Here is a 71,012-nt window from a genome sequence, read left to right on the forward strand (position 1 = left end):
GTATATATATATATATATATATATATATATATATATATATATATATATATATATATATATAATATACACATTTAAAGTTCTTTTTCTTTATTTTAGATATTTTCAATACATTTTCTGATTCAATATTTCTTTCTATTATATATGCATTTAAAACAGATAATAGAGAAAAGGAGACGTGACCGGATCAATAACAGCCTGTCAGAGCTGAGAAGACTGGTGCCAAGTGCCTTTGAGAAGCAGGTGAATTACTCATTCATTACGGCCTTCATTACAGCCTCTCGTCCTGAAGTCAAACTGATTTTTATGCAGATCATGGCCATGTTCACCTGGAATTTGTGTAAAATAACAATATCCATCTTCTTGCTTCTCAGGGATCCGCCAAACTGGAAAAAGCTGAAATTTTGCAAATGACAGTGGACCACCTGAAGATGCTTCATGCGTCTGGGGGGAAAGGTGAATAATCCCGTGACATTAAAATGCAAACCACAAAGTCTCTGCTTTAAGCCGCCTGCTTCTTTAAACGTCCCGTTGTCTCGTCCCATAGGTTTCTTTGAGGCTCACGCTCTTGCTAAGGACTACCACAGCCTGGGCTTCAGGGAGTGCCTGGCAGAGACGGCCCGCTACCTTAGCATCGTCGAGGGCCGGGACGGCACGGACTCCCTGCGGTTGCGCTTGGTGTCCCACCTCAGCAACTGCGCCTCTCAGAGGGAGGCGCACGCCGGACTGGAGCACTTGGCCTGGGGCTCAGCCTATGGGACGGCCCCTTCCTCGCTCCCCCACCACCTTCTTCTGCAGCACCCTCAGGGCAGGACACCTGCGCCCAGAACAAACAGCAGCCCCCCCTCTTCTTGCTCATCGTCCTCTTCTTCTTCGTCCTCCTCGTCCAGCGAGGTTTCCGGGACATCCAGGCTTGGCATGATGTCCCCTACAGAATCCCTCAGGGTCCCTCCCAACGGCTCCCTACCCCTCAGTCTACCCGTGCCGACGACTAAGCTGTCCCCACCTCTCGTCTCATCTCTCTCCTCGCTGTCGACCTTCCCCCTCTCCTTCGGGGCCTTTCCTCTCATCTCCCCCCCAACCCATCAGTACGCGGAGTCCCTCCTCCGCCGTGTCGAAGCCTTACAGGCCTTGGGGCATGGAGATCGGGGCGTTCTGACGCTGACCACCGGACTGAACAGGCGACAGCTGAGCTGTTCCCACCATCACCGACAGATTTCCTGCTTCAACTGTTCTTATAGCGATAAACAACAGGGGATACGAATAAAACCAATTTATTTGATTTTACTTAGACACAAGTTTGAGACGTCGCAGGTGGATGTAATGCCCGCTAAGAATTAATTTACTTGAAATTTGTTTATTATTCACTGATTAAAGTTTAAATTAAACGAGGAAGCCTGTACTGCCTCCAGGTTGAGGACTGATATAAGCATACGAATGAGCCATGAATAGGGGGACTGTAGAGGAAATTTAGAGATACGAAACAAAAATTGTGTAAACTGGTGACCACCAGGGCTGGACTTAGGAGGACGTGGGCTCCGGGGCTAGAGTTAGATCAAGTTTTGGTGCCACAGGTGAAATTTCTTTCACCTGTGGAAGTTATGAATACATATCACCACAATTGGTTGTCCAAACCACGGAGTAAAAAAACAAGAACAACAATTAAAGTTTGTTTTAAATACAGACTAATCCATTCTTAACAGTGAGACATAAATGTGAGCACTACGCCAGGCCTCTATGCGCCATTGTAACCCAGTCACAGGAATATACCAAAAAATAAAAAAAACAACAAAGGAGGCCTGGAGCATCTGCTTACAACTCCAGCAGGTACATCTGGAACAAGGGAAGGCGTATCCGAAGTAAAGGAAGAAAGGTTACGTCTGATGTGCTTGGAGCTGGCTAGATTAAAGATGGGAAAATGACATCATCATTTTCAGTTACATATTAATTTTCAACATGGAAATCTGTACTTATAAGTTTCCATTCATAAAACTTCCATTGATTAAAAAAAAGGAACATTTTGGGTGACCAAATCCTTGGAGGCCCAAACTACTGTCTCAGTCAGCCCTTGTTAGAGTCTGGGCCAGTTCACTACAGTTATCTACATTTAAAAGGTAGTGTTGTTTATTTTGTCTGGTTTTTGTTAGCAAAATTGCAACAATGTACAAAAAAAAGAAGAAGTGTTTTATGACTTACAGTTGGAAAACAAATGTCTTGAAATTGAAACATTGTTTTTATGTAAGCTGTTATAATTTTTTACCAATAAAGTTTGGTCTTAAACACATTGTTTTGAGACTGTTTTTATGTTTAATTTTATGACCAAAATGTTACTGGTCTCAAATTCATTCTGTTGACATTTGCGGTAAAAGTTCCTATTTTTCCGCCTCACCACTGGATTGTAGGCTTCTTCCAAAATCAGTGTTTGTGCTGCAGCTGCAGCACCATGATAGTTCATTATAAGCTAATAAGGTCCCGGTTATTGACTGGAAAGCAGGTCCCTCGCCATGTGCCAAGCTCGAGTAACAGAATCCAAAAGCATTGTTGCCCTTATGAATACCCAGGAAATCATTAAAAGCCAGAGGAAATCCTTTACAATGTTGCCCTGACCTCACCAGCCTGGGTTGGCCTGAAACGGAGACAATAGTGTGAACAGGATGAAGACATTGGTGGAGAGGGAGATTTATTAAGTATCACCAACGCCGCAGCAGATGGTCTCATAAATCACGAGCTGGAGTCAAATGGGTTGTTTCTGAGTTTGTTTCTATAAATTAAGGTGTTAAAACAGTTCATTGTTTTAGCGGAGAAGATTTAAACTTCTATAGATCACATCAAGGCTCCCAGGCGGGGAGTATGTTTTCATATTTTTTTGACTGTGGGCTGAAGCCACGCATTAATAATGCACCAACATTATGTAGGCTAGTTTGCCATCATCAGACAAGCAAATTTGTAAGTTGAAAATAAAGTCACAAACAAAGTTTCCGTGTTTAATACAATGTGTGTACTTTGAAATATTGACCTGCTTTGGAAGATGAGATTAGCTTCGTTTACAATTTAAAATAACTCGACACTGCCACCTGCTGGTAGAACATCACACTTACAAAGTGCAAACGATGCCAGGTTTAGGGTTACATGTGTAACCTTTAATAATTTAATAATAATAATAATAATAATAATAATAATAATAATAATAATAATAATAATAATAATAATAATAATAATTATTATTATTATTATTATTATTATTATTATTATTATTATTATTATTATAGAGTTTCTGGGGTATTCCTAACACTAGAATTGTATGCTAAACTAAACAAAGATAGATAAAATACATAACAGACACAGTTATTGTAAATTTTAAAAGATTATATATTAAAATATATAAAAATGTAGTGGTTTTATATGTGATAAATTTAGCTTCATATTGAGATAAATTAGATAAATGTAGGTGCATTCACAGCACACTTTCATTTATTTTGTCATGTCTCAAGAGTCAATATTTTCTGTACCAAAATGAATATAGACTGTAGTGTGTATTAACACAAAGTTTTGACTTTTCATATAAAAGAATGCTTTTCTACAGTTTACTTCAATATATCCTTCCAGACCTTAGACACAACAACTTCGTCTTCACCAACATAGATTGTGACCTATTTTTTTAAGTGCTACACTCAAAAGTTGTCAGGATGTCATTAACTTTAAAGTTTTTGTGTTTAAACTCTGATGTGAATCTCTCTTTTTATTCTAAACAAGGACACGTTTATAGTATTGAATGTTCAGTCAGGTGACACAAAAAGAACCAGAATAAGGTTTTGTTTCTATTGTAAGCTTTGCTATGTTCATCTTATTTGGTGTAACATTTCTTCAAGAATTCCCTATGTGATTTTCTATAATGTCAACTTGTCCTAAATCCAAAGTGCAAGTCACCAAAACCCCCAGCAGACAGAGCCAGTCTCCGAGTGGCCATAATCACAGCTGATCATGCTGAGCTAAAGGTATGGTTCGCTCTTATGTGAGCCAAAAGTGGGGTTTCTGAAACAGAACCTTGTTTTCTGTTCTCTCATGGTGGTTCTGGTTTAGTTTCTGAAAGAATCATGGTGGTTGTAGAGCTTAAAAGTCCTGCTTCTTTGTTCCATATCTAAATTATACAATCAAATTATTACTTTAGCTCAAAACTAGGCCACAGGCACCCCTTGTTAAACTTCTAAATGACTGACAGGCTTTTGATAACATACTTTAAGCTTAGATTCTCATTCATAAAACTTCCTCTCATAGTAGTAGTTAAAGATTACAAGTTAGGTGGTGTTATCATGTTGTGTTTTTATCTTTGATTGTTTATTTTCTTTTTCTAAATAGACATTATTAGGTCTTTTTTGTGTTTTTAATAATCCTTGATTGAAGTGTGATTGATTGGTTAATTTATCCATCCATCCATCCATCCATTCATCCATCCCTCATCTATGCACGCTTATCCCTCATGGGGTCACGAGGGGTGCTGGTGCCTATTTCCAGCATTCAACCGGCGTGAATTGGGGTACACCCTGGACAGGTTGCCAGTCTATCGCAGGGCACGGTTAATTAAAAACAAATTAATCTTAAACTGAGAAATATCCAGATTTCTCCTTTCTTCTTTAAGTTTGTGATCAGATGTATTCAATGAGAAGGTGAGGAACTCCTTGAGACCAAGTTTTAATTGTTTTTGACCGGTTAAGACTGGTTGAGACCAAGCAGATTAATATAGTTTAACATAGTTTATCAGTGCTACAGTTATATGGAAAACCCAATTTCCAAGCATGACGTAAAGCTGTATTGGCCAGCAATGCAATGTCTTTGTTTGCATTAGTCTTACCCTCTGAAGAAAGCCGCATGGCCTGTTTGAAATGTATCAGTTAGCCTATATGAAATGAATTAAGAAATGTGATGGTCGCAGACTGCAATTGTCAAGATGTGTAGATAACTGGTTCTTTTATTTGGCAGTTTACAATACCCTTTGTGTTTAGTTACAGAAACGTAATAGATGGTGCATGCCATGTTCACTGGACTCCCAAACCTTTATTCAGCAAAGCTTTCACAGAGAAAAATATGAAGAGGAAAAAACACAAGCAGCAGACTACGCAGGCAAATATCAGTGGTATACTGAAGGTTAAAAAGAGACTACTTCAGTGTGCTGTATGTAAAGCTTCTTGTATCCGTTATCTACCTAAACCTCTAAAGAGAGAAGATGCTAATGATGCCTAGTATTCGTCCACACAGACATACTTTAGGTTCACACTATCAAATATCAAGATGGGAGCAACAGCACATTCCACTGTCCAAGACACTGTGCATGATACCAGTTTGGTCTCATAACATTCATTCATTTCGTGAGACTCATCTCCAGAGACTCTGATCCTAGGAGAGCTATTTATTTGGCAAACGACTGGTCGGGAAAAAAAAGTGGGAATATGCAGATGTACCAATAGTTACTCTCCCTTTAGGCAAATACATTCCTAACAACAATACAGGTCATCTTAGAGAAGTGGTCTGACTCAATGGGTGGCATGGGGGAGGTATGCGACGTGTCCAAGCCAGTTTCGCAGCGTACACACATCAACCGTCACTCTTCACGAAACACACAGATATCATTATCCGATCAAGAGCATCATCATCATCATTGTTGTCGTCGTCATCATCGTTGTCGTCATGACATCACCAGAAAACACTGAAAATCATCCATCTACTGCCAGCTCACAACACTGAGGCCTTTCACATGAAAAGAGAAAAAACCTGAAGAACAAAAATCATCAATGACAAACACATAGAGAGCTACATAGCTAGCTAGCTAGCTAGCTAGATAGCTAGCATACTGGCTATCAAGCAAGACAGTGATCTTGCTTTCCGTCCATTTAGCTAGCTAGCTAGTGAGAGATAAATAGAAAGCTATCTAGCCAACTAGCTAGCTAGCTAGCCAGCTAGCTCCCTAGCAAGCTCACTAACTAGTCAGCTAGATGAACAGGATAAATATTTACAAAATAAAAGTCATATGGTTGCACTCTAAATGAAATTAACAAATCTATTCTGTTGTGGGAGTGTCATGGATGCCTGTTTCACTGATAATACTGAGGTTTGTGGATAGTTGTGGCAAGGTGTGCAGTGTTGTGATGGTGAGTTTCTTGAGCCTCTCAGCCTTCAGGGCAGAGTGTCTGTTTTGGAGAGGTTGAGGGCAGGACAGGGGATGGATGGAGGGTTCGACAAGACGGACCACAGGAGTTGTGTGAAGCTCATGCTAGCTGCTCTTCCCTCAGCAGCTCTTTGTTCCTGCGCACTGCGGCAGCATGCTTCTCCTGCGCACAGCAACACACAGAGTGACGATGATTAGTTTGGACAATTGTAACACTCATTCTGCAACACTGGTTCTCCCTGATAAATGCCCGAGCCTCCGCGGCGCTGACCTTCTCCAGTAGGCGCTCCAACATGGCTGCCAGGTGGGCCTCGCGGTTCTCCTTAATCTGCTCCATCTTCATCTGGAGCTTCTCCTCGGCCATCTTGCTGAAGTTGCTGTTCTCCTCCATGGCCTTTAGCAACACGTCCCTCTCGTGCTCCCGCTTTTCCGCCAAGGCCTTCAGCACCTGAGACTCTTGGTACTAAATAAACACATTGTGTTATTCTTTTTTTAAAGCCTCGGTTATTTAAAACCCAAAGCTGCTGGTGAGAAGCAAAATACCTTCCTTCGCTCTTCAGCTGCCTCCAGTTTCTTCTCGATGTCCTCCAGGGAGAGATCCCTCTTTGGGGGAGAGGGGAGGTTGTGGGCTAGGTCTGACACCGGGGACTGAGGCTTGAGAATGACCTCAAAGGCTTGCCCCGAGGCCCGCTTGTCTATAGGTTTAACCTCCATGTCTGCAAATCAGACAAATACAATGGCAAAAGAAATCCATTAACATACCAGTTCATTAATTACTAATGGCTTTTCTTCCAGGGCAGAGAAAACATCCATTAGGGACCATTTGTTTGGTTGCAAAGAAAATCGATGTTTCAGGCTCACCCATACCTTCGAACTCGCAAACAAGCTTGTTGCGAGTCTCTGGGTAGAAGCAGGAACAGATGAGGGAGAGGACAGACAACTCCTTCATCTTCTCTTTGTACGCTGTTGGGATATAAAGAACAAAAATTGCATCCAGGTAAGAAAGATTCTGGAAACAGAAAAACACGTCAAACAATACATAACTAAGGCGCTTGCTCAAACAAAAAAGTCCTAAAGTCCTAAAATTGACAGTTGGCCAATGGAGGTGGCTTAAACCGCATATAGAGTTTGCCAAACCACTCATAGTCCTTGAATCCGGATTTTGTCACAGTAGAGGAAGGAGAGGAAGAATGTATTTCGCTCCATCCATCTGCACATCAACTCTGACTAGCTTCGCTGTCCTTTCTAAAGAAAAACATCCTCGCAGCATGATGTTACTGCCACCATGTTTCGCCATAGGGGTGATGTGTTCAGGGTCATGTGCAGCGTTAATTTTTTTGTCACATAGTCTTTCTCATGTTGGTTAGCAAGTAATTGTGCATTTTCTTGGTATTTTATGTGATAGACGCACACAAAGTGGATAATCATGAAGTGAATGAAAAATGTCACGTGATTTCAGCATTTTAACAGCACGTTCTTCTAGATATTTACCGTTCCCAGTCTGGTTTGTGGAAACCAGATAATTTGTGCCAGATTTGTGTAGCTCAGTGCAAAAGTTGTTCAGTCAATGAATTTTCCCACCTGTGTTGAGGATCTCGGGAGCCCGTCCCTAACTTTCTGATTAATCTTTAACTGGACCGTCAGATTTAGGGAGACAGCCACATCTTGACAGATTTCTAACATGGTTTTGCTATTTTTCAGGTAACACATGTTTACAACGCTCTTGCATGTATTCAAGCTTTGGGTTATTGTTTTTATTATCTAAACCTCCTTTAAACTTCTCCACAATTTATCCCTGACCTGTCTGCTGTGTTCCTCAGTCTTCAAGATGTACAAAAACAAAACCTTACAGAACAGTTGGAGCTATACTGAGAATAAATAGCACAAAGGTGGACACTATTACTAAGTTGGTAGTTTTCTGGTTTTTTTTATTTATTTATTTTATTTTAGGGTATCAGATTAAAGAACATTAAACACAAATGCAGACCACACTTCTGAAAATTATACTTGTAAAAAAAAATTCAAATCCTTTTCCCTTCTACTTCACTATGTATGTCCTGCTTTGTGTTGCTCTATCACATAAAATCTCAATAACCAAACTGTGGTGGTAATGTGACAAAGCATGTAAAATGTCCAGGGGTATGAACAGTTTTGCAAGCTATTCTAACATTTCATTATTACAGAATCAATAATGTATTTCAAATCTTAAATGTATAGAAGTATTGTGTTTCTCCATTAATAATTGATGAACAATTGATTTATTCATTTAGATGGGGGCATTCTTTAAGGATCATTATAGACTTTTTTTTTTTTAAAGGAACAGAAATATAATTGTCATGCGTAGGAAACAAAAGAAACCAAACAGGCCTCTGCATCAGTTCATTCAGTTCTCTTGTCAACTCTTTGTACCGGAGCCCCTCGCATATGAGGTATGCCAAGCTTATTGCACTGTCCAGACAGCCAGAACCAGCTGATTAATGATCTGCTCTTCATTTTTCCTCCCTCTTCTTAATGTTTTATTTTTTACATTTATAAAAGTCGTCGCCTGGCTCCTCCACAGAAGACCACAGAGTCGTTAAGCCTTTGGTTCAGAAGGCCAGAGTGTGAAGCAGCTCTTTTGCTGCAGGGTTGGCCTGCCTCCCACCTTACAATACACTTATCTGCTTCAGGATGCTCTCCAAAATAAGGCACGCAAACACACACACACACACGCACACAAATGTCAAAATGGAATAATTACATCAGGGTACTGCTTTAACAAAGGTAAAAACATCAATAAAAAACAAAATTATTAAATGGCAGTGCCTCCACAATGGCAAACTAGTGAAGTGGAATATGTATAAACATTAATAAATATTAGTGTTTTAATAAAAAAATCCAACCACTACAATCGTGGATGCAGAAAAAAATTGTTCATTTCTTGCTAGATGAATTGCAATACATGGCACAGCAGGATAAATAAGAGGCTAATTTAGACGAGGCAGCATCCTGATCGCGTTTTACAAAAAAAAAAAAAAAATTAAAAAAATTAAAATAAGAAAAATAACAATAAACATAAATCCAGCATTTAAAAATGAAACAGCCCTTTTTGAGCAAGCTCGGTCACAATAAGAGGCCAAAGGATGAGGATGTCTGTTTTGCTGTGGGCTCAGTCATCGGGCCGCTTAGCATCTTGGGTGGGGTCCGTCTGCATTATGCTGCATGTTGGGGGCCGCGGCGGCGGCAGCGAGCGGCGCAGATGCCGCGCAGCAAATAAAAGCTTTGTATGAACACCTCAGATCGCATCGTTTCGGATATTGGTTACAGCATATGAAATAAAACAGCAATGCTTACAAAAATCAAACACACGTTTTGGAAAGACAGTGACGAAGGATTCTGGCCTTGTAAAGCTATTCTTGCCTTTTGCAGATTTCAGCTGAGACAATAGACTCCCATTAGATTAGGAGACAGAGGATCAGTGCGTGAAAGGTTTTAGTTTTTAGCGATAAAAATACAACGCCAGCCGACATAAAATCCCACTCTGGTATGGAAAGGATGCGCCTGTCATGAGTCTATCCAATCAGCTATCCATCCATCCTCTCATCCAACCATCCATCCTCCCGTTTTTTTATTTATTATTACTATTATTTAGAAAGGAAGAGTCCCATCACACTTACCGGTTACAGTTTTGGCCATGGCTGATCTATTTCTCCGCAGAGGATGCTGAAGCTCTGTTCCGATGGACCGTGATGCTGCTTAAGGCACTGAGTCAGCGAATAGACAGGGCTTGGACCGGGCAGCAGACAGCAGGAGAACCGCGCACGGAAACGCGCATGCAGACCCTCCTCTTGCCTATGACGCGCACGCACGACGGCTACCAGCCAGCCACCAATCCAAGCTGCAGCCTGCAGCCTGAGCAGGACTCAGTGCACAACTGAGTCTAAGGCAAATCAAAACTACATCCAGAGCTGAACTGCTCACAAGAAAAAGGGATTGATGGTCTTGATAAATGTCACATTTTCTGTGACGTTACAGCCGAGAACTTCAATGGATCATATTGGGATTCATGAAGGGAAGGGAAAGGAAAGTGAACCGTATTTAGGGGTTAAAGTTTTTTTAATCTATATAAAATAAAATTTGCCTTTGATTTATGCCAAGAAAGCATCCCCGCAGCATGCTGCTGCCACCACCATACTAATGTGTCTAAAAATAATAATAATATTGTGTAAACGTGGAATATTTTTTGCCATCTCAGAAAGGGAAACACACATTATATAGAACCATTACATGTGGAGTGATAAATATATATATAAGCCTTTGTTTCTTGTAATTTTGGGTTTTTGTCATTTGTGAGCCATAATCAAAATTACGTGTCTCGGAAAATTAGAACACTTTGAAAAAGTTAATTACTTGAAACTCATGGTGTCACATTCTAGTCAATCAACTCAAAACACCTGAAAAGGTTTCTTGAGCCTATAAACGGTCTCTCACGCGGTGGGTCAGTAGGCGACACAACCACAGGGAAGACTGCTGACTGGACAGATGTCCTGAAGACAATCATCAGCGCCCTTCATAAGGAGGGTAAGACACACAAGGGCATTGCTGAAGAAGCTGGCTGTTAACAAAGTTCCATATCCAACCATGTTAAGAGAAAATTGACTGGAAGGAAGACGTGTAGTAGGAAAAGGTGCACCAGGAATAACCAACTCAGAAGGAGGACAGAGGCTGGAGTTGGTGCCTCAAGAGCTACAAATGTTGCATTCTTCATGTCAAGCCACTCCTAATCCAGAGACAATGTCAGAACCGTCTTAGCTGGGCAAGGAAGAAAAGCAATTGGACCGTTGCTCAATGGTCCAAAGTCCTGTTTTCAGATGAAACTCAATTCTGCATTTCATTTGAAAATCAAGGTCCCAAAGTCTGGAGCAAGAGGAGAGAGGACCAGAATCCACATTGTTTGCAGCCCAGTGTGAAGTTTTCACAGTCAGTGATGGTTTGGGGGGCCGTGTCAGCTGGTGTTGGTCCACTTGGTTTTCTGAAGTCTACAGTAAATGCAGCCATCTACCAGGAAATTCTATAGAGCACTTCATGCTTCCCTCTGCGGACCAGCTGAATGGAGATGCTGATTTCATTTTCCAGCAGAATTTGGTACCTGCCCACTCTGTCCAAGGTACCAAAAGCTGGTTCCATAACTATGGTGTTCCTGTTCTTGGATGGCCAGCAAACTCCGCTGACCTGAACACCGTGGGAAATCTACGGAACCAGACCCAACAAGGCAGATGACCTGAAGGCAGCTATGAAAGCAATCTGGGCTTCCAACACATCTATGCAGCGCCACGGGTTGATGGCCTCTCTGCCACGGCGCATTGATGCAGTAATTCATGCGAGATGCGGCCCAACCGAGTATTGGGTGCATAGAAATGGACATACTTTTTAGACGCCTGACATTTGTGCTTAAGACATCTTGTTTTTGATCGCTCTGATGTGATATTCTAATTTTCTGAGACACTGAACTTTGGGTTTTCTTTACCTGTAAGCCATAGTCATCAAAAGTAGGTACAGCAAATAAAAACTTGAACTATTTTACTCTAGGTGTAATGAATCTCTATAAAATGAAAATATTGCACTTTTTTGAGCAATATTCTAATTTTCTGAGACGTACCAGTAGTTATCGTTGGGGTTGTCGTGTTGAGGGTGATGTGTAATGTCTGATGTTTTGCATGCGGGGCAAAAGGTTATAGTGCGGCTTCATCTGACAAGAGCACCTTCTTCCTCGTCTTTGCGGGGTCCCCTACATGAACCGCGGCAAAGCGCAAGCTTCTTATGACTTTGTCAACAACAGCTCTTTTGTTGCCACTTCCAGGGCCAGATTTATGCCTGGCCTCTCCAGTCTCCCTCAGCTGAGGTGCGACTATCTGGACATCTTCTAAAGTCACGATGGTTGCAATGGGTTACCTTAGCTGCTACGTTGATCAAAGCTGTCCTTGCGCTCTTGGTAACTTTGCAGATGTGCCAAACTCTTGATTTTCAGATGATGGATTGAACAACTCTTGGGGAGATGTTCAAAATGTGGGATTTTGTTTTTCACAGCAACTCTTCTTTGCTCTTGTCCACAACTTCTTGTCCCTGATGCGTTCCGGCTTGTTCCTTGGTCTTTGTGATGTAGTTTGCTCATTAATGTTTTTTAACCCTTTTCAGATTGGCTGTATTTATGAGAAAAGTGAATTACAAGTCACTGTATTTAATTTAGGGCTATTACAATAAAGCAGGCAAAGTACACAGGCACGCAGAACTTTTCAGATGTTTTATTTTTAAAAGTTCTTTAATGAACATAAAATGCAAGAAAAGATTTTTGAAGCAGCACAGCATTACACATAATCGCTTGGTTTCTCACATACATTGAAGTTTGAATATTACAAAATGAAAACTGTGAAAAGGTTCGAGGGGTTTGAAGATTGTTCCAAGGCACTTTTAACAGGAGTAAATTATTAAGAACGTAATAGACTTTGTAATTGTTGGTCATTTTCACACTATTTCTGCTGTTTGACATTACATTTCATGTGTATCAGAATATATCAAATTAATCCTAAATGGAAAAATCCACCAACACCCTTCAAAAAGCCTTGAACCTTTAGCTTCATGATAATTGATGTGAGAATATTTTGGATAACATGGCGGAACTTCAAACATAAGACAAACATATTGAGTGATTTAAAGGAAAAACACTGATGATCTGATCAAATCATGTTCTGGAGCTGAGCTCTTTTTAGTCCTGCAAATACCTTCAATTGATCTAGAAACAAATATCCTCAATGATTTTTTTCTCACGGCACTTATTGTTTCTGCAGATGTGCAATCGTAAGTAACAAACAACACTGTGAGGACAATTGTTTTAATTCATAAAAAGATATATATTTTTAATCTCTGTATCACATAGAGGTTTTTAGCACCAGTATTTGTTATTATACATAGGTTGATGAAAAGTTACCTCTGTGCAAGTGTTTTTTTTTTTGTTGTTGTTGAGATAACATACCAAGTAATTATGAACAATAAAGAGTCTCAATGAGATGAATACTATTGGGTCCAGATCTTTTTTTTTAAACAACAACATAGAAAAAAAATACCTGATATTTGTATCATTTCTTTGGCACTTAAGTAAAAAGAATTTTGGAAGAACTGGTTAAGAATATTCTGTTATAGCATGTGTGAAGTTCAAGTTTTAAGGAATAGAAATTTAAAGGATCTATTTCATGCTTTTTTTTAAGGCTCCCAGTCATCTATAGGCATATATATGATGAAATATTGGCTTTGGCACTGCGGCGTATTCATTTCTTATGAAAAAAAGACACTTGCCTTCACTGACACGCTGCTTTTTCACTCTAGAGCCGCTGCAGCATAGTATCAAAAAAAGAGTATTTGGTGTCGCTCCTCAGATTGGGTGCTAAAAACTTTAAGCAGAAATTATTGCGTTCTGCCTTACATCCCCGCTCATTAGCCATGTTTTTTTTTAGGTACTTCCTAGAGGGGGGGCGTAATGACAGCTCTACGTAGACCTGATCATGACCACTCGTTATCCAAGACAGGAAGGGGATGCTGCTCAGAGAGCAAAATTCACAAGAATTAGTCATACATGCGTGGATCAAGCAAAAAAAAAAATACCTTTGGCATGATTTTGATGAAGGAATAGCGTCATAACATAGCTTAAAGCTCAAAGACGTTGGTTTTGCATGATATAAGCCCTTTAAATATATAAAAGTGCCTTAAAGCAAATCAATAAAAAAATTACAACATCTAAATGCATTCAACGCTCAGGTAAATTAAAAGCTAAACTAAGGCAAAGAGTAAACAATTAAGGTGCAAGCTTAAGGTGCAAAAGCGTATGAATATAAGTCATAATTAAAAATATGATTTATGTGGCCACATTAAAACATATTAATTCATAACTTGCCACTAACCGCTGTGCCAAATAGTGCCACATGATGCTCTCCAGTCATCCCAGAGTAAAATAACGCGTTTTTTCATGGACAGAAAGGGCAGCATTTATAACGCGTTTGGTTTTACCAATGATCATCATTCCTAATAAATAACCTGACTAACAAGAATGACAGGTTAAAAGTAGCAGTCTGTGTTTTTTCAGCACCACAGATGTGTGAACAGCGGCGATGGGAGAGCGACAGAAGCTATTTATTTAGCAAATAACACTGCCTTGGCTGAGTCTCTGTTGAATGTAAATTATTGTGACTCAAACAAAAAGGTTCACAATAATTTTACTTGTTCGAGCAGAGGGATCACTTTTTGATAACATAAAGGATGTCATTAAATTTTAAACTTGCATCAAAGTCTTCCACTCCTGGGGCTCTACGATTTTAATTTCTGTTCAAAACAGTGCATTCATATAAGTTGATTTTCTTAAATCTTAGTCAAATTGTAGGCATACAGTATATATATGACGAAATATTATTCTGTCTTCTTCAGAATAAACTACTTTCATTTGCCCTGTCAAACATAATAAATCTAATATTTTATAACACTGTCTTTTGTTCTTCTGTGAGCATTTGAGTCTTTAATACAAGCTTTACTTTTAAAATCTTTCTGTAGAGAAAAAGGTTTTAATTTGATGTGTTTACAGTATAACATAGAGCCTCTTCCTGGACCTCTCTTGGATTTTAACAGGACAAAAGATGACAGATAATAATTGAATACATAAACGATGCATGTTTTAACTTGAGTTAAACCTAATACTTGCTTAATGAGTTTAGTTTATATAATATTGCATGTTAGATGTATTAGTCAGAAAAAATAAAACGATTAACTAGTTAATGATACACTTGTGATTAATTGCTATGATTTTTTTTTTATTATTATTTCTTCTGCAACCTTTAAACAGCCCAGATGTTTAGGACTATCACAAATAAAAGAGAAGAGGGAAGCTTTTTTTTGCAATTTTATGCATGTTTTCCCGGTTTATTGAGCAACACTTTTTTTCCGTCTACAGGTAGAACTGGACTGTAGGACCGGCTGTAGCAGCGGGACACAATGTGACGATCTGCAGGACCTTTTAATGTGTTTAACTGCTTTAGGATTAAGTGCTTTGTTTTTACTGAAGTAAAGGACCAGATATTTTCACATAATGAGGCTAATCCAACTAGAAGCTCACAGAGAGGGATCTATATATACTTTCTACTGCCAGGCCCTTTAACTTTAACTAATTCAGATAAAAGTGCTTCCGCTCTCTGTGCCTCATCATGATCCTGAAGATGCTTATTAGAGTAAACCTCCACTTCACGTTTTGCAGGTTGAATATAAGGGATTAGCTGTATTACAATTAGGTCTTACTGAGTCAGCATCCAGTTTTACCGCTTACTCCAGCCTGTGTTGTGCCGCTCGGCTTCAGCCCCTCACTCTCCCGTTGACTCATTATTATCAGATGATTAAAAAACGCTATTATTTAGATGGAAAGTGAAAATAAAGAAAGTTATTCATGAAAATATTTTTTTCTAAATTGCAATGGTGTGATTTGGGGGTGGGGGAGTTACATTGCTTGGATCAGATTTTTCTGTTGGGTTTTTTTTTTTTCTCTGTTACCAGACCGCAAACGACGCTCTTGCTCTCACATCAGTGTACCAACTGCATTCAGTTGTGTTTTGCTTTGGTCAGCTGCTTCTTAATGTAGGAGGCGACCAGCAGCTGAGGACGATGCTGGTAATCATCCAGAACTTCATGAGGGCTGTCTATCTGATCGCCATTCAATCGATTCAACAGGGCGACGCAGACAACAGCCCCTGTAAGAAAAAAACAAAAAAAAAAAAACAATGTTTGACTCTCGTTTTGAGCCAATCAAACTTTTGTCAGGTATTATGACGCTATCGTGTGTTTTCTCACCTCGCAGACCGCTCAGTTCGCACATAGAAGCAAAAACGGTCGATTCCATCTCCATGTTGCAGACCCCCGCTTCTTTGACTTTTTTGAGGTAATCCATTTTATCTTTCTCGGTGTAGTAGCAGAAGGCACCATCCAGGCGAGCTTGACCTTTGGATTGCATGTGAAAGAGATAAGGGAAGGAAAACGTACACTGTGAGGGTCCTGCAGGGAAAAGAGTGTAAACCATCAGTACAGTAAGAGTGCATACCTTCATAAAAGTCCAGTGTGCAGACGGTGTTACCGATGACCGTCTTAAACTGGCTAAACTCTTTGCTGCACTCCAACAGCTCCTGGGCCAGACCTGAGTCCAGTTTAGTATTGCGCACCACCATCTTTCCCAGGATCACCTGCTCAAACGTAGGCTTGAAGGTGACGGGATCCACCGCTTCTTTGGTAACAACAACTGTGCCAGGCTCAACTCCTGAAAAACAGCAACAAAACTACTGATAAGTGAGACAATTAAACTGGTGCTGAAAATTATTCTGCAAATAAATATTCATCTGAAAGACACACTTGTACGTCGAAATGGTTCAAAGTAAGAACATTTTTTACATGCATAATTAACAATGGAAAAAAAAAACAACAGAATAACAAGTAATATCTTATTTTGTTTTAATATTTGAATACAGCTGTGCTTAAAAATCCATACTCCTCTAGATTCAAAATGACAAAAAGTGAACCATTAAGCAGAAGAAAAAAAAAGCTGACACTGTAGGGACGCTGAACTCCTGCTGACAAGACAGAGATCTCCTTTTACCCACGTCTTAAACCCACAAAGCAATCTGTCAGCAAAGGTACTGATGTCAAATCAAGTCATTTTCACTGGTATTTTCGATGTTTATTATTATAAAACTTTTATATCATCGCTAGCTCTGAATACAATCAGATCATGTAAAAGGTTTAAGAGGCAAGACTAAAGTTTAAAAATGTAAATGGTTGTCCTCCTTTTTCTATTTCATTTTCCATTTCCCTGCTTTTCTTATAACTATCAGACATGTTAATAAAAAAAAACACCTCTCCCTCCTGCTGCTCTTCCTAACCCAGTTCCATCTCTTATCAAAAGAAAAAAAAACATAATTTTCACAGATTTTCCTACAAGCCAAAGCTGATTAAAATGAAGACATAACTTTGTTTAACATAGCTCCTACGCCCACTACCACTATGCGTAACAACTTTCATGAAGGATTTGTGCCAACATGCTGTTTTAGTTGTCAAAATGTCAAAAACAACAACTGAATGTACCTATTCCTCCTGACGTCCCGATGCGTATGACTGTGACATCCTTGCAGCGTGCGTGATGGAGGAGCTTTATGATCTCGTGCAACACTATTGCCATGGATGGAATGCCCATCCCATGCTGTGAAAACCATGCGCAAACGCATCACGCAAAAGTTCAACATTATAACAAATCAAACAGACAAGCGACTGAAAGTTTACAGGACGCAAGCTAAGCGGAGCCGTGTTCTCACGTACGCTGACGCTGAGTACGGGTCCGACTTTGTACATCACGTAACGATCTGTTCCCTCGCAGATGTTGGGATACTCCGATTTGGGGTCTTCCATCCCGAGCTTTTTAGCAATCAGCTCAATGAATGCCTTCATCCTATTGGAACTGCCCCCAAGGCACACAAACTAGGGGGAACATTTACACACGGAGTGTTAGTGTCAAATAAAGAACAAATATGCAGTCGTAATGGTTTAGTCATCATGGAATAATGTTACATCATAAATCATGTTCTAGGCTGCATCAAAAAGAAGCGAACGTAACGAAAACAAAACGTTGGTTTATACGTCAAGGATCAGCGAAACTCATCATTGCAACATTGGTCGCTGAAAACAACAATTAGTCTATAATGTCACGTCAGTAACATGTTTTCCCAATAAAACAGTGAGAAAAATTCCTTACCTTGACGTCGCCAAACATTTCTGGTAGGTTATTAGTTTTAGTTCCTAGGTTGATGTGATAAAGGAAGTCCTCCTTCATACCCTCCAGATGTGGGTTTTTCACATAATCAGCACTAAAAGAGGGAAAGAGGGCAGACATTAAAGACTCGGGTTCAGTTTTAGTGAAACACTCAGGCTAAACCAATATAACTGTTTATATCTGTGCATCACATAAATGCATTTAGAAGCTCAAGGGGTTTAACTCCAAATTAAAGACATATAAAGCCTTAACTGTCATTTGAAGCACAACTCATCCTGAAGTGAAAGCATAACCCTGCCCCGAGACAAATTTTTAAAAATGCCACCAAAATGGCACCAAAATGGGTGGTGCCAAGAGACCCCGAGGGACAGGGGGCTTAGGCAAGTGACACGTTGAAACGTGAAGCGTGACCAAGGCGACACTGGTGGTTTCGCCACGGATTGGATTTTTTTGAGGTGGAAGATTTTTCACCCCCTCATTTCTTAAGGTTGAGGGAGGCTGAGCCTTCTTAGTACGAGACGCTAGGGACTGACTCAGTGATGCCTGAAGCCGGTGCTGCCGAGGCAGCGGAGGACGGAATGGGTGAAGTCCTCAAGGTAAAGTCACGTCAGCAGCATCTTTGCTAACATGGCCTAACGTTCAAAGCAGTAACGAACACTAAACACTATCGGGCGATGCTCCCGATTCCATGTCACTGTGGCATGTGTCTGACTGAGATGCTATTATTACGGGGCCATGATGACCAAAGCATGTACCGTTGGAACCAGTAAGAAGATTCAACTGCACCAGCACCCGTGCAACCGTACGAGGGCAGCTCTAAAATGGTTTAAAGACAAATATTGCAGAACAAACAAAATGTAAAAAAAAAAACAAAATTGCACAGCAACATTAAAGTAGCACCCTTAGGCCCCGTTTTTACAGTTTACCTGCAAAACTTTATTTTTTTTTTAAAGTTGATTTTGGAGTGAGTTACACTTTAAGGGTTTGAAATAAAAATGATGGAATATAACCAATTTGAAAATAAGATGTGTACCTTTGTATAAATACTAAGTTGTCGAAGTACCGCGGTACTGTCAAGGCATTTTAAAAGGGCACTAACAGTATTTGGACTTTTGCCACTTAAGGTGTTTTAACCCAAAAAGGAAAAAAAACATTAAATCCAATTTGCTCCTTGCAAGATGTGAGTTTTGCAAGGAGCATATTGTGATGGCTAGACAGCTGGGCCCGATATCTTATCAAATATGCAGCTCTTATGGCGTGTTGCTAGTTTGCTGTGATCGGAGCCAGTAAAAGGAGCAGCAGCGAACCAGCAACAGAGTCATGCATGCGGGAAGGGAAGGGTGAGCCATGGGCCAATCCATCAGATTATCTGCAGCTCAAATTACTAAAAAGTGATACAGTTGAATCCAATAAAAGGTGTCAGGATACACCGAGCATTGCAGTTTACTGCATATGGGGCTGAATGAATGTAGAGCTGTCAGGGTGCCGGTGTTGCCTGCTCCCTTACACGCACAGCCTACAGAATAAAATGAGTAAATGAGCAACGGAGCAGGACCGCAGAGCAAGGGAAGACAGTCCAGCTTTCATACTAAAAGTTGGCGAAGGAGAGAAATTTAGAAACTTGCGGCGGCGCACAAAAACTTTCAGCTGTATAAATCCGTGCGCAGATGTGTCACCTCATACATGATAAATCCAGATGTGTGATAGATAATACTTACGTTCAAGTGTATTGGGTCAGCATGTCTACACCCCTACTTATGCAAATCAGTTCAAATATCTGAAGGCACGCTACCACGTGTCCAAATAACCATGGCAACACCGGTGTCACTTACTCTGATACACCTATTTGTAAGGCAAGGCAAGGCAAGGCAAGGCAAATTTATTTATATAGCACAATTCAGTACAGAGACAATGCAAAGTGCTTTACATGATTAAAATATAGGAAAATAAAACAGAATAAAAGCAAGTAGGGATAGTGTATAAACAAAAAAGAACATTTGAAAACAGTAAAACATTTTAACTTGAACATTCAAAGGCAATTCTAAACAAATGTGTTTTTAATCTCGATTTAAAGGAATGTAGTGAATGACAGCAAATCTATACAGCAAACCTTATTGAGTAATATCCGCAAATTTAAACAAACTGGCTATTTAAGATTAGGAAGTACTTTAATATTAATTTAAAGTACTTCACACCTTGTGAATTACTTTTAAAAAAGCATCCTGAATCGTTTTAATGATTTAATTACCCAGAAGCCCGGTTGCAGAGACTGCAGCGGATTGAGCTTCAAACGGCGGTGACGCACGGTGCCTCCGAGTTTTCCCCTAAAGCTGCGGCCAGTTCTGAAATCATCGTCCTGGCCAAGTTAAACCGGCCAATAATAAGCCATTCATACTATGCCAGCAGATCAGCAGGATTTCTGAACACACGCTCCCTCCACATTCTTCCACCAGCAGAGCAGTGCCATCCTTCCACTACTATACGCGCAACTTTACGCAGCTATTTGTGGACATGTGCGATTGTTTCCACCTTAGGAATCATCACACATTACTTTTTTAGGAATTAATCTGCTGAAAATGAAAGAGCCCCATAGATCATTTACACGCATTCAATGCTACTCAGCGCACAGACGGATGCGCACTTACATCTACCAAAAACTGAGCGATTTTTACAGTTTCCATAATTTTTTGAGGTGTCTAAATAACGTTGCTGTTTAATCTGCTGAAAAAGATTAGCTATTATAATAATTTAGGGATTAATACTGAAAATGAAAGGACGGATTTTTTCCATAAAAAGTTCCAGTTCATGAAAAAAAAAATCATTGAGATAAATAAAGCTAAACCTAGTTACACTGCAGTGTTTTGGGGTGAGTTTTAGAACGTTGTAGTTTGCTGACGCACGTGGCAAGTCAAACGTTTGCGTAAATCTGCCTACCGCATACTTTCACGCAACATTCATTTTTATACGCTGTTAAACATTGCGCCGCAAGTATTATTTTTAGACACGCTTCCTACATGAGGTCCCAAGTTGTTTGGTCTGATCGATCACGTTTTTTCTTTTACATGCTTATGCGCGCGTCGTTTACATGTGGCGCATGGATATTAGTTTGAAACATAACTGGAACTGGAAAAAATATGCTCCTGAGACATGTTCCTCATTTCCGCAAGATCATTTATCCATTCCTCAAAACGCCCCAGAAATGGTTTTAGGAGCACATCTTAGTCTTCAGAGTTCACATATCTCACTGTCATGACTCATGGAGCGTAGATGTAACAAACCCCTCATTATAGGACTGCAGCGAACATCTTGGTGGCTCACGCTCGGGTCTTGTGCGAAATTCTGTTCCCTTGCATTTGGAGAGAATTTGCTCTTTATTTCACAATAAAAGAGCAAATGTCTCCAAATTCAGGAGTTATCGTCCACTGGTAGATTCACTTGCTCCAATGATTTGATGGGGATCGGGGTGTTACACGCAGCAAAAAAAAAACAACAAAAAAAAAAAAAACGATGTTTTTGGCGGCTGATTGATGGTCAGGAAAAAGTAAGCCAAGTTGTTAAAAACGTTGATTACCGGCGATTAAAAAAAAACCCAAGTTTATTCTTATTTCCCCCCCAAAAGGAACAGAGTAATTCAAAACCAGTCTATGAGAAATGCTGCGAAGACTCTCGGACCCGCCTCTCTGGCTGCAGTGCGCGCTCCCGACACATGAGGAAGAGGTCACTTGAGGAGAACCGCTGAGATGCAGCCAAGGCGACTACGCAGTTTCGTTGCCTAATATTATGGTATGGCTGATCGAAGTTAGTCTCTAAGTAGTGCTTGTTCTCGGTTCACCGCCGATCTGCCTTAGAATGAGCGGGAGGGCGATCTTGAAACTTTCCTTCTTTTTGAATAGTATCTGGAGGAAAGATCATCGTGCTCCAACGGCTCATCCTGTTGACAATTTCGCGTTCTCAATACATTACAGCTGATATACTTTCTATTTATAGTTGATAGCAAAGTCACTTTGAGGACGACAGAGGGATCCCAGTGTATCACCACAGTTTGAGAACAATGGTATTATAGGCGATAATCGCTTTTAATTAAAAAAGGAAAATGAGATGAGAAGGTGAATATGTCAACTTTATTGTAAGAAGTGAAACAGCATTAGAATCAAAATAGAATAGAATAACATTTGGGGGGTAATCTGTGTGAATCTACATTTACCCCTGATTCTGTCAGTAGCTTTCATTAAAAAAAAGGGAGAGGGGGAGGGGGGAGGCCGTCTTTTGGTGGACAAAAAAAAAGGTCATAGACGGTCCTGTCACACTCATCAGTTTCCCGACTTACACAAATTACAGTGAGCTTCTGCCCAAACAGCCACCAAAAATGATATTGCCATGTTATCTTAGGGGAAACTGCTCACCTGCCGCGCTGCTGGTTTTGCTTGCCTTCCTTCTGGGCCATGTTCCTGAAAAGTCCGCACAGTAAATGGTTTGTTAGTGGACCACAAAGAAAAAATAACACCTTTAACAACACCTGTCCTCCCCGCTGACTCTAACATGTCAAAGGTTCGAACCAGGGGCTGATTTGTCGTTTTCTTTTCTTCTTCTTTTTTTTTTTTTTAATCGCCTATAAAGTTTTGTCACTCTTCGTTAACCCTCCAGGGGTTTAGACATTCCTCTAATAAAAAAAATGGCATCGCAGAGGACGAGAATAATCAACAAACTCCATATTTACCTTGAAAATGAAACAACCGAACGGCTGGATAGTGAAAAGCCACAAATTATGAAGTTTCCCTTCTAACGGTTTGTCTTCACAGCCGCGTCCTCCGACGTAGAGAAATTAAGTTTCGTTTTGAATATCTGACGCCGCCAGTAATATGAAACGCTAGCGCCCACCTCCGGTGACGTGACAGGTACGGGCTCTGCAGAGCTGCTCTCTCATTGGCTGGCAGGCGGGTGGCTCTGTATCACGTACAGCGGTGACCAACTGCAGATGTGGCAATAACTTTTTATTCCGGGAAATCGACTGGTTAAGAGGACAAACGCCTGTATCAGACTAAGACTTCAAGTGAAAAAAAAAAAATTGCTTGCAATCACTAAACATTAATCCTAGTGGACGATAATTCTGCTCTTGAGAAATATGCACAACGTACTTAATTGGCCCGAGGATTACAATAAGTAAACTTGTATTAAAGCCAGAGAAAATGGTAAATGGCTTGTACTTGTGCAGCACTTTAACTAGTCCCACAACCCCAAGGCTCTTTACACTTTCACCCATTCACACACATCCTGATGGGTGTGAATAATTTAACAGCATGTAACAAATGTGTTGCAAAGCTCATTGCTTCATGCGTTTGCAACGTAAAGGAAATTTACAGCGCACACAGCCAGCATGTGGGAATAAGGTGAACATCACACTGCACATTTTCCCCAAGACACCAGCCTCACAATGAAACAGGGTGGAAGTAGCATTATACTGTGGGGAGGGCCAGGGAAGCTGTTCCGACTTGATGAAAAGATGGAGCTGGATAAAGGTTACGCCTGGAAGAACAACAAATACGGACCATGTGGGACATGAAACTGGCGTAGAGATTCACTTCCAGCACGGTAACAGGCCTAAACATGCAACTAGGGCTACAATGCGACACTCGATCAGAGCATATTGGTGCGTTAGAAAGGCCCAGCAAAAAAAAAAGCCCAAAAAGCAAAACGAATAAGAACCTATGGCAAACCTATGACAAAAAAATGGGCTTATTTACAGATGATAGAATAATCCAATATGGCAGCTAGTAAACCATCTTGCAAAGACAAAGTTGCAAAGTTGCAGTTTCTGATTGTGCAAAAGTGAAAGAGGCAAACAGACATTTGAAGCAAAAGGTCAAGATAAAGTCTTGACTCATGGATACTTACTTAAACCATTTTTTCCCCCACCCACTTAAGAATTTTGCTGCCGTGTGCTGGTATATCACATAAATGCTAACAAAACAAGCCGAAGTTTGTGGTTGTAGCAATGACAGAATGTGAAGAAATAAAACAAAAAAACTTGCAGAAACTGCTACTTGCAAAACAGTTTTTTTATTTTTATAAAAAGGTGCTGACCAAACTAAAACACAACTACAATAATTATTTGTCAAACCAGTGGGTTCCTCCCAACATGAGTCATAAAGGTCTTTTTTTTTAAGGCAGCAGCCTAAGCTTCTGCTTTCTCGGGATTAAGATCACGGTTGTCCAAACTAGTTTAAAAAGGCTGATAGTTTACTTTGAGTTTTTACGACAACAGAACACACCAGAAGAAAACTTAAGTCTAGGAGGACTTTCACGGTATTGAGTGAGGTATAGCTCAAAACCGATAGTGGAGCAGTCATCTTGCTGCCATTCCAGATGAAAGCATTTTCCGGAGTTGATAAGAGCCACACCTCAACTGTAATGCAAATAAATAACCAATATTCATCTGACCGAAGGACTTTGAACTTTTGAGAACATAACTCAAATCTGAACAGTGTTTTAGCTTTACAGTAGTATTCTGAAATAGATGAAGTCATAAGCAGACACCCAGCATGTTGACAATTATTCAGACTGTACCCAGAACATTGCACTGAACTCACTAAATATGCATGACAGCAATTGTAATAAACCCAATCAGTACAGCCAATAAATAACACTCCAATGCCGCACTAATATTACACTCGCTGTTTTGTGTGGACAAAATATTTTCAATATATACACCAAAGTATCAAAGGGACGCCGGTTCAACATGTATAGCAGCTTGCAGACATATTCCTGCAACTGATCTGTTTTCACAATAGTGAACTTTTCAAGCAACAAATTTCAATGTGTTTTATGGGGATGTTTTGTGACAAAGCTAGACAAAGCAATGCATGATTGTGTAACTGTAAAAAATATCAGATTGGATGGAGATTTTATTTGATTTTGTTTTACAAATTTGGACTCAATTTACAAGAAAAAAAAAAAAAAAGCTCACGGATTTAAAATCTTTTCAAGGTTGCCCTGGAAAAGGTTTCCACTGAACCCGAAGAAGCAATCTTAAAGGTAGATCCATTAATGGACCCCCCCTCACCATCCAATGGCTCTTCTTGGATCTTCATCTGAAGCGAAGATACCGAAAGCTTCATCTACCTCCACACAAATCATATGGAGAACTTCTTCTGGAATTTGGAGGCCCGTGAAGAACCTGTAAATATCCCCAGAACCTGCCGTGACACTCGGCCCCTGTAAACGGACGACAACTGCCATGATGAAGCCCAAACAACGGCACCTGTAGACAAAAAGGTACAAAACAGCATTACTGCCTCCAGAGCCTCACTAGTTCTGTATTAATATCCAAAAAAGGTGAAACATCTTTTAAGAACAAAATTGAAAGTCCAGTTTCCTTCCATTTTTAGAACAGTTTGTAAAGTGGATGACCAATAAATAAGTTTTCCTGTCAATAAATTCTTCCAGATGAGCTGTGGATCTCTGCAGCTCCTCCAGAGTTACCATGTACACCTTGCTTATTTCTCTAACTTAACTGCTTAAAGGAGATTACTGATCATTTTAAACCCTCAGGTTCTCCCAAGGATGCATTCCCTCTCAGGTTTTTCAAAGAAGTAATTGCTACTCTAGGGCCTGTTCTTGCTGTTATTGGCTGTAATCTGTCCTCGGGTGTTTTTCCAAATGACTGAAAACATGCTTTGTGCAGCCTTGATTAAAAAGCTGAGCTGTGATCCAACTGTATTTTCTGTATTTGGTTAAAACTGTATTTCCAAAGTCCAACTGTATTTTCCAAAATTTAGGCCAAACTCCAAGCTGTCTTCCCTAAAAAAAAAAAGTTGTAAAAATAGTCTAGATACAGATGATGGACCTTTTTAAGGGGCAATATTTAAGGTTTTTCAGTCAGGTTTTAAGTCATGTCAAAGCACAGAATCTGCACTGCTTAGGGTTAACATTAACTTAGCTCCAGACTCCAGAAATATTAGATTTAACAGCTTTATTTTACACTGTGGATCACAAAACTTTTAATTTCTCGCTTAGGGCACTTCATTGGCATTCGAGGGACTGCCGTTGACTAGTTCAGGTCGTGCCTGACAGAACATTCAGTGTCATCCTGACCAATTTTAAGTCTTCTCGTTTCCCTTTCCTGTGGGGTGCCATTTTAGACTGTTCTAACACCCGGGCCGGACCGTACGTGTACATGCGGGCGTGTGCATGTACGTGCAAGTGAACAGCTGCCACTCAGAGCAGCGCAGCATCAGAGCAACATGGCGGAGAGCACCGCCAGCAGATCAAAACGTTTTCTTACCAAACAGCATTATAAGGTATTAAGTCTCTTCTGCACTAGAAATGTTCCTCTGAGAGGTCAAGCTGTTTTGCTGTGTTTCTATCCTCTACAAATATGCACATATGAGGCGACGGATGAGAAGGGAAAAGAGGGGCCGGACGCGTGGCTCATCACAGATGTTGTCATGCATTCTCTACCACAAAACTTCACACACAGGGAATAAATGAGTGACAACTTCTCTTATAAATATCAGAATTTATTAACAGAAATAAATGTCCGTCCAGTGAACACCATTAATACTGCTGTTTACCTGAATTAACAATCCATCTCAACCAACAACTCTTCTTTACTAGGCTAGTAAAACTTTTGTAAAACTGTTAAGCAAAATTAAGACCAAAAAAGGACAGATGATAAAGAGTCAAACCATCACCATAAAAATGATCTGATGATTTTAGAGTTTTGTGAGAATCTTTAATGTAGAGAACCCAAGTTCACCTTAAAGAATATGAAATGAGGTCAAAGTAGCTTAACTAATTTAGAACAATTCAATCCATTCACAATAAAATTTAGAGATAAGGCTGGTTCACACAGCAGGATCATTTACAGTATTTTTTCCCCCGAGCTTCCCCTTCCGGCATGCTCCAACTACTGAGGTGACTTAAGATAATATTAAGAGATATTTCTAACGTGTGTGACGTGTTAAGAGTGATCTGGTCTGCTCAGGAGGACGTCGGGACCGCTCCAACTTCAAACCAGGGATACTCAACATGTTGGATTGTCTTGGCCCGATGTCCTTTCATGTGGGGTGATTCCCCAAGGACAAACAAGCACGCAGCCTGTTGAATGTAACCTGTAGCTAATCAGAAAGGTAGGTGAGGGAAACCGCGAGAAAAGAAACATAACTCACCTCTATATCATAGTGTAGCAAACGTAGCGCTCTTGTTCATGCCGTCTCCACTCATTTAACCAACACCTTTTTAATGCATTTACTCTGTTAAAATCAGTCCAAAAACTATTGCGATTATTCTTCCTCGTTGTCCATGTTTCTTTACTCTAAACCCACAATTAATCTTAAGAGGTTTAGCGAGATTTCCTGTCTGACACCCGAATGGTCCTGAGGGAAATCTGTTCGTGTGTGGTGCGTTGTGCTTGTCGTTTGACCAGACACCACACGAGGTATGAGCAAACCTATTATATCTATGACTTTTTTTTTATTGTTATGCATGGTGTCTCTCAGACTTTAAAAATCGGCTGAAATTTTTTAAATCTTGCATTGTGAACAAGCCTTTATCTAAAACATAATTTCAGAAAATAACATTTTAAAGGATGATTTGCAAACTAAACAAGTCCGCTTGCCTCCGATTTAAGCCTGTTTGCTGTTGCGATGACCCAGCAAACAGAATTTGCACAGGCATTTGCAAAATTAAAAGTCAATAATGTTTAGGATACTTGATTTTTAACTAAGGAAATGAAATGTGCTATAAAAAGAAACTCGACTTAATGTAATTTCTCCAGAAATAATTAGATTTGAAGTGGTACAGAACAGACCAAAAGTTTGGACACACCTTCTCATTTAATGAGTTTTCTTTATTTTCATGACTATGAAAATTGTAGATTCACACATCAAAACTATGAATTAACACATGTGGAATTATATACTTAACAAAAAAGTGTGAAACAACTGAAAAGTGGCCACCTTTTGCTTTGATTACTGCTTCACACACTCTTGGCATTCTCTTGATGAGCTTCAAGAGGTAGTCACCTGAAATGGTTTTCACTTCACAGGTGTCCCCTGTCAGGTTTAATAAGTGGGATTTCTTGCCTTATAAATGGGGTTGGGACCATCAGTTGTGTTGTGCAGAAGTCAGGTGGATACACAGCTGACAGCCCTACTGAATAGACTGTTAGAATTTGTATTATGGCAAGAAAAAAGCAGCTAAGTAAAGAAAAACGAGTGGCCATCATTACTTTAAGAAACGAAAGTCAGTCAGTCCGAAAAATTGGGAAAACTTTGAAAGTGTCCCCAAGTGCAGTCGCAAAAACCATCAAACTGTATTTACTAATCTGCTCCAAAAACCCACCTTTTGTCATTAGCTTTTGACACAGCATGAGAGCTCACTTTATCCATTTTATTCCACTTATTTATAACACAATTTGTTTTATACAGTATCTTATTCAAGTTACTAATACGTTTATATGTTTTATGTATTTATGTTTTTGATGCTTTATATATCTGTTCAGCACTTTTGTCAGCTTTGCTGTTTTTAAAGTGCTTATAAATAAAGTTGGCTTGGCTAACCCTACTTTAAACGTTTCAATGACGGTATCCCCATCCTGCCTGCCATGTTCCTTCTTGGTTATGATGCCATTTGTTTCCCAATGTTCTCTAACAAACCTCCATGACCCTGACAGGGCTGCTGCATTCATACTGGGATTAAATTACACACAGGTGGAAATGATTCATTAATCTGGTGACTTATTTTATTTACAGAGTAGGGAGGCAGTGAATTCTAAAGCACAGTCACGATTTCTTTGGTTAAAAAAAATAAAAAACAAATCGAGCACAATTTTCCTTCCACTGCAAAAATAACGCACTATTTGGTGTATCACATAAAATTCAAACGATGACACAGTAATTAGGTGGTAATGTGACAAATTATGAAATAGCATGAATACTTTTCCAAAGCACTGAATGTTGTAACTTGCAACCCCATGACAGGGTTTTGTGTCATCGCCCCGGTTGGTTTGGTCTGCAAGATTTACATCAAGTCAAAATATACTGTCAACATGAATCTAAACTTTATCCATATGATAATTTCATTTCTCTAACTTACTTACTCATACGTCTTCTTTTACACCATTCCACAGGGCTACTCTCAGCTCTTGTCCCGGATCCCTCTGTCAAGATATTAATGAAATTAACTAAGATTTGTGATCAACTAATAAACAAACATCAAAATTTAAACTAGAAATCAACAACTTACTGCCTCAGGCAACACAATGGGGTGGTCGGGTAGGTATTCTGGCCTCTTTTTCGCTTCAGGGCAGCTGGCCAAACCAATTAAAACTTCCCTCGTGTAAGATATTCTTTCTACTGAGAAAAAGAAACCAAGATCTAATATACAAGTATCTTCTATTGGAACCAAATAAGTGTTACAGTAAAAGTGAGCACTTTTTAAGAGAGAGCAAAAATGCACAACCTAGTTCCACCTTTATATCATGTCGTTTCTTACCTTTTTTCTGTTTATGGAGGTTGAAAATCTTGAAGACCTGCTCTATACCAACAGTAGTCTGTCAAGTGCAAAAGTTAGAAAGTCTCAAGAGATTGCCTTAGTGTCTAAATCAGTTAATGACTAATCAGAGTATTTAATGGGAATAATGGAAAAATCAACTGGAAAAGAATAGTATTTCCACTGAAAATCAGAATCAGACATACTTTAATAATCCCAGAGGGAAATTACTTTTGTTACATGCTCCAGAAAAATGCAGTGGGAATGCAGGAAGCTGAATGAGCAGAATAGCTGAAAATGGCTGAAATATGAAAAAGCAGCATAAAATGAACAAAAGTGAAATTTTAAACTAATCAATAAACTGTATGCTAACATAACATACCTGCAAAAGCTGCTGAAGATTTATAAAAATAAAAGAAATTCTAGAAAGCCAAGGCAGAAGCTGACATACTGTGGAAGCATTATGATTTGCTGAAAATGGATAAAGAAGTGAAAGCGTGTGAAAAAACACTTCTTAAATTTGACAGAATTACTAGAAACTTGATGAGCAAGTGGTATGCTTTTGACTAGAATTTCCTCAAAAAGTAATATGAACCCAGTTTCAAGATTTGGGCAATAAAAGGATTAACAGTAAACTATACTAATTGTTTAAAAAGTATAAATTTCAAGACACTTAAAAATTAATATTCATTACAGAATCTGGATTTTTATCGATACCTGCGGTTAAGACACTGTGTCGATAATAAAATGAGGAATTTCACGATGGTAAATCTGGATTTTGTGGATTTGTTTAAACAAGCATATGACTGAAAGATTGGTAAAGGTGTCATTTCACTGTTGTATAAATGTTTGGTGAATGCCAGATGTCAGTCAACACTGTATATTAAAGCTCTAAAAGGAAAAGGAGCGAGGAACTAGCATTTCTCAGGAGGAATGGACATCTCTGTGGAAATCTCAGTGGAAATGAGCCAAATCATCACAGTGGAAAGAATTTGGGTGGAAAATAATTATAAGATACTTTATTACCCCAAACCAGAAAACACGCTACGATGGAGCGCCCCCTACCTGTTGGAGAATTTGCGGAACCCAAAAAGCAAAACCATTGTCACGTTCAATGGGACTGCCCTTTGCGAAAACAATATTGGACAGACATTCATGTTGCTTTACAGAACTTTTTTAAACGGGCATTCCCCTTTAAAATAAAGACTCTGTTCTTTGGATGCATACCACAGGACGGGGAAACAAAGGACAAGCACCTGTTAAACATATCGCTGACTGAAGAAGGCACTGGCAAGGAAATGGCTAACACAGGACAGGCCAACCCTGAGGAGCTGGAATGAGGTTGCAATGGACATTTATAGAGTGGAGAAGACAACAGTGGTAGTTACCCACAAATTGGATCTGCTGACACATGTTGGAAAGAAAGAGTGGAGGAGAGGAACAGAAAGAGAAAACGAGAGTGGAGGAGGAGGAGAAGAGATATGTATGTGTAAAACATGCATACTGGATTAAACACACACATCCAACGGTCCTTCCATTCTGTCAACCCTGACTAGTCAGAATTTGACAGGTGCTGCGTTTCTATGCTGACTGACTGAATACACACAGCTGGGCCCCTTTGGAGAAACTCACACTCCCCCACTTTCTATGTTTTGATGTATAATTTATGTGTATAGAGGGAAAATTGAGTGAGTGAGAAGAAGTTGTTCGGAGAAGTAGAATTTATTCAAAAAGCTCTGAGCTCCCATGTATTTTGTTGAATTTTATGAAAATGCTAAATTATTTTAAGGAGGTACTATATGAACATGGCAAAAGATATGAACTAGCTGAAGTAGTTGAAGATAGGAGGTTTTGTGAATATTTTAAAACTAATGGAGTTTTTAGCTGAACGTACGTGGATGTAGCAAGCTGTCATAGAAACTTAGCAGAAATTTGGTGAATTTTACAGGATTTCCTTTCATTTCCAATGGCAAAAAAAAGTGAATCAAAAAGTGGTACGGATGTCAAAAGGAGGAAAACAATAAGTGTAAATGGCTACTGCATTCACACTAACGAGAGCACAGGAAGCACAGGCGAGTGTGAAAAAACGCTAAACGCATTGATTTTGGGAAAAAAAAGAAAAAAACAAAACCAATCTCTACATGAATTTAAACCCCAACTCCTTTGCTAGTTTAAACTCAATCCTCACACATTATTGCAACATTACACAATGGTTCTCTCACCTCCTGCTCCACCGGATGCTGATCACCTGCTGCAGCACTTATTGGAGACTCTATGAATAAAAACACAACCCTTAAATTAAAGACAAACACCCTGAATTTCAGGCCGACACCTTAAAACTTACCAACATCGGCGTGGACACAGCGACGGAGGGGCCTCGCCGGCTCCAGGTGCCTCAGTAGGACCCTTCTTCTTGATACCTCCATTCTGCTGTCTGCAAATTTCAGATGTTTTAAACTTTCTATGTCGAAAAGGACTTGTTCACAGTTACTGCAGTAGTGCTAAGTTAGAAAAAAATTGTTGCTTTGAAGACCATTCACCTTTAGAGGTCATAATAAAAGGGGGGAAGATTTGAACAAGGCACTTGAAGCAGACTAGGTCTCGAGATTAAAAATCAATTAAAAATGTAATCTATCCAAAATGCAGCAAACAACTTAACTAGGGTTGCCTAGCAAATTAACACATTAAAATGTTGCTGCTAGGTAAACCAGCAACTATGATACAATTGTAAAATTGCAACCAATTGTCAACAAAGTCCTAAGCAGACTCTTATGGCCCAAGGAGCCACAATTTAAATTCAAACACCACTTGTAAACCATTCTGCGTGTAAAATAACAATAAGATTGCTGTTCACTTCCCTGATGTCACTGTTTATAATGCAATAAAAACAATGGAATCTTATTGCTTTCCAAAAACCTTTATGTTTTGCTAACCAGGGACAATTTCCAAGTGCTCTACTGTTTATTGTATTTGCAAAGTTAAAATGTAACTAATAAATCACTCTGTTCTATGTTGAACCCTGCTTAAGATGTGATATGATTAAATAGCGAGGAGAAAGCGTCTTCCCTTTCAGATTCCTCCCATATTAATAATTATTATTATTATTATTGCTGCTCCAGTAGTCCGGATAACAGGGGGAACAGTAGAATATGACAACCAAGAGGAAGCAGACCTACGCTTAAGACGGGTACATGTCCTCTTCAACTCCTCACAGCCCTTCACAACCCCAAGCTGGTGTATCAGCACCCCCTCCCTCCTGCCCTGCTCCCTCTGATGTAACTAACTACCGACCCTCCCAACGCCATCTGGGAGTGAGAGTAATTTGCCTCTCAGCCACCTCAGAGAGGAAGGAGGAAGTTAAACTTTCAGATCCCTCTTTGAGGAACTACACAGAGAAATGGCAGAACAAGCAAGGGGTCAGGAAAAGGACAGAGGACCCCCCCCCCCATCCCACCTATTGAACCGATCACACATCTCTCCTCTCCAGTAAGGATGAAGAAGAAAAGGAGCATCGGCTGTCTGTTTATTCTGACCCCCGAGAAGAAGCAGCTGTGAATAAGGCAGCAGCACATGGTGGTTATGGTTTCAGAGGGAGCAAACGTGGTAAGGCCCATTCATACCCTACGTTTGGCCTGCACGTCCGTATTTCTGTCCGTGCGTTCTATCCGTTGAGTCCTTCATACCTCCGTCCGTTGAGGTGCGCAATAACCAATATTCCCTCTAGGTGGCAGTGCTGAGCGCCAATGATTCGTCACTGATCAAACACAGCGACGGTCCAATACGTGATTTTGTTGTATTTGCTCCGTAAGTAAACTTTTTGTTTGTCCCTGTGCCCCGGACACGACACATCATATGTGTGGGTAGTTGCGGACAAGCTCCGCAAGTTGTTCCTCGAATCCCGCCATTGTTTAAAGCCCAGAATTACAACCTTCTTTGTGATTTTGTTGACATTTTGTACTTCAAACTCAATAGCGCCCCCACCGTTTCCGGTAGTATTGCTCCGTATTGATCCGTTTCGTCCGTAAGCGTAAGCTCCCAATTTTCGTGTCAAAGTACGGACGAAATCGACGGTTAGAACGTATGAAACACTCCACACGTATCCGTATCCGTCTTTTACGTGAGGTATGAATGGGCCTGTAGTCATGCCACCTACCATGTTCCACCTTAGATAAGTGGGAAATGATAATCTTGCCTATGCTCATTTCAGACATAGAGGCACGGTCTTTCTCATAGCCAAGCTAGCCCCTTTCCCTGCCGAGCAGCTGATTGGATAATCACATTTCGGGTTGAAACAACGGAAGAACAGCTGTGTGTGGCTGAGTTGAGAGCTGTCGACCCACCAATACACGGCTCAAAGAGGGAAGAGTGTGTACTTCTACACCTGAGAATGCCACTCTCAATTGTTTTCTGAATGGAGTAAGGGATATTCTAAGAGGGAAATACCCCGGTACTCCAGATCCAAATCGGCTCAGTGACATTACTATTACTGATGAAGAAGGTATGGTTGAGTATCTGTATGGCTCAGATAAGCTGGCGAGCATAATGATAAAAAACAGCTCTGCGGAGGCTGACTCCCTTCTGACTCAACCGTTACGAGAAAGCGTTGCAGATGCAGGAAACCGGAACCTGCGAGCCAAACTTCGCCGGACACCAGAACCTGAACAAGCTTTTGCATGGACACAATAAGCTCTGGCTACAGCTGCTACTCTTTCCACCTCCTCTTTCATCTGGATGTTTCTGTAAAAGAAGGGATGGTGTCTACAGTTCTATCACAGTATTGAAACTGGACACACAGGCTCTGCATTCCTGGGGTCCCAAGCATTCAACATGTCAGTTGGAAGAAAACCAAAAAAATGCTGAAGTGTCGCTGTGGGCCCACATCACATGTCACTGAGCCAACCAACCTGACCACCACCATGTCACGAACATCAGACCAACAACACAACTGTGGAGAACTGGCAGCACAACGGATTAGGCTGAGAAGTGTTTCAGAAACAGAACCACTGAAGACCCTCGAGAGGCTGATCCTTAACCATCTTCGCTGAGGTCTTCATTAAATCCAGGTCAGTTTGCCAACCAGCCTGGCATTAGGGTGGATGATACCATCATCTACCTGCTACACCGAGCTCTGGCCCACCTAGTGAAACCTGGGATCATGTTCTTTTGGTTTTCCAGCACTTTCAACACCTTCCAACTTCTCAAGGACAAGTTAGAGCGGTCAGGAGTGGTCCACTACCTCTCTCAGCAGACATTGGATTACTTCACTGGTCGACCGCAGTACACGAGGACAAAGGGCTGTCTCTCTGACAGCCTAGTTTCTGCTCACCATCTAAACTGCAGACTTCATCAGCTCTCCAGGTTACCACCTTCAGAAGTTCTCTGATGACAGCCAAAGCAGCTCACATCACAGATGAGTGTATAGAGAGCTTGGTAGACCGGTGCCAGCAGAACCATCTCAGGTTAAATGCAGGGAAAGCAAAGAAGCTGGTGTTGGACGTCCGCAGGCGCAGACCCACCTCTTTGAAACCAATTAACATCCAGGCACCAGATGTTGAGATGTTGGACTCTTAAAAGTACCTGGGCGTTCACCTGAGCATCAAACCGGACTGGAGTCACATCACGGATGCTCTTTACAGGAAGGGTCGGAGCAGACTCTACCTGCTGAGGAGGCTCAGGGTTTTTTTGGAGTCTAAGGAGCGCTCCTGACGACCTTCTTTGACTCTATGGTGGCATCAGCCATCTTCTATGGTGTGGTTTGTTGGAGCTAAAACAAGCAGCCGCTTCCTGACAGATCTTTATCTGAGAAGAAGCAGCTTGGTAAACCCATTAGGAGGGCCAGCTTTCTCGTTGGATAGCATCACTGGGGGACAATGTCTCAAGCCTCATGCATGCAGGTGTTGCAGAGCTGGAGAGCTCTTTCAGTGACAGAATGCAGCATCCTGGATGCTAAGAGGAGCGCTTCTGCAGGTTCTTCATCTCAGGTGCTGCTAGACTAATCTCTGCTGCTCACAACAGAGTCGATAAGGGTGCTAATGGTGGTACGGATTCTGATCTGATCATGAATCATTTACACTTTCTCTCAAAGGCTAATGCCAATGTGCACACGCTTTGACTACTCTGGGGGGTGGCTTGTACAGTCATGTATATTTCATATTTTCTCACACCACTGTGTAAATGGGTTGCTGTATTTCCTCTGTTTAACTTTAATTTTGCATTTTCATCTGAATTAGAAATTACTGTGCAATACTTTTTTGTCTCCATTACTTTAGAACTTAACTACAGGTTAGCTTGTTATTCACATTCCTAATCTAGTGTGTAACTCTGTCCATGTCTGTCATTGCTTTGCCTTTAGGGTAACAGTCTGAGGAATTTATACGCTTCAGTTAATCATTTCTCAAATTTGATAAATACAGTTTGATCAAACATTCTGTTTAGACCATGGTTTGCGTTTGTCCGTGTTTTTGTCTTTGTATTGGTCACATGTTGCATGAAAAAAACAGTTGTTAAATCAGGCATTAGGGGAGAGTGCTTTTACTCCGCCATCTAAGGGTTAAAAGCAATACAGTCTGAGTTTCATGAGAGTGCAGGCCTAAGTTTTATCCACCCTAAGCCCCGGTAGGGATGGGTACCGAAACCCAGTTAACAAAATGGCCCCAGAGCCACGTCAGACTGTCCATGCAGACTGACAAGCTTCAGCCTTATCAGTCCTCTTAACAGTATGTTTAAGGCTGCATTAACTTTTTTTTTTCCAGGGAGTCTCCAACTAAAACAATATTGTTTTGCTGAACTTCACCTTAAGAAACACACAGAGGAGACTGATGGGAGGGACTAACATTCTGCTCCCACATGCTTACTTTCATTGACACTTTTGCCAACTATTTAGCAACTTTCCAGACTGCTCTAGCGACTGTTTTATTCAAAGACGACAAGCAATCGAGCTAGCGATATTTTTCTGTCTTGTCTGAGACTTTGGCAACAAGAAAAAGCATCGATCGCTCCAAGTTTACTGTCTCTTCAGTAAACCCCGAGTGCAGCTGTGAACCCCACCCGCTTCGAAAGCACCAACAGGCAAACTCTGCCTGAAGTCAGAGATGAAACCATCTCGTCTGTTTCCTCACTGAAAATGAGTCACGCATGAGCAAAGCTTCCACTAGATTATGAAGCGGGATGTAAATATATTATAAACATATTCTTTAATGGGTAATGATATATTTTTTCTCTTGAGAATGCCACACTTGTATAGATCCCTCCCTGTAGGGATCTCATCCACTGTGGGTGTCTCTGCTCTCTTTTAGTTAAAATAATTGATAATGTAAAAAACATGTATAAATGTGGTTTGGATTCCGTTATATTATTTAATACTTTAAATGATTTTATAGAGTTAATTTTTTTGAGCATATTTAGAGTGTTTTTAATAATTTTCTGTCTTGTCAGTGTTAATATTCCTCTCTCCTACAACATACTTTTTATTCAAGATAGTGTTTTAGCCTTTTGTTTATACATAGAAGTTATTTATATAATGTTTTTATATTTATATTTATTTTTACATGAGTCCGCACTGACAGGCATGCACAGAGCTCAGTTTTTACGAGCGGGTACGCGGTGTCACACTATAAACTGCTCGGTGGTAACAAGTTTTCACATTAAACTGTTTCATATGTGACACCGAGCTTGAAACACTGAGCTGCTCCAAGCAGGCGGTCACAAGGATACGCGGCATCACAGTCCCTCTCTCTGTGCGGTATAGGAGCCTGCTGGAATAGAAAGGGCTCTACCAGCTAAAGTAATCAGATATTTTATCCTTCCTTCCTCTGCTTCGTCCCGCTGGGAAAAAGTGTGAGAATTATATCACAAGAAAGGTAGACTCGACTATGACAGCAAAACGAGCTGAATGACTTTTATGCTCGTTTTGAAAGAGACAACAGTGAAACTGCCACCAAGCTCAAATCGTCAGCCGACCACCCGCCAATCACACTCTCCTCCACAGATGTCTGCAATGCACTGAGCAGGATCAGCACGCACAAGGCAGCTGGACCAGATAACATCCCTGGACGCGTGCTAAGGGCTTGTGCGGAGCAGCTCGCTGGGGTTTTTACAGACATTTTCAACCTGTCTCTTGCCCAAGCAGCTGTACCAACATGCTTCAAATGCACTTCCATTGTGCCAGTGCCAAAACACTTCAGCCCAAAGTGCCGTAACGACTACCGCCCTGTAGCACTCACACCAATCGTAACGAAGTGCTTTGAGCGGCTGGTCCTGGCACGCCTAAAAGACTCGCTACCATCCACATTGGACTCACACCAGTTTGCATACCGCAGCAATAGGAGCACAGAGGATGCAGTTTCCATGGCACTGCACTCTGTGCTCACACATATGGACAATAAGAACACTTATGCACGCATGCTGTTTGTTGACTTTAGCTCAGCATTCAACACTGTCATCCCGGCTAAGTTAATAGCCAAACTTCGAGACCTGGGCATCAACACCTCCATGTGCAACTGGATTTTGGACTTTCTGACCTACAGACCCCAGAACGTCCGATCAGGCTCCAACTGCTCCACGTCCATCACACTCAACACTGGTGTACCACAGGGCTGTGTGCTAAGCCCGTTTCTCTACTCCCTCTTCACCCACGGCTGCAAGCCTGTGTAAGCATCCAACTCCATCATCAAATTTGCGGACGACACTACGGTGATTGGTCTCATCAGCAACAACGATGAGACAGCCTACAGGGAGGAGATCAAGCACCTGGCCACATGGTGCACTGGAAGTAACCAGCTCCTCAACACCACCAAAACGAAGGAGCTCATTGTGGACTTCAGAAAAGATTCAACGGGCACACACGACAAAGAACGATAAAGAACTCTAACCCTCACTGATACTCTCCTTTCCCTCCTCACACCTACCTCCATTTTGTTATTCTGTTATTTACAAGACTGTAATGTTCACCTGCACTCCTGACTGTTACTATAGTAAAGACTGTTTACATGCATCTTGCACTACTCACCTTGACTGAATATTGATTTGCACTGCTGACTGTTTATTCACTATTGTTTACATATACATTTGCAATACCGTACTTTAACTGTAATATGCAATTACCTTGCACTTCACTTTAATTTAAATAGCTTCTGTCCAAACTTTATTTATATATTTTATAGTAATAGCTACCTGTATATCATGCTCACAATTCTGCCTATAGTAATAGCCATCTGTACATATATTCATAGTACAAACTCTGTTATAATAACAATCATCTGTATATTATGCTATTGAACGTATCTGTAAAACTCTATTCATAGTAATATCCACCTGTATATTATATTCGGTACATATCCAGCTGTAAATTTAGTTCACAATACTAGTTATCTATATATTATACTCATAGGACAAATCTATCAGTAAAATTCTGTTTATAATAGTATCCATCTCTATATTTTTTCAGTAAAAACCCATGTCCTGTACTTATGGAACCATTGTTTATCCTGCACTTGCTGCTATTGCACTTCTAGTTAGACCTAAACTGCATTTTGTTGCCTTGTACCTGTACCTGTGTAATGACAATAAAGTTGAATCTAATCTAATCTAATCTAAAAAAAAAAAGTCTGTGGAGAGTCCGCACGGCTTACAGTCTGCGCACAGCACACACAAGTATGTGGGAGCTGTAATATAGTGTTTTTAATCAACAAAGAACACCATGAGCCGACTTTAGCTTAACAACGTGTTAGTTTGTTTATTAGTTCTTCTTCTGCTTTTAGACATCAGTAGGACAAAAACAAAACACCAAGCTCCACCTACTGGTCGGAGACATGGACGCAACATACGTCACGGGGAGTCTTCACACTCCAGTCCAGGAGGTGAATTCTTAATGTCATATTTTTAATAGTGCACCAGGTTAGTGTCCAAATTTATTTTCCCTTTTCATTTAATAAAGTATTTTTGAATTTAATTGAATAGAAATAGCAGTTATATATCTCTGGTGTCCTCTGTTTTCTACCCTGGATCTGTTTGGGTTTTCTGCTCCACAGCATGTTAGTGAAAGTAATTGTCACAACATTCAGGGAGAGGCTTTGGTCCTTACAGCCGCCATTAGCTACCATTACTTTATTAAATTGCAGTTTAATATTCATATGATACTAGTATCAATATGTTGCATAACTACATAGTCATGAAATTCACGTAACAACTAAAAAATGTTTTGATACCAGCAATCCAATTTGAGATCCGATCAGAAAGAATTGATCCAAAAACTTGAGATTCGGAATCAAATCGGTTCTTGAATCGATACCAGGCCCTAATAAGGTGTATCGTTAAGAGTAGTAGAATCGCTAAATCTTTAACGATACCCATACCCAAGCCCGGGCTCACATTGAATGCGGTGCAGATCCGGTTGTGGCGTGGCAAGGAACCCAAATAATTAAAACTCAATGTGTCAACTCATATCAGTTGCATGCGGTTGCGAATCCGGTTACCAAGGCCATGCTGCGCTGAAAAAAAGGGAAGTTTGACCGGACGCCGCAGTGGTTACCGGCTCAAGCTCCTGAATTTCCCTTAATTTCGCATGCTAAACAGGAAACGTCGGGTGCTCTACATTTTAAAGTTCAGATGAATATCAGAAGAAAATCACCACACCAAGTTAGGTAGCTTGACTAGAGTAAACAAAACCATGAGGAAACAGAGGGGCTTTTGGAGGATGAAATAGGATATTTAAGCGCAAGAAAAACACGTTTTGCCCTAAAAAATTAAAACCATGGCTGGTTTTCACTCATTTAAGAGGGATAGCAACAGAAAGCACCACATGGATTTCTGTTTCTGTTCTCGCCAGTGCAATTTCCGCAGCTGGCCGTCGAGCAGTGTGTGTCTGGGTTTGCTGAAAACCGGAAATGGATCAGGACCGCAGCCCACACTGCATTCAGTGTTTCCATAGCTTTGCTCCCTTACTGAGACTGAAAAAAAGACACAAAAAAGCAAACAGAGCTACTGACCTAAACAGCTATATTTATCTAATGTGTAGGAAAATATACTAGGAACATTTTTAGAGTACCATACCGCAACTTTGAACTATTAGAAACATTTTGCAGATTAACTGAGTATTGGGATACTGAGGAAAAGAAACGTCTTGTCCGTTTACAACTGCACCTTCCGATACAGCCCCTGATACAGGGGGCATTCTAGGACAGAGCTGGCGCTTCTAATAAATTTTTCCAGCCGCTTCCTCTGAACTACAGAAAAGTTGCTGCTCCAACAAGCCACACCCTAAAAGATGGCAGAGGCCAGCACAGAGACAGAGAAGTTCTTCAGGAAAAAAAAACCTCAGCAGAAACGGTCTGCTCTGACCCCTCCTGTAAAGTGTTTTTGTCTCTGTACTGATTACATGTTGCATAAGAAACCAGAATGATTAAACCGGGCATTAAGACACAGCGACTGACTGTGCCATCTAAGGGTTAAAAGTTATACAGTCTGCGTTTTATCACCGCCAAGTTTCACTTCCTCCTGTCCTGGGACTGATAAAGAAAAAGACAAAGAAAGAGGGGGGGGGGGGGGGGGGGGGGGGGGCAAAACTCATGATCTAAAAATCTAAAAAATTATGTTTATCTAAGGGGTAGGCAGATATAATACGAACGATTTCAGTGTCCCATTTAACAATAAGTGAATAAATTACTTCAAACTATTTGAAAGAATTACAGAATAACTGAGCATCAAAATACTAAAAGAAAATGTCCTGTCCATTTACAACTGCACCTTATGATTTGCCACCTGTTTTGTTATAATTATCTGACAGAATATGTGAACAAATAATAACACAATGACAATTTCTCAACAGGGATCCTCACCAAGGAAGAAAATCCCAATACTTCACCTGCTGAAGGGGGAACTCTTGGTTTTAAGGAAGACTACTAAAGTAAATGTCTCTCTAGTAGGTGGAAGGAACCACACAAGATAGCAGTGATAACGTTATACTGTTTAAGATTTTAACTGGATCCATAAAACACATGGTGCACAAACTGAAGATCCATCGCAGAGAACTTTGACTCAGGTTAGGACTGACTTAATGAACCTCACCGACAGACAACGATGGAGACTGAACAGACCTTGACAGAAGACTCCCGATAGAAGACTCCCCTATGGACATCAGGTTTTGAACTGGATTTACTCAGAAAAATTACTGGCTAGATGGGGTAGAAGGTGCTGTTAAAGCAGCAACAATTGATGATTGAATAGTTTGCTCCGTGGATGCATTTCATTATTGGAAATGTGGGTGCATTTGGTTGTCAGTCCCTCGTGGGTCTAAAGTTTTTGAGGATCAGTCCTATCAGATTTTGTAGTCAAAGGCTTGCTTCTGTTCAAAATGTGGAACTGATGTGTTTTGTTTTCAAGTATGTGAACTTTGGGATAAGCAGCATAACAAAAGCTGTGTGGGTTTGAGTTTACTGGATTTAAGAAACAAGTTCTACCACTGGGAAATGTGCCAAGTGCTACAACTACAATAAATATATCTCAAAGGAATGTGAGCTGGCCTTTGCCAAGAGCCTTTGAGTATGATGGAAAGTGTGCCACGGCTCAGAAGCAAAGGAGAAACAGAGACAGCCTCTCTGTTAAAGAGGATCCGGCACTGTTAGTGCAGGGCCACTCTTAACACCAACTTACTAATGAGAAATTAGACAGTTTTGGGGTTTTGAGTTGATCGAGAATAACTGATTTATTAACAGTTGAGAACATATTATTTGAAGTATAGGTTTTCATTACCATGACATTCTTTCTTGTTTTACCAAATTAACAGAATGAAATAATGAACTAATACAGCTTTAACAATAATCTCAATAATCAGAAATCACAATGGCAATTATGTGGTTTTGCTATTGGGAAAGCTTTGCTAATATTACACCAAATCTGTGTTCCGACAACAACAGTTACTGAGAAAGTTTTGTGAGGTTAAGGAAGTTCAGAGGCTTTAGAGAATCTTAATTGAGAAAACTATAAAGACTTGGATTAAATACATGAATTATTAAATAATCAGTTAATATTGGTAATTAACAATCCGGTTGCATTGAGTTGAGGTGAATGATAAAGCATACTGCCATGTCACAGAAGGATTGCTGAAACAATAACTGGCTGAAGGAGTTGCAGTTAGCATGTCTGTTATGATGCACAGAGCATCTAAACTGCTCAGTGTCCATCTGTGACTGATAAGTCAGATACAGCCCGTCACCACAGAGAACCGAATTCTGCGTCCACAGCAGAGACTGGACAGTGACGGAAGGAAGGAGCACTGGCAAGTGGCCTGCTCCAACAACATAAGGTGAAAGGTCTCTGCTTTGGTTGGCTACGGCTCTGGGCTAGCAGCCTATCACCAACCAAACAGACAGCATATGGTCAGAAACAAATTAGTAATTGTTTGAAATCAACTTCAGAAATATCTTTGTACTCTATATCAAGACGTTATTTTAATCTTTTCATTTTTGCTTATTTACTGTTATTTTCATCTGGATAACATTACATAGTGACTATATTCATAAAAGGTTTATGCAAACACTTTAGGGCAATGGAAATATTTGACTTTTGGAACAAAAGACACCGACTGTATTTTGTTTTTCCACTGTTACTCTTTCCTCATACTCAGAATCAGCCCTGGTCAATGTGTATGCTCCTAACATAGATGATGAGAACTTTTTTAAACAACTATTTTCTTCGCTACCTGACCTCAATAAATACTCACTGGTTCTAGGGGAGGATTTCAACTCTTGGCTGGACCCAGTTTTGGACCGCTCATCTCTTAAAAGCAACGTCATAAGCAAGTCTGCATCAGTTATACAAGCTTTTCTATCCGAGTACGGGCTGTGTGATGTGTGGCGTGCTTATCTGGGTTAACCCAGATAAGAGGGAGTACTCGTACTTCTCGCATGTGCACAAAACGTATTCAAGAATCGACTATTTTATTACAGACGCTAAATGGCTGCAGCAGATACATTCTTGTGACTACCAAAGCATATTTATTTCAGACCACGCACCACTTACTTTGTTACTATCCCATCCCCGGACAATGGCGTTTCAATTCAACTGTCAGATGAAAACTTTGTAAGGTTTATTCAAGATGAAATACGTTTCTTTTATGCAACTAACTCCTCCCACGAGACCTCCAGCCTTGTGCTATGGGATGCCTTTAAGGCCTACATCAGAGACCAGATCATTTCCTATTCAGCAAAAATTAAAAAACAAGCCACTTATGAACAAAACAATCTAATTCAGCAAATCAAAGAGGTTGACATAAAATATGCTTTGAATCAATGTCCTGAACTGTTTAAAAGACGTGTTGAACTTAAAACAAGGCTTGACCTATTGACAACACACTTAGCTGAACGCCTGCTTTTACATGACAAATTCAAATTTTATGTGCATGGCGACAAATCTGATCAATTATTAGCAACCATGCTCAAGGGTTCTGGGGCAAGGTAAACTATTTCCAGAATTCGAAAACAAGATGGCAGTATAGTCACAGACCATAGTCAAATTAATGATGCATTCAGGGACTTTTATGAGGAGCTCTACAGCTCACAATCACAAACCAACTCTAACGTGACTGATGATTTTTTAGCTAAGCTTCACATTCCTGTAATTTCACCAGAATTTAAGAATAAGACTTTCTCATCCAGAAGTCTCCCTAGCAATAGCCTCAATGCAATCTGGCAAATCTCCAGGACCGGATGGTCTCCCCGCAGAATTTTTCAAACAATTCTCAGACTTACTCTCTGTGCAGCTCAGCTCCACCTTTACTGATTATTTTAAACACGGATCCCTTCCTCACTCATTTTACGAAGCTTGTATCACACTTAATCCAAAAAAAGGTAAAGATCTGGTGGAATGCACCTCATACAGACCTATCTCTCTCTTAAATACTGATGTTAAAATTTTTGCCAAAATTCTTGCCTGTAGACTTGAAACGGTTTTACCTTCAGTTATTTCAAAAGACCAAACAGGCTTCATTAAAGGTCGGCACTCATATTTTAATGTAAGCAGACTGCTTAATATTGTTTATTCTGGTGCCACAGATTCAGCTGAGTGTGTTGTCTCTCTGGACGATTAAAAAGCCTTCGACCGGGTTGAGTTTGACTATTTGCGCTCCTCAGCAGATTTGGCTTTGGAGGAAACTTCATTTCATGGATTAAACTATTATACCAGCAATCATCTGCCACAGTTCGTACTAACTCTCAGACCTCAAAACCATTTAGATTACAAAGAGGCACCCGTCAGGGATGCCCTTTTAGTCCCCTGCTTTTCAATCTGGCCATAGAGCCCCTCGCCATTGCACTCAAAACCAGTAAAGAGATATCCGGCATTTGGAGGAACGACATGGAACACAAAGTGTCACTTTACGCAGATGACCTTCTACTTTTTATTTCCAAACCATCAACTTCATTGCCTTTTGCTCTCAATATATTTAGCCAATTTGGTCAGATTTCCGGGTATTAGCTGAACCTTACCCAGAGTGAGCTTTTTCCCCATAGGTAATAAAGCTAAAATGTCAGACTTTGCTAACCTGCCGTTCAGAATTGAAAGACAAAAATTTACATACCTCAGTATGACAGTAACAAAAAAACATAAAAATCTGTTCAATGAAAATTTGACTCAGCTGTTGAACCAAGTGAAGGGATCCCTCTCAAAGCGGACACCCCTTTCCATGTCCCTTGTGGGATGTATCAACTCAGTTAAAATGAATATACTACCCACATTTTTGTACCTTTTTCCAGGCGTTACCTATTTTTATTCCCAATACTCTTTTAATGAGCTAGACTCAACTTTTTCATCTTTCATCTGGCAAGGTAAACGCCCAAGGCTTAATAAATTACAACTCCAAAAACCTAAACAACAAGGGGGGTTTGCCTTCCCTAATTTTCGGTTCTATTACTGGGCCGCCAATATCAGATGCCTAGTGTTCTGGTATTTCTATCATAACCAGGGTGACTGTCCTGACTGGGTGGCTATGGAGCTACGCAGCGATAATAATTTGTCCATCCTGGCCATGCTCTGTTCTCCACTCTTACTTTCTTTATCTAACCCTATTTTAAACCCAGTAGTGAAACACTCGCTGAAAATATGGGGCCAGTTTAGGAAATTCTTTAAACTCCACGACTTTTCCTTCCTAAGTCCAATTGCACGTAACCATTTTTTTTAAACCATCTGTAAAGGACGGGGTGTTTCTAGAGTGGCACCGGAGGGGACTTACTTACTTTAAGGACCTTTTCATAGAAAAGAATATGGCATCCTTTGAGGAACTCAGCAACAAATACTTGGTAGTGACCTGGGTGGGCTAAATGGGATTACTTTGTAGGGATTAATTTTCTGTTTATTACTGTATGTCTGTCTATGTTGGATAAATATTTCTTTGTATTTGCAACTGTATGTACAACAGGAAAAGAAAACTCAAAAAGACAGTGGTTAAAAATTTGTTTTCTTGAAAGGAAATCTGATTTTGTAAGAAGGGGAATTGCATTTAGGGTTGCAACATTCCCATCTAGTGGTTGGTTTTGTTACAGAAACTAAATTTGTTCAGATGTCTGGAAAACAAGAAACTTGACAAGTGGAGGTGATCGGCCGTGATGAGTTGAATGGTTTATTTCTAGTTCCTTTTTGCAGCAATATTTAAGGAAATACTCATACGAGTGAAAACTGAAGAGATTAACACAAAGACTTAAACCGTTTCAAAAAGAAAAGCGAAAAAATCTATTAATAACTGAACTCTTAACAAAAATCCCATTTATTCAGAAATTCAGTAAGAATTAGTTTAAGATGAGAAAATTTGGAAAATTAGGAAGTTATAATTGAATCACATATTGTGTGGTATGTGGCTAAAAATTCTCCAACTTATTTGAACCTTACTGGGGTTCTGCTTACATGGGCTAGTAGGGTGGATAAAAGATTCGAATCTAGTAGGCATGAAATCTTTCAGCAGAAAAAAGTGGTTGCTTAAACGTATTTGTCTTCTGCTTATTCCTTTTGCATGATAACCCTGGTCAATAAAATTGATGTCTGTTAAAAGGAAGCAGATTCCATTCATTCCAAAATGTTCAGGCGCTGATGGAGATCCAAATTGCCCCAGAGGAAAATACATCTCAATACATGAAGCTGAACCTGGGTACACCTAAATCGTGTCCTTGGAAGGATATCCTTTGAGCCGAGAACGGTTTGATAATTTATTCCTTTCTTGAGCTTTTGATGAATTCGTCTGCGATGTAAAATGATGCTGTATAGAATTTGAATTTAGTTTGTAAGTTTTATTTCTGCTCATGCGTTTTGTTTTCTGGGCTGCCCATGTAGTCTGGAGTACTTCTGAGAGCCTGCCTCTTGAATGCCAGTATCAAGTGAGACTGGAATAATATGGACTTTGAAGAATTAGAGAGAAGGTGATGTCATTGATTTCCACCCTTTTTCCATATTGTACACCTGTTAAATTCACGATTTATTTGATGTTATAGCTTCAAAAATGTCTTTGCTCGTTTTGATCTTTTGATGTCATATTTTTAATGTGGGCTTTAAACCATTTTCATTTGTTACAAACGCTGATAGGTTGGAAGCATCTAGTTTGTGATATGCTGCTACGGAGTTTCAACAGGTTCAAGGTTTTATGCTGCAGTATACCTTTTGATATAGGGATTATGAAAAAAAGGATCTGATTGGCACCAAAGTTCCTTAAATTAGATGGTACTATAATTATTAGATTTAAATAGGGGTCTTCTTGCTCATTTTGGCCGAACGGCAGATTACTCTGGGGCCTCCGGTGGTTTTTACCTCCTTTTGGGGGGGGGGGGGAGTTTTGCTTTGGAAAGGCTCTGCTGGACCTGTGAAGTCCCCTACGGTGACACTGAGAATTTGTAAATTTAGAAAACATGAGCCTATTTTCCATTTAAAGCTCCAGGATTTAAAGCCCCTAGGCTTTTGGGTTTTCGTGTTTCCATCTGCTTGGGACCATTTATGTAAAACAACCCAATGACATATGGGACGTTGTGATTAAAAACTAAAAGTGGAGGGTAGACGAGACTGATCTTAAGCGCTTAATGAGTATCATTTTTCCTCAGCCAATGCTGGAACGATCGCAGACTAAAATTATTTTGATACAGGTTAAAGGCTATACGTGCTGAGCAGGTCTCCCCCTGCTCCTTCTCTGCCACGGAAAGCGAGCCAGCTCCCCCTGCAGGCACGCACCCACAGTGGCAAAACAGTTTATGATTACCTCAAAACACCGGAAAAAAATAAATAAAAATCAAGCCAATATTTTCACATTTGATATCTGTTATGTGCAGATATCCCCCACTAACTTAGTAAACGCTTTATAGTGACGTTTTAGCCGCGACGAACAGATCCAGAGTCTGCGGGAAATCACAGCCGACAACACGCGCCAGCATCGGGGCTGGTCTGCCCGGCAAGGCCAGACTGTCAGCAGGTCTCTGCCACTCCCGACGAGTCTGAGCAGAATTAAAACTGACTCGTAATCCTGATTGACTGCACAGATGAAGTTTGGAGGCGTACTTTGTCACCTCAAGACATCTTAAAACAACGCTCCTTACATCTCATTACTCTACCCTTGTGGTGGACAGTTTTTCTTGCTGCTCGCAACCACGCCCCTGAACTAGCCCCGAGAGAGAAGTACTGGGTGGCTTCAGGGACCAAAGCCCTGGGAAAGTAAAGCGTGCAGAAAGTGAAATTAGAAGGGTAAATGTGTGATTTGTGTAATTTGCAAAGCTCCAGGCTTTTGAGTGGCAGTGGAAAAGGGGCTATGGATATTTGTGCTTGAAATGGTTGTTAAGTGGGGTTACACACAAGAGGCTTTCAGGCAGCCAGTTAAAATAAATAAGTTTAGGTTACCAAGTCTAATATAGGTAAAATAATGTGCACATAGGAACTTTAAAATAGGAATTTAGTTGACAAGTGGAACCTGAAATTGAAGATTAAAGCTAAAACAATGATCATGTGCTATTAAATTTTTGGGAATACATTTTTCTTTTTTATTATTTATATTTATTTAACTGTTATACATTTCCCTCACCTTAATGCCATGCCTTCATGCCAGCGCATTTCAGCGTGACGGGCCATTACACTGAAAGTTGCAAAAATTAGGCTGAAATTAGACCACTGCGCTCATTAAAATTGAGCGGAACGGATGACAAGGGTTAGCCTTTTATTAATTGTCTAACTGACGTCGAACAGAAAAGGTGTAGAGCAAAGACAAAGAAAACATTAAAAGTTAATGGAGCAATAAGCGTAATTTCATTTTTTTTTTTTAGATAGAAAATAACACTGTTTAATGGCTTCTTGGAAACATCTGGAAAGTACTAGAAAAACAACTGATCGAGTCAAGGGCTGACACAAAACAGACTGGTTTATGATTGGTCGAGATGTTCACATACACAACAAATATATTTCAGAACCACATAAATACATCTTACTGGTGTATTCTAGCCTTGCCTGCAAGATGAATCCATCTTGTACGGCTTCAAACGTTTGATTCCGAACCAAAGACGGTTCAGGCCAATCAGGTCGCAGTATTGCGGTTTAAGGCGGGACATACCCGTGCAATGAAAGCAAGAGCTGACGAGCACACGGCTGAACCAACATAAACATGGCAGGGCAGGAGGACGACCCGTAGCTGCTGCTGTCTCACCTGTTTTGTTAGAATCCACAATTTGCATGAAATGCTTTGACTAGTTTACCTTCTTGTGGTTTCTCACGACATCTGCTGTTTACATTTTGATTTGAGACCATGATTGACTAAACCAACCTTTGGTATGCGGGCACTAGGTGTCGCTTCGTCCTATCAGCTCTAAGAGTTCTGCTGAACGTCCCACGTTTCCCCCAAACGGATGAAATAGGAGCAGTCCCATATTGATAATGTGTACAACGGAGAGCGCTAGACATTCTCAATCTGGCTGGCCAGGTTAGTATGTTAATATACGTTTCAGAAAAGATTTTTTTTTTGTGTGCCTCTTATTTCCTCTCATCCGTACAGGACTGTCTCAGAAAATTTGAATATTGTGATAAAGTTCTTTAGTTTCTGTAATGCAATTAAAAAACATGAAATGTCATACATTCTGGATTCATTACAAATCAACTCAAATATCGCAAGCCTTTTATTGTTTTAATATCGCTGATTATGGCTTACAGCTTAAGAAACCCAAATATCCTATCTCAAAATATTAGAATATTGTGAAAAAGTATACTAGTAGGCTATTCAACTAATCACTTGAATCATCTAATTAACTCGAAACACTGCAGGGTTTCCTGAGCCTTGAAAAACACTCAGCTTGGTTCAGTAAACTAAATCACAAGTATGGTAGTGGTTAAGAGACGACATAAGATTCTCACAGTAACTGGTGTACTGACCATGGCATTACTGTCCTTGATTGGCCTGCCAATTCCCCTGACCTGAACCCCATAGAGAATTTGTGGGGTATTGTGAAGAAGAAGCTGAAAGACACCAGACCCAACAATGCAAATGAGCTAAAGGCCGCTATTGAAGCATCCTGGGCATCCATAACACCTCAGCGATGCCACAGGCTGATTGCCTCCATGCCACGCCGCATTGATGCAGTAATCTGTGCAAAAGGATTCCCAACCAAGTACTGAGTGCATTAATGGACATTTTCAAATGTTTGATTTTGTTTTGCTGTTATAATTTTTTATTACTTGGTCTGAGGAAATATTCTAATATTTTGAGATAGGATTTTTGAGTTTTCTTCAGCTGTACGCCATAATCAGCGATATTCAAACAATAAAAGGCTTGCGATATTTCAGTTGATTTGTAATGAATCCAGAATGTATGACATTTCATGTTTTTTAATTGCATTACAGAAAATAAAGAACTTTATCACAATATTCAAATTTTCTGAGACAGTCCTGTAGTTGAGGCATGCCTCTTTGCTCCTGGAGCCAGACAGCTAAATGGAATAGGTGGAAATGTTCCCTAACAAAAATCTAATTTATGTGTGAACCCTTAATTTCAATTTTGCATCGTTTTATGCAGACAGCTTTGCCGAAGGAGATACCACAGTTTCAGGTTTTGGATGAAGTTTCCCAAAAGCTACCATTGCTCCTCCTCAACCTACCATGTCCTACCATCATCTACTCCGCAGTCTCCATATTTTTTATTTTTATTTTACATTTTTAAATTATATAACATTTTCTTATGATTAGAGTGTCATAAAAATTTCCGGCTGCCTTTTTGTTTTTTAAATATATGCTAATAAACACATTTTGTCAATAATAACATTTTTTTCTCGTGTTAATGGTGTGGATATCTTGATAGGAATTTACCTGATGGAAATAATAAAAGAAAAATACATGCACTTGAATGCAACATGAAGGTACTGCAAATGTATGCAAACTTGGCCATAAAACACAGCGTTAGAGACGAAGGATTGAAGGTAAAACCATCTTCCAAAAGTAAACCAGCAACAAACGACCATAAACCATTTTAAGCTGAACAGAAACAAGCCTAAAAATCTAATCACAGTTCTCGTACCTCATTAAAAAGTGTTGTTTTTTTTATCTACATAAATTCAATGATGGATAGATACCAAAAATAACGGCAAAACGTTGCCGTGAGCAGTTGACCTGAACGTTTGGCAATCGATGCGAATTTAACGGTCAACTTCGGGATTTTTTTTATATATTTTTTTTTTTCAAAATGTGGAGAGCTTGAGCTTCATTACCTAAAAAAGATGGTTTTAAAATTCGAGAAGCCAGACCGCGTTGCAAAGCACCTCAAATAAAAGCTAGCTATTTTTGCACGATAAAGAATATAATTTGTTTTCAACATTTACCTCTAGCTATATGAAACTTTCCTGGCGTGGTTTTCCTCTTTTATCTGCTCCTCTGCTCCAAAGTGCCTGCTCAGCTTACCGGCGTCACTCTTGCACGCTGATCGTGGTCAAACTAAACTTCCGGTTGTTGACTTTCATAATAAAAGCTGTGGCCTAACGTCTGGAACGTTCGATGTGTTTTTGAAAATCGGAATTTAAATGTTCAGAGGAGCAACAAGTAAACAGAAAACGACCTCTCGGTATTGCAAATTCAAAAAGATTTGTTTTAGCTCATATAAATCGAGAAAGATGAACGAATACATGCAATATTTGTTCTTATGTGGTTTCTAGCCTTAGCCAACTAAGTTACACAAAGTAATGCTCAATCTCTTTTTTGACCGTTTCGTTTCTTCTGATTACGTAAATGCATAAAATAAAATACTCAAAATCAGTAGCTCTAAAATATTTCATAACATTTACCAGTTCACTAAATGCTAAGGTGTTTTCTGAAGAGTAATAGGCAAGGCAAGGCAAATTTATTTGTATAGCACATTTCAGTACAGAGACAAGCAAAGTGCTTTACATGATTAAAATATAGGAAAATAAAACAGAATAAAAGCAAGTAGGAATAAAATGTAGAAACAAAAAAATAATAGAAACTAAAAGCAAACATTAAAAACAATTGGACTACAAAGTTGAACTAATGATGTTTCAGTAACACAGTTTTACTAGAACAGTCAGAGGCAATCCTAAACAAAAGTGTTTTTAATCTTGATTTAAAGGAAAACAGGCTCTCTGCACTTTTACAGTTTTCTTGAAGTTTGTTCCAGATAAGTGGAGCATAGGAACTACTTTCAGACTTTCAGGGAACTCTACACGTATAACCTGGGCCGGATTTTAGCAGGGGCTTACCGGGGCTGCAGCCCGGGGCCCCGGCATTTCGGGGGCCCCCGAAGGATGTGTTGTCCAAACATTTTGACATGAGGGTTAATATTATGTTAAAAGAAATTTGGGGCTGTAAAATAATTTGAAAACAAACTTGGTCTTTTTCAAAGTTTATCTGCTAAATTAAAGTAAAAATTTAAATGATTGTAGATACAAAACAAATATTGTGCAAGTCTGTATTATAAGACAGGCTCAAAGTTTCAAACTTTTTAGGGTTGAGTATTATTCTCTTATTTGGTTTGCGTTTGAGTAAATGTAGGTCGTGTTTGTGGTTCGAGTTCCTACAAGATGAAAATTGTTCATTTGCACCCACCTCTGCTTTTATTGAGAACTGGGGGCTGTAAAAAATCCTTCAGAGGGCATATATATATATATATATATATATATATATATATATATATATATATATATATATATATATATTGACTCTAGCCCAGGGGCCCCTATCCTCCTAAATCCGGCCCTGCATATAACCACTATTTGTGAACCTGTTCCTTCAAGCATGTAACGCAGACCCACATTGTCTTGTGTTACTCTGATTACCTCTGGTCAAAGAATAAAAAAAAAATAAAACTAGAAAAACTTTTTCTGATAACCAGCTAGAACGTGCTAGGTTGGGTGGATGACTCCAAAGGTAAATGCAAGTTAGCAGCATATGTAGCTACCAAGACTTTTTCTCAGTTTACTGTCCGGTTTCAATTTCTACCAGGCACTTTATTAGGTACGCCTTGCTTGCCCTGTATGTATTAAGAACATCAACTCTTCATAGCATTAATTTAACAAGGAGCTGAGATTTTGGTTCATATTGACATGACACCACCATGCAGTTGCTCCAAATTCGTCAGCTGATGTCCATGATGGGAATCCCCCTTTGCACTGCATTGCTCCTTTGGACCGAGAGCTGGTGACCTGGAGACCACTGGAGTACAATTAATTCTCATCATATTTGGCAAAATACCTTATTTTGTCGTACTTTGATTTAGCGAACAATCATACTAAGTTAAGAACAATGCTAAAAAGTATTCAGGCCCATGGCAAAGTTTAAGTTATTTTCATCCCCCCCCCCCCTCCCTTATTGGAAAAGACACCAGCATGTCCAATAAATACACAAAGGCTGTCAGTGTGGGAATGAAATCATTTCTGTTAATTTACATTTAAATACACTGGCATGTAAGCAGTTATTCATACCTGTCAGTAACCAGTCAAATAGACTTTTTTTTTTACCTATCACACCAAATGTTCGTTGCACTGTTGATTGTTCATGAGCCTTTTGCACGTGTCCCCTGGAGTTTTTTCGACTCGGAGTGTCCGTCTCAGTTGGTGCCACCAGCAAGGACCACTGTCTTCAGGACTGGTGGTGGTCCCGTTTCCTTTTCACATCTCCCACCAACAGCCTTGCCTATGCAGGAACAACCTTTGACCTCCTACTGCATTCTCTGAGAGGGTCTCCATTTATATATTTACTTTGCATTGATATTTATGAATGGCTTCTTTTATTGACCACACGTTGCATCATCAACTTTTTTTAACCTGTTAATTAAACCACCATTCCCAATTATTCATGGTAATTAGATTGCTTCAGAAAAGGAAACTCTGATTTCTCCATTGACTGTCATGATTTGCAATGGGTAGGATGAATAATTTCAGCTGCTATTTTCCATAAACTTTACGTTATACATAGCAACTTGTTTCACCAAAACCTAAGTCCTGTTGCAGTATATTTGGACACATCCTAACTCTTTTCCCATTAACAAACACAAGAACATTGGTGAAATTAAAAATGTTACTTTAAATTTAAATCTACCAAGTTAGTATTTCACATAACTATATTCATAAAATTAACTCATAATAAACTGGTTTTCTTTTATTCATTAGCCTGCACTATTCTTGCAGCAGTCAACTAATGACGATGGTTAGTGCGTGACTTCAGGCAGTCATGAATTAATCTTTGTAATCCTACCACTGAATTAGATCAGGTATCACATGTATAAATGTTATGTGCTCAAATGCTTCTTCCTGCATCATTTTTAACATCCACACTGATTCTATAGAGCAGGGGTGTTCAAACCTTTGGGTACGAGGTGCCAAAAATTTCAAGCCGACAGAACTCCTAAGACTTTTTTTTTTAATTTGTCTACATTCTTTTTGAAAAGCCTCGCATGAATTAAACCAAACAACTTGCATTAATGGACTGCGCTGGCCGACCAAATTTGGACCAGTCTTGAAACTGCACTCAGAATATAAAAACATAAATTCAAGTGCAGCATATGGCCTGCAGGTCACACTTTGGACACGCAAACTTTGAAGCATTAACAAAAATAATGTAATTTTGGATTTCTATTGTCACATTTCGCTGATTTTAAACATGTGAGCCTTTACTGGCTGGTTCAAGACTTGCCAAAAAAAATGTTTTTTTTTTTTTTTAAGTTTAAGTGTCAAATTCAAGGTCGACAGGCTGAATCCAGCCTGTCAAGGCAATTTATCCAGTCTTCAAGAGCCCAAAAAAGGCATATGTCATACAGTAGAGGCATATATACTTGTATAAAGCGGCTAAAATTGTGCCTCCTGTAGTGAATGTTGATTGTAAATGCACAGTAACAACATCCTGTCATTAGATGTCAATTTTCCCACGTTAAAACATCCCACAAATGTCCAAAAAGAGAAAGTGATGAGATTAAAGTGTAACTCACCCCAAAATATTTTTTTTTGCAGACAACTGAATAAACTGGGCCTAAGGGCACTACTTTTATGTTACTGTGCATTTTTTTATATTTTTATGTGAACTGAAATTAAATTATAAGATCAAAAGTATCGTCTATACACGTGCAACCGGCCTTTTAATGACTTCATGATGCCAAAGTGGCCAAATATAGAAATTTGTTTGACACCCCTGGTTTAAAACAATGTTTCCTCATATATAGGTTTAATTGTATTAGGCTTTTGAAGCCATGTAATCACAATGACCAAAAAAGTTTTTTTAGGAAGCTATTTGCATTTTAGAGAACCAGAAAAAATAGATTTTAATATTTACTTTACACAGGTTTAATAACCAAATTTAAGAAAAACGTCACAGATTTACATCTACACATAATTTGCTGTGATAAGGAATCAAACAGATAAAATTATATTCAACCAAGTCAAATAGGTATCCTAGACTGAGATGCTCAGTTTCATCAGCACAATAAAGAGAATGCCATCTTGAAAATGTCGAGTAGAATAAGTATTAGAAAACTAGAATAAGTAATAAGTAGGCTTAGTAACACTTATCTGATTCAAAATTACTGTATCCTTTTCCTTCAGGGAATCAGACTTAAGGAGACGACACAAACTAAAGAGACTGTTGAATCATTTGATTTTAATTTTTTTAAATAATGTATGACATGCTTCGAGGTACAAATGATGTTGCAAAACAAACTGAAAGACTTGAGTGAAAACAAAAAACATCAACCGTTGCATAAAACCCCACCCCAGAGAATACTAAATGAATACTTCCTCAGGAAGAACAAAATTATCTTAAGGAAAATCACTAACACAAATCACGCTATGTCACGAGTCAAGACCTATGCCCAGTATTAGCCGTTAGGAAAAACAGCTACAAAAAAAAAACTAAACTACGTTGCATCTGTTCCATTGTTTTGAATGTTTATACGTACAAATACATTTCAAACAAGCAAAAGGTGGATTTTTCTTGGTCCGATCGGCCTCCCGTTCAGTTCCTGAATTGCGGTTAAGGCCTCCTGACGAGTCTCGAACACCAAAGTGGCGGATCCTTTAGGTTTCCCGCTGGGCTCGTACTGGAGCGAGACAGATCCGGGTATGATCCGATATCCATAACAGAAGTCGTACACTTCCTCGCTTCTAATCTGGAACGGCAAGTTAAGCAACTGTACACAGGTGGGACCGTCGTATCGCTGAGCGGGCGGTCCGAACCTCTCGTGTCCTCCGCTGCCCCTGTCCCGCGGTGAACGAGCTCTTACCCCATGAGATTCGTAGTCATGACCTCCACGGAAGCGCTCCTCTTTAAAAGGGAAAATACCATCCTTGGGTTTCCTCATATCGCCGTATGCGTTAGCACCAAGGTAAGCGTCACTACCAGGTCCGTAGGGAGGCTCGCTCATCCTGCCCCAGTACGGTCCTTCCTTTGGAAACACCGGTTGCACTTTTGGCGGCTCAGCGGCCAGCTGGTCCATCTGAGCGCGCGTAATGCACTTCACTTCAACTTCAGACCCCAGAAACCGTCGTCCATTGAGAGAAAGTGCTTCCGTGGCCTCTGCCTCGGACCCAAAGAGAACCAGAGCCTGTCCAACCCCGTCTCCTTTATGGTCGTACAGAACCCGTACCATGTCCTCCGTGACATTAAACCCCTGAAAAAAGTCAATGACCTCAACTATTCTCACATCACATGGCAGGTTTCTTACAAACGCACAGACTTTTGCAGAGTCAAAAGGCTCTCTTGGGTGAGATGGAGACTTTTCCGGATACCTTTTTGGGTTGCCAGGAGGACCAGAGGGCTCATTCTGAGATTCCAGCAGCCTGAGCATGTTCTCTCTTGAGATGGGCCGGACATGAATCCATCGGTTGAGGAAATGGATTTTCTCCTGACTCAAAGCGTCACAATAGTCACGGATGCTCTTGAAGAGCACAAAGGCCGACCTGGTTCTTTTTCCCTCAACATCAGTTAGAAACAGAATCTGGTCGTTCTCAAGCTTCGCATCCTTAAAATGGTGCTTTAAGTCTTCTTTCTCCACTGCAAAGGACAGATTGTCCAACAGCACACAGTATTCTTCCTCAGCGGCCTTCTGGACCAGGGGCGATCGAGACCTAGCTTGATACGGGGGACTTCTCTGACTGCGGACAGGTGCTCTTCCCCTGTCAAAGCTCGCCATCGTGTTGACTGAAGGTGGCGTTTCACCAATCGCTCGAAACCAATTATTGGCTGTTGTTGAGCGGACGTCAACATACCTTGACCCAATGTATTTCCCATCCCTCTTCAAGGCTTCCAACGTATCTTCCCTGGTTCTAAATTTGGCAAAGCCTTTTCCATTGTTTTGCCCCGTTGCTTTTTTACACAAGATAATTTGATCAATGAGTAAACCATGAAAGAATTTATGTATTTCTTCCTCAGTCACAGAGAAAGGCAGTCCGTTCAGGAACACAATGAAGGGGTCATCGGCGTCTGACGGCTGTTGGCGATGGGAGGGAGGGCTGTAACCCGACCGGCTACTAGATCTTCTGCCCACGTCGAGGTCGATGGATCTTGAAGCTCTTCCATTGCCCTCGATTCGCCTGGTCTCCTCCAGCTTCACCTGTTGCGTCGTTCTTTCGAGCACGTTCTGCATCTCTTGTTTGCTGCTTAGCAGCAATCTCACAGGGATCCCATTAATCAGCCCCCCCGACCGTGCAATGGCTCTTCTTGCATCTTCATCTGAAGCAAAGATAACGAAAGCTTCATCTAGCTCCCCACCGATTATATGGACACCTCCGTCTGGAATTTGGAGGCCAGTGAAGAACCTGCGAATATCCGCAGAACCTGCCGTGACACTCAGTCCCTGTAAACGGATGACGACCGCCATGATGAAGCACAAACAACGGCACCTGTAGACAAAGGGGTACACAAAACAGCATTACTGCATCCAGAGCCTCACTGGGCTCTGGATGAATATCCCGACATTTAGTTGATCACAAAGGCTGAATAAAAATGCAAAGGAAAAAAAATGAATGTAGAGGATTTTTCGGATGCCCGCAAAAGCCACCTCTAAAACGAACATGGCTCCAATATAAAACACAAGGGGGAAATGATTCACATGCAATTGCATTTCATATCCCAGGCCCTTTGTTCTTAACATATCAACTTCAGGCACATATACTGGGCATCATGTTGGAATAAAATAACCTCAAATTATTACCAAATACCTTTCCTTACATAACCAAAACAACTCAACAGAGGGGACTTTCAGAACGAGACTGATTAGAAGCCCAGTCCTGAAACGGTTCTGGGACACATGGTTACTGTTGCAGCGCTTTTCAATACCGGTTGAGTTCCAGCATCCATCAAAGAAAAAAAAAAAAAAACTCATCCTGAGTCCTTTAGGCGCTCCAAAACTCTCCATCTCAGGCAAACCAAACTCTCACAGATCCACCGTAGGCTTTTGCAACTTTAGACGATCTGAAAATCTTACCAAAGCTCCAACACAGCACTAAACACGCACCAACTGGGTAAACCTGGCCTTTTTCAAGCCAACTGCCTGTGACAAATAAACAAATATTTTTTTTTTACTTTCAAATGTATTACATTTACTCTTTTAAAAATGCTCCAAAACATTCTAAAGGCTTACTCAATACTCAACAATCTATAAATGAAATGAAAGCACTTCTTAAAATTACTACTACTCAAAGATTGCAGAGACATTTCCTTAATGTTATACTTCAGAGATTTCCTCTGAGTTGTCGTGTCAAACAGCCAGTTTTATTTTCCCAGAGAGGCGCAGCACAAAGCGAGTTCAACAGGACAGGCTCTCTGCCTCAGCAGGCTCGACACCACACACAAAAAAAGGGTCCATACAGAGGGAACACGTGCTACGACAGCGATTAGGAAGGTCATTGTGTCAGGCTTTTATGTTCAGGATCTAAATGGACAGACAAAAGGGGTGTTTAGGGCAACCTTTGCTGATTCTTTCACACACAAAAAACCCCCAAAAAAAACACCAAGCATCCAGAATAAACTCTGCATGCGATAACCAAAAGTCGAATTAGTCCAGGTGCTGTTCTGTAGTTTTATGAAAACCTAATCACGGATGAAATCACTTTTTTAAAACAATGCCTCGTATCTAAACAAATTTTCAAAATTTCAGAAACCGTCTCTCTGTGCTTTAAAAAAAAACCTGTGGTTCTCACTGTGGCATAACCTACAACTTTAAGGCATTCATTTGTAACTGAATCATCCCGTCTGGCAAAACTACTCTTTGTGTGTTTATAATAATAATAATATTAATATCATCTTTATTGTCATTGAAACATACATTACAACAAAATTTGTTCTCTGCTTTTAACCCATCCCCTAGGGGAGCAGTGGGCTGCTATGTGCGGCGCCCGGGGAGCAATCTGGGTGTAAGGGTCTTGCTCAGGGACCCAGAGGACAGGCGCTGGGGATCGAACCGGGTACTTGCATCCTTCTCTGAGTGCAAGCGCGCTGCTCTAACCACTAGGCCAACACTCCCTGACAATTATTTGTCATTAGATTCGCATGAGAGGAATTATTATAATTCCTCTCCTCTCATGAGAATCCCCTCACTTTGATTAAATGAAATGTCCGAAGTGTCAACATTCGATTCAAATAAACAGGTCGTCCACCAAGTTATTAATTAGCTAAATGATCGATCGTCGGTTTGCAAATGGTGGATTTCTGGGGGATTTTATACATGGGCCTGGCTAAGAGAATATATATACACACTACTTAATGTAAAAAAATAAAGCCACTCCTTTCACAATGACACCTCTCCAGTTTTATACCAGGCTAAACTATCTGAATGTGTAGTAAAACACTGAGGTCATTTTAAAAAAGATCAGCTACAGGCAGTCTGACGGCCTGCAAGGGATTTTGGATTATTTATATCCAACCTGGCCATCACATTATTAAACAGAATATCAATTACATAATTGGTGCGTGTCTACGCCCTGTACTGGACCTCTGCTTTAAAATGTACCTTATCAGACCACTGATAACATCCTATAAGGTTAATTAACTCAGCCATCCAACCTTAGGTCACATAACTGTTATTTTATAAACCAAGGTAACGGAAGTTTTGTAGTTGCCTTTTCTAGGATTATTTCCACGGTGAAAATGTCCTTTCCTCTGTTCCCAATTTAGCTTACCAAACAGGGATTTCCTTAAACAGGGTGCCATAAAAGAACAAGCTATTCATCTTCCAGGCCATCTTCCAATGCTTTAGATTTACCACCAGTGGTACCAAAGATACTGAACCGTTCTCCCAGAATGTGCGTTGCATCCAGGTTTGTATGAGATCCAGCAGTTTGCTAAACTTTAAAGGCCATAACAGAAGGTGACCATCCATCCAACCATTGTGCTCAGTCAAATTAATGCATGCAATCCAGCTGCGTGATCTGAACAAAAAAAACACTAAAAATCAACCAGATGTTGCCATTCTGCACATATAGGTTGATGGTCCCAGAACCGAGACATAACATCGTAAAAACGACACCAGCACAAAAGCGAAAACAGGCGCTTTAACAAAAACATCACGTCATCGTCCAGCAGACAACGTGCACTTGAGGTTTGCTACGTACGGGCCCGAAAGATGCGGTCTGGGCCGCTCACTTTATGACCCTGCAAAATAGCAAGAGGCGTGGAGCAATCAGCTACCAATGCGTGGAAGCAGATGATGTTACGCCTCCATATTGGCTACCCGTCACACAAAGCCAAAGCTTCACGGAAGGAAGCCCGCAGAACAGGCCAGACAAGCACAACGCCGTGAAATGACCACGCCAGGACGAGATTGATCAAACCTTCGCCGATGAGCGAAAACAGACGAGAGTCACGCCGAATGAGCCGTGGAGGGTCAGCAAAACAACAAAGCAGGCTAAAGTTAGCCCGCTTCCCGAGCTAAGGCCTGGCAGCCTGCCGCTTTAGCTCCTATGACTGTCGTCACCGAGCCGCACCAGCAGCGACCAAACAAACATCAATCCACAGAGTAGCCACTTAAACAGCGGTTCAACTTACACAGATTATAACTACAACCCTCGCACAAAATTGAAAGGGAAGAGGAACACAGCAGATATATCTAGCTGGACCGTCGGTCCACACAGTCGCGCTCCGCGTTGCCTGTCAGTCTCCGAGATGGAAGCGTTTCTCGTTGCAAAGGGAGGCGGACGGTGGCAGCGTAAGAACGCCACACTGCCCCCTGCTGTACTGGCATGTAAAATGTCACGGCATTACCGTGTAAAGGCCAGTCCAGACAGCTGGAAATACGCAACATAATTGTCTATAATTTGTCTTTGAGAATTTCCTTTTTAGATGTTTTTTTTTGGTTCACCTTAAAAGATTTGAAAATAATATTCACATTATTTTTAATAGTAAAAAAAGCAATGAATTATGGAATCAATTAATTTACCCACCACCTCATTTATCTCTTGCTCAGCTCAGATCAAAATGTGGTATCCAGTCCAATCCACTTTATTTATATAGCACATTTAACAACAGAAAAAGTTTCCATTGTGCTGTACATAACAAAAAATAAAATAAAGATAATCTAATTAAATAAACTAAAAGGACACAGAGGACCTGACTGTTAAGTGACATGATTTTAAACGTATAAATACTTGAACCTGCTGTTAAATGGGTAATCTGTCTAGCGTTAGCAACCTTAGTAATACACCAGATGTTCTAAAAATTAAATTTGGATACGTGATATCATCAAGTCATTCAATCTTGGGGGCTTGTTTCATTTGTCGGCTTTTCCATTTAATGAGCCCTTTCATCTGAAGTTGAAAGGGGTCATGAGTTGAGAAGTTTAAAACAAACAAACATATCAGGTTAGTTTGTTATAAAAATTGTTCCTTATATGTGCACTTAAATGTGTTAGTTTGAGAAGAGTTAGTATTTCTTGTAAGAACATCCATAATATGTAACCAGAAAAGAATTCCTTTATCTCCAGAAGGACTTAATGTATGTAGTAGTAAACATTGTCAGCTTCCTTTAACTTCTGAGTAAACCTAATTGTTTTGAGCTACAAAGTTAATTTATTTTGGTTATCAGTTTTTAAAATTTTAAACTCTTAAATTACAATGGTCCATTGCACGATGAGTGACATATTTGTAGGGTTTATTCCTGGTATTTTTTGTTATTATGACTTACAGCTAACGAAAACCACACGTTCAGTTCCTCAAAAGATGTGACTATTATATAAAACCAATAAAAAACAGCTTTTCATTCAGGAATGCTGGCTCACTTTGTTTATAGTATGCTTACTATGTCTATACACTGTGCAAAACATTCTCTCAACACCCCTTTGACATTCATTTCTGCATAAATCCAACATGGCATGGAAGTGATCGGGCTATGCACTACTGCTGAGCCCAGGTTGCTTTATTAAAGTAAGCAAAACTTTATTTATACTGTATATAACACTTTTTAAAACATACAACATTACAAAGTGCTATACAAGCACCAACAATGCATAAAAGTTGTTGGAGTGTGGGGCCACTGAACAGAATGCTCTGTGCTGTCTTCGCCTAGACCCTGCGTCCACATACGGGGACATTGCATATTTGCCTCTCTGCCTCTAATACTTTATTTTTTACAACTTTAACCCACTGGCCTCATTAGTAGACACTCCCAGCATCCTCTAGTGGTAACATGATAATACTACACTCATTTGAATGAAAACAAGATGGCGGGGATTCCAGTGAAAAGCTTCTACAACAACTCTCGTGACAAAAATGGCCAAGGTAAAAATCCAAATAATAATTCATGTTTGAAACCAGTGTTTTTATGCACAATTATATCTTTAGCTTCAAAAGACATGCAAATTTGAAAAAAAAAATCTACAGTAGCAAAGCACAATGTCTGTAAAGATAACGTACTCATTTGAGGACATCGGGGCTATATTTCGTTATTGATTGTGCCATGTGGTTGGATAAATGTGGGAAAGTTTACAGATATAAATGGTTGTTGTAAGTTATATTTCATCCCATATTTTGATTAGATGAATATGGAAATATTTAAAACTTTTCACAAGTATAATATGTTCTTGCTAGTAGTAAATTTTCCAATTTATAGACTAAATAGACCAGTAAGTCTATTTAGGATATCCAGACTACTTTTTACAAAGGTTTTCTGTTACTTGGCTATATATATGGGTAGCCATCCCAGTTGCATGAAATACTCTTTGAAATACCTTCTTAGTCCTTTGTTTTATGGCCAAATGTCTGAAATAAACTGGATTTATATGTTTCAGCCAATCATGTCTTTGTTGTGTCATTTGAGAATATAGACCCAGTGTCCTCATATGAGGACATCATTTTTTTCAAAAACTATTTATGGCATCATGACAGAGTTTAGTTTTTAAACTTATTAGGTCTTACTAATCCTATGTAACTTGTAAATTCAAAAAACAAACTCCAAATAAAAGCTCGGGTCTCAGGAGGTTAATAAAACTGTCAGCCATCCACCATTTAACAGAGTCTAAGCAATCATCACAAAATGTGGAGTTTGGGTGAAATGAGGTGTACTACTGAATACCAATCGACTGCAGTGATAATTTAAACCAGGCATGAGGTACTGTTGGCATTGTGGACAGGTGCCAAGTCTTGCTGGAAAGTCCATCATTTCATTAAACCTGTAATCAATCCATCTGGCTGTTCACAATATTTCAGGTCCAAGACGGAAACTCATGGATCACTCTCCCAAGTGAAACTCTTCAGCTCATTCTGGGTTCCAATGTTTTCCTAGGCCTGAAAGGATATATGGCCGCCACAGCATGTTCTGGTTTCGCTTGGGGGTCTCTAGTAGACATACCCTGAAAACATCCTAAGTTAGATGCCAAGGAAGAACCCCGATCAGATGCCTGAACCACCTCAGCTGACACCTTTTAATGAGAAAGGCAGGTGGCCCTATACTCTGAGCTCACCCTGGATAATAGCGCTCCTCACTCTAGACCAGGGGTCACCAACATGGTGCCCGTGGGCACTAGGTAGCCCCTAAGGACCATATGTAGTGCCCACAAGCCTGTTCTAATAAATAGCACCACTCTCCAGTGAGCTTCATTTAAAATGCTATTTTATTCAGTTGCTCTTCCTGTTTATTCATTCATTTACATAGATTTAAAAATGACAAAAGCATTAAAAACATGTTTATATTATGTAAAGTTAAGGTAAGCTTGGACTCTTGTAGTTCAAAGGTCAGTACAGGTAGCCTTTCGTGTGACACAGTGCTGATGAAATAGCTCTCAGTTTCAAAAAGGTTGGTGACCCCTGATTTAAAGAGAAATGTCTAACTCTAATCAAATGCAAAACATGCTAAACGACCCGGTCAGCTGCAGTGACGAAAGCGGTGCAAACCACTGGGCAAGACAAAAAGATTGTTTTCATTTAAGGCAACGGGTGGTTCCATAAGATTATTTAAGATCGCTGCCCATAATTTACATTCAGGCAATCATTGAAGGAGCATTGAGGGATTAATTCATGCAACAACACAATTCATATTGTTCAAAAAAGGCACTGATATCGGACATTTGGAACTTGGTACGAGTCATAGCAGACCTTAGGGAGTATTTTGCACGCTTTAAGCTCAGGTAGTGAGTTTGGATATCAACGGATTATATAGATAGATAGATAGATAGATAGATAGATAGATAGATAGATAGATAGATAGATAGATAGATAGATAGATAGATAGATAGATAGATAGATAGATAGATATTTATCTATGAATCGTAACCCTAACCCTACAGAAAAAGATTATTGGATATTAATAATAAACACATAAATCGAATGCATTTTGATTGAATATAAGCTTAATTGTTATGTAATTTAAACACATACACGTTATTCATATTGAATAGGTAACATAATTACTATGTAATTCGAACAAATATACTTAATGTATTTTAAATATATATTCAGAATAATATGCATTTAAATTCAATTAATTGTATTAATGCTGAATACATAAACCTAGGGAATATGCATTTAAAAAAAATAGGCTTTATTACACTGACGCATATGGATCATGTAAAGTTTATTAGGTCGGTTTATGTTAAAAATATTTTAAAAATCAAATGGAACTTTGTTATTAGTTATTTTACATAATTCTTAAAAGTTGGGGTTAAATATTTCTGTGAGTGTAGAGAGAAGACAGAGAGCACCTTTTCTGCACTTCGGTGTCTGTTTCTCTGCAGGATTATTCGCGCCGGGGCTCTGGTCATGTGACGTCACAGGCAGCAGCCAGAGAGTCGCTCTGTGAGAGAGAAACAGCTTTTGCCAACAACCCAAGCGGCAGCAAACACGTTTTAAAAGTTACCCCGACGGATCTCCGCGAATGAATAAAACGGCCAAATAAAATGTCTGTACTTGTTTGCCTCTCCGTCCCGTCAGACACCAACTTGAGCCCATGCTAGCTTGGTTGAACCAAACATTGCTGCCCTGCTGAGGCTGAAGCTGGGGCGCAGCAGCAGCAGCAGCATAGGAGCCACTGATCCGAGGATCATTTCCGACAACTCCGTATGGATTTAACGCCTACACGAGTCGCTGCTTGGGGTTTCACACGGGGGTGATCGCCGGTTGTTTTGATGATGGGGGGAACTTTGTGACCGTACACACCTCGTGAAGTGAGTATCCCGCGAGTTGGGTTTTAACCGAATGGGCTTTTGGTTCATTTTTGATCGAACTGCGAGAACACAACAAAACATCAGCGGCTAGCATGCGAGCTAAGCCGGGTGAACACTGAAAAAAAATATGGTCTCCTATGTGCCCTTTAAATTAAATTGTACATTTGCTGATTGATTTTGCGAAGGCAATGATTTGCGGTGGCCGAGAAACCCGCGTCCTGGCAGAGCGATTTAATTTCAAACAGCGACGAAAAACAAAGCCAAACAGTCCCGTTAGCATGCAGGGTAGCTAATGCTAATCTTCGGGGCTAGAGCGAGCCAGCATCGCTAGCGCTAGCTTCTCAAGGAGACGTCGTCGAGCGGAGCTCTTGCTAAATGTTTGTGGGTCCAGCCCAGCCGTGTAAGTAATCCCCCCCACCCAACCCGGGCCTTGTTTACAAATACAAAATTGTCGACGGGAAAGTGTGAACGCGGTGCTCGGTAATGGACGGGACACAGTGTGAGCTAACATTCTTCAACATGGCTCCCGAGAGGCTGCTGTGCTAGCTCGCTTAAGCTAGCCCGAGCTTGTTTAGATCTATTTATTAAACCGACTTCACAAACGAGTAGCAAACTTATTCGCTTGTCCGTGTTGTAGCTGTTTAATAAACAGTTTGGAGAGGCTAGTAAACGTGCTTCTGACACAATTAAAGCGTTTAGCAACACATTATCTCGTTTTCACATCGGACATATCGCTTCTTCTTTTTTTTAAAGGCCATGTTTTGGCTCGGACCCACTCCCCCAGTCCAGGGCCATGCTGCATTAGATTTCAAGTTGTCCTTTTAAACGACACCGGTTGATTTAGATATTAAGCTGTTAATGCTTGTTTTGAGGAGTCCTGGCGATAAAACTACATGTTAATCAACTCATATTTATTAGTGGAATGACCCTGTTTATAAAGGTGTTTAGTGTCAACTACAACTACAGGGATTGGAGGGCATTTGCCCTGCATGCTGGGAAAAAAAAGAAAAGAAAATGCTTGCTGGAAAGCAGAAGACTACAACAGACAGCTGAAATTAAACGTAGAGATGGCAGAAAGTGAAGTTAATGCTCTTTTAGGGCTCCCTGCATCGTGAGATGAAAATGGGAGTTTCAACACATTTACCTTTTCATTGCATGTGTTTGATTTCAATTGCGTAGTTTGCAAGTAATGTGTATTTATTTCAACAAGTGGTTAAAATCTTTTTTTTTTTATGTTCACCTTATAGAGAAGAGACCTGTTCCAAAATTGCATCTCATTTGATGTCCCCAATGGTGCAAGTTATGATGTGTGACAGACACTGCTACCTCTGATTAAGATTACATTGATGCAGCAGGATTGGCTGATTGTATCATTGAGGAAAGGTTTTTTTTTCTTCTTTTAAAATGATTCCTGAGTAGGAAATGGTAAAAGAGATGGGGCCCAGTTCATGCTCATTCAATTGTTGACTCAACAGAGTGAAAGTTAGGATGTACGTATTTAGGATGTACAAGCAGGTGGTTAAGAAGCGATCAAGAACTCTTTTTGGGGAACAACGCTGCATCACATGAATCCATATAGAGTGCCAACCTCCACTGTAAGCGCTTTAGCGATGAGAAAGTAACTACTTGATCTTATTTACTTTGTTTGAATCGCATTGAGAAGATGGAGAAAGAAGACGATGCACCCATGCAAACTGTACGTGGCTCTGGTAAAGTCAACAAACTTGCTGTATAGATATCTTACGAAAAGCAGCTTCCATTGTTGGCTCAGTAGTTCTCTGAAATTCACAAATGTCATTTTGTGTTTTGTATTTTTTTTTATCAAAACTAGAGTGAACATGGGAATTAGGAAAAAAAATTTTGTATCAACCCAGGTTAAAGGTTGCTTAATAATATAGTAATACAATGTTTGTCTTATTATGGTGTGTGTGTGGTGAAGAGTGTTTTTATTTTTTTATTTCACACAAAGCAAAGTGTTATTAATCTGATTTTATTTCATCAATTTTGCGTCAGATTAAAATATCTTCAGGATGTTGATGTGCAAAGAAACAGATTTCATTGCTAAATTATGTTTCCTGTCAGATGTGGCGTCGCTGCGGAGGCCCCAGTTCTCTGATTTGGATTATTCTCAACCAGCAGCCTCGTCAGGCCTAATAACCATAGACGCGTTTCTCCATGGACACCCTACTGAAGTCAGAGCTCAGGTATAACACAGCAAAAGCCTCTTTATCAATATATTTTGCCCTATTTGCTGTTAGGATTCTAACCTCTAAGTGGTTTTGTAAATGCAAGATTTTGCTGCCTTTCCAAATACATTGTGTATGTCCTCACTCCGATGCTCAATTCTGATGCATTACATTACAGGTGGCATTTTGTCTCTAGTGATATTTGGTTTGGGCTCCCGATTCAGCTGAGGTGATGACAATCGGTGATAAAAAAAACACTGCAGGCTACTGATTTTTTAAAAAAGATAGAGGTGGAACAAGAAAGGAGTTTGTAAGTCATGGATAAAACCCTTAGGCTATAGAGCTTGTTTTATAATAAGCGCATAACATGGATTTTCTATTCTGAATCAGCTGAAGTCGAAAACTGCCAGCAAACGGTTTTAGTTATTCCTGTTTATTTACTTGAGAAATAATTAATTGCGTACTCGTTTCTATGCAGAGGATAGGGTGGTATCTGCAAAGGATTTAATCTGACGTTAATTGGACTGAAGGCTTATTTTTTAAATGTGTTTATCATAACTGATTGTCCCTGTAGAAACATAACATTTTTAAAGGTCAAAGACGGGGGGTGGGGGGGAGAAATTAAGACCCTAGGGGAATAAATGACCCAAATATTGCTCAGTATACACAAGCCTAGCCTAAGAAAAGCACCCACGTCTTAATAGAACAAAACTCATGAATTCAAATGGGCTGTTTGGGAACATTAGGTGCTAGTCTCAGAAATTCGCAGTTAGCTGTGGTTATATTTGCTGATTGGTATTTTTTTTTTATACACCAAACCATTACAGAAACAAGTTTTAAATGCTATCCCCAAGTTCTGATCTGGATTTATTAGCATATAAATTGAAACCGACTGTTTAGAATTTACATTCTTTTAGCCCCTTTGGTGGCAAGGGATTAAAAGTAGTGCGACAATTAAATTAAAGCTTATCCTGGGAGCTACTCATTTGTTTCATTATTAGGTCTTTGTTCTTCATGAATGAATTTTAAAGTGTATTATTATATACTGTCTGCTCAGATTAATCCAAATTCAGCGAAATTGAAGACAGTGCTTCACTTCAGACGAACAATGGCCTAAGTGAAAAGGCAGTCTTGGAGTTTGTGAAGGTAAAGAACTGAGATGTTCTGCATTGGCTTTCTGAATAATCAGATCTGATCGAGTTGAAATTGACTTGCTGAAGACAAACGTCACGTGCAGAAAGACTCGCTTACGCTCAAATGAAGACAGTCAATACTGGCGAAAGCTTACGGAGCAAATTTCAGTGTTCCTTTGCAATCTGGAGTTTATGCGGTTTCCAGCTCTGGAAAAGTAGAGAACAATATGTTTACGTCCAGACTTCATTTCCTATGTCCTCTCCAGGAAGTTCCAGCCAGCCGCCCGTCCGTCTGTTTGTCCGTCCGTCCAACCAATAAATCCAGGGATGTCCAAAGCCAGTCCACAAGGGCCGCTGTCCTGCGTGTTTTAGATGTTTCTGCTCCAATACAGCTGGTTTGAATGGCATAATTAGCATATGCTAACTACCAGTTCATTTGATTTAGAGCTGCTGTAACAACCACCTAAAACATGCAGGACGCCAGCCCCCGTGGACTGATTTTGGACACCGCTGACCTAATCTGTTTGTTTTTCCCCACTTGCCCATCCATCTATGCATCCATCTTTGCAGTTTTAATGTTACGAGACCCGATCGCTGTAGAAATATGTAAAAGAACTGGAAAACACAGAAAAGCGTGTCATTTTTACATGAACAAATATGTAGGAACCTTGAAATTGTTGTTTTAACTTTTGCTCCATTTTCTCTTCTGGTCAGATGTCCTTTACTCCAATGTTGAAGGAGGAATTTAATGACTTGACTTAAAACTAAATAGTATTAAAGTATGAAGTCCAAACTAAAACTATCTTGTGGCTCCACTGAGCTGGAAGCTGCTTTATATGTGCTGGTTGGCTGTCACTTCTCCTTTTTTTTGTAAACAAAAACGTCATAGAAATAGGGTTAAAAAAGGGACGTCTATGGATGCATTTCAAACACGATCTATTAAAGCTGTTAATGAATGTTATATGCCGACATTAGGGAAGTGGTATAATGCTTACACAAAATGTTTTAGCTATAGATCTGTGCTTTGAAGTCATTTGCGGCCTTCTAAAATTGGTGTAGCTGCTGCTGCTGCTTGTGTGAAATATTTGTGTATAAAGTCTTACAAGGATTCTGTAATCTAATTTTTTTTGCTTTTTTCCCCCTCTTCTGTTTATGTTCTCAATTAAACACAGACAGGAAGGGAGTACCACTTCTGTAAGTAAGCCTGATAAAGCAGTTTTACTGTTTTGAGATTTGCAGCGGTGGGATTATTTTGCTTATGACCTTGTGCATTCTTTCCACTGTAGGTGAAGGTGGAGGGTCTGTCCACATCAGCTCTGATTAAGAGCTTGTCTCCCCGAGTCATGCTGTCCAACCACCTTTTACCAAAAGGGACCAAGATGAGGGTCAACTTGGAAGATCAGAGTCGTCAGAAAGTGTCTTTTAGCTTCTCGCAGACAAAAAAGCCGCTGCAAAACTCATTTTTCGTATCTACCAATCCCGATACGCCTGTCACTGACCCTCTCAGTGCCCCGTCACAGTTAATCTTGGGGAAGAATACGGAAAACAAAACGGAGCAAAAGCAGCCAGTCTTGGTGCCATCATTTGCCCCACAGACACGTTCTCAAACATCAGTCGCATCCTCAACTAGACTCAAAAAAAGCTTAGGAAAGATGCATTTTAAGAAGCAAATTCTGAGTGTTTCTGCTACGGAAGAGAAACCAAAGCCTGTTACGCCCGAAGAGTCGCCCACCTCTGAATCAGAGGTTCTGCAGAACTCCAAGAGTGACGTTGAAGTTCCAGCTCCTCCGCCTGAGAACATCATTAACGATAGCCCCTCTAAAAACACAACCGCTGAAGCCTCTGAGACAACAGAAGATCCCGACCTCAAGAAGCCAGCTTCCTCCTCCGGAAAAGATGGCGATAGCTCTAGCTGTACTGATCAGGATTCTAACGTGTACAAAAGGAAAACCAGGTCACAGTCAGGCAGTGCTCCTCCTTGCTCTGAATCCGATGGAGACTTAACCCACGCGTCTTCCAGCCGCAAATCGGATGATTCAAAAAGCAAAACGAACTCTGACAGCAGGAACAAAGAGGCAAAAAAGTCTTCCTCTAATTCACATGCTGGGGAAAAGGAGAAAGGTTCCTCCAAGCGCACAGAGACCCA

General features: G+C 40.1%; 6 protein-coding genes across 10 annotated transcripts in view; 2 read left to right on the plus strand and 4 right to left on the minus strand.

Moving 5' to 3' along the window:
• LOC105926298 (hairy/enhancer-of-split related with YRPW motif protein 1) overlaps positions 1-1,175 on the plus strand; it is a gene marked incomplete at its 5' end in the record, with an annotated part of 1,351 nt that extends 176 nt beyond the window's left edge. Inside the window, 4 exon segments of the mRNA XM_036129103.1 lie at positions 157-240; positions 372-453; positions 545-1,079; positions 1,081-1,175. Coding sequence (XP_035984996.1) covers positions 157-240; positions 372-453; positions 545-1,079; positions 1,081-1,156 — 777 coding nt within the window.
• A 3,850-nt stretch (positions 1,176-5,025) lies between these two features.
• Positions 5,026-9,986, minus strand: stmn2a (stathmin 2a). Of its 2 annotated transcripts, none has more exons than XM_036129111.1 (5): positions 9,814-9,986; positions 7,019-7,120; positions 6,701-6,873; positions 6,429-6,620; positions 5,026-6,320 (listed from the first exon to the last, which is right to left on the minus strand). In XM_036129111.1, the coding sequence occupies exons 1-5, from the start codon at positions 9,830-9,832 to the stop codon at positions 6,258-6,260; spliced, it is 549 nt and encodes a 182-aa protein (XP_035985004.1). In that variant the 5' UTR covers positions 9,833-9,986; the 3' UTR covers positions 5,026-6,257. The 2 variants fall into 2 exon arrangements, with proteins under 2 accessions (XP_035985004.1, XP_035985005.1); XM_036129112.1 differs by having other exon boundaries at positions 7,025-7,120; positions 9,814-9,983.
• A 2,437-nt stretch (positions 9,987-12,423) lies between these two features.
• On the minus strand, positions 12,424-22,822 carry upp1 (uridine phosphorylase 1). The gene is made up of 8 exons (XM_012862605.3): positions 22,696-22,822; positions 22,382-22,426; positions 17,961-18,072; positions 17,528-17,686; positions 17,297-17,411; positions 16,263-16,475; positions 16,016-16,162; positions 12,424-15,915 (listed from the first exon to the last, which is right to left on the minus strand). The coding sequence occupies exons 2-8, from the start codon at positions 22,420-22,422 to the stop codon at positions 15,767-15,769; spliced, it is 936 nt and encodes a 311-aa protein (XP_012718059.2). The 5' UTR covers positions 22,423-22,426; positions 22,696-22,822; the 3' UTR covers positions 12,424-15,766.
• Positions 22,823-24,895: 2,073 nt separating this feature from the next.
• On the minus strand, positions 24,896-51,411 carry gra (granulito). 4 transcript variants are annotated; one of them, XM_036129121.1, is made up of 7 exons: positions 51,281-51,411; positions 31,813-31,902; positions 31,691-31,740; positions 29,472-29,529; positions 29,223-29,332; positions 29,077-29,136; positions 24,896-25,236 (listed from the first exon to the last, which is right to left on the minus strand). In XM_036129121.1, exons 2-6 carry the CDS (start codon positions 31,892-31,894, stop codon positions 29,077-29,079), a joined length of 360 nt encoding a protein of 119 aa, XP_035985014.1. In that variant the 5' UTR covers positions 31,895-31,902; positions 51,281-51,411; the 3' UTR covers positions 24,896-25,236. The 4 variants fall into 4 exon arrangements, with proteins under 4 accessions (XP_035985014.1, XP_035985015.1, XP_035985016.1 ...); XM_036129122.1 differs by having other exon boundaries at positions 29,073-29,136; XM_036129123.1 differs by lacking the exon at positions 24,896-25,236 and adding an exon at positions 28,695-28,988.
• A 4,128-nt stretch (positions 51,412-55,539) lies between these two features.
• On the minus strand, positions 55,540-61,083 carry rbm12bb (RNA binding motif protein 12Bb). Its single transcript, XM_012862677.3, has 2 exons — positions 60,942-61,083; positions 55,540-57,799 (listed from the first exon to the last, which is right to left on the minus strand). Exon 2 carries the CDS (start codon positions 57,775-57,777, stop codon positions 55,867-55,869), a length of 1,911 nt encoding a protein of 636 aa, XP_012718131.2. The 5' UTR covers positions 57,778-57,799; positions 60,942-61,083; the 3' UTR covers positions 55,540-55,866.
• Positions 61,084-65,159: 4,076 nt separating this feature from the next.
• setd2 (SET domain containing 2, histone lysine methyltransferase) overlaps positions 65,160-71,012 on the plus strand; it is a 23,657-nt gene continuing 17,804 nt past the window's right edge. Inside the window, 4 exon segments of the mRNA XM_036129125.1 lie at positions 65,160-65,547; positions 67,630-67,751; positions 70,039-70,060; positions 70,153-71,012. The exon segment at positions 70,153-71,012 is cut by the window's right edge and continues 2,914 nt beyond it. Coding sequence (XP_035985018.1) covers positions 67,723-67,751; positions 70,039-70,060; positions 70,153-71,012 — 911 coding nt within the window. The 5' untranslated portion in view covers positions 65,160-65,547; positions 67,630-67,722.

This window comes from Fundulus heteroclitus, unplaced genomic scaffold, assembly GCF_011125445.2.
Source record: "Fundulus heteroclitus isolate FHET01 unplaced genomic scaffold, MU-UCD_Fhet_4.1 scaffold_140, whole genome shotgun sequence".
Lineage (NCBI taxonomy): Eukaryota > Metazoa > Chordata > Actinopteri > Cyprinodontiformes > Fundulidae > Fundulus > Fundulus heteroclitus.

What these genes read in the sequence shown, in the direction of transcription:
- stmn2a (XM_036129111.1), bottom strand. An exon ending in TTGCGAGTTCGAAGGTATGG is followed by an intron (nt 6,874 to 7,018) that starts GTGAGCCTGAAA and finishes TCTGATTTGCAG; the next exon opens with ACATGGAGGTTAAACCTATA. An exon ending in CAGCTGAAGAGCGAAGGAAG is followed by an intron (nt 6,621 to 6,700) that starts GTATTTTGCTTC and finishes GTGTTTATTTAG; the next exon opens with TACCAAGAGTCTCAGGTGCT.
- upp1 (XM_012862605.3), bottom strand. Translation starts at nt 22,422, where the DNA reads ATGGCCCAGAAGGAAGGCAAGCAAAACCAGCAGCGCGGCAG. An exon ending in CACACTGGACTTTTATGAAG is followed by an intron (nt 16,163 to 16,262) that starts GTATGCACTCTT and finishes TGCAATCCAAAG; the next exon opens with GTCAAGCTCGCCTGGATGGT. An exon ending in CGAACTGAGCGGTCTGCGAG is followed by an intron (nt 15,916 to 16,015) that starts GTGAGAAAACAC and finishes TTTTTCTTACAG; the next exon opens with GGGCTGTTGTCTGCGTCGCC.
- gra (XM_036129121.1), bottom strand. Translation starts at nt 31,894, where the DNA reads ATGGAGGTATCAAGAAGAAGGGTCCTACTGAGGCACCTGGAGCCGGCG. An exon ending in CTGTGTCCACGCCGATGTTG is followed by an intron (nt 31,741 to 31,812) that starts GTAAGTTTTAAG and finishes TTTTATTCATAG; the next exon opens with AGTCTCCAATAAGTGCTGCA. An exon ending in CCATTGTGTTGCCTGAGGCA is followed by an intron (nt 29,137 to 29,222) that starts GTAAGTTGTTGA and finishes ATATCTTGACAG; the next exon opens with AGGGATCCGGGACAAGAGCT.
- rbm12bb (XM_012862677.3), bottom strand. Translation starts at nt 57,777, where the DNA reads ATGGCGGTCGTCATCCGTTTACAGGGACTGAGTGTCACGGCAGGTTCT.